At 42.8% G+C, this 70,000-nt stretch overlaps 5 protein-coding genes across 7 annotated transcripts in view; 2 read left to right on the plus strand and 3 right to left on the minus strand.

Moving 5' to 3' along the window:
• Positions 1-5,112: 5,112 nt before the first annotated feature.
• Positions 5,113-6,117, minus strand: LOC306916230 (achaete-scute homolog 1a-like; the record flags this gene model as incomplete). Its single annotated transcript, XM_079494040.1, has 2 exons — positions 5,113-5,634; positions 5,980-6,117. The coding sequence occupies 2 exons, from the start codon at positions 6,115-6,117 to the stop codon at positions 5,119-5,121; spliced, it is 654 nt and encodes a 217-aa protein (XP_079350166.1). The 3' UTR covers positions 5,113-5,118.
• Positions 6,118-10,241: 4,124 nt separating this feature from the next.
• Positions 10,242-21,543, plus strand: itfg2 (integrin alpha FG-GAP repeat containing 2). Of its 2 annotated transcripts, XM_079494054.1 has the most exons (13): positions 10,242-10,354; positions 10,801-10,879; positions 12,164-12,259; positions 12,584-12,625; positions 12,717-12,882; positions 13,224-13,354; positions 13,677-13,828; positions 14,316-14,410; positions 14,657-14,710; positions 15,296-15,387; positions 16,407-16,524; positions 17,731-17,904; positions 21,373-21,543. In XM_079494054.1, the coding sequence occupies exons 1-13, from the start codon at positions 10,317-10,319 to the stop codon at positions 21,459-21,461; spliced, it is 1,326 nt and encodes a 441-aa protein (XP_079350180.1). In that variant the 5' UTR covers positions 10,242-10,316; the 3' UTR covers positions 21,462-21,543. The 2 variants fall into 2 exon arrangements, with proteins under 2 accessions (XP_079350180.1, XP_079350181.1); XM_079494055.1 differs by lacking the exon at positions 10,242-10,354 and having other exon boundaries at positions 10,791-11,716.
• A 7,519-nt stretch (positions 21,544-29,062) lies between these two features.
• On the minus strand, positions 29,063-57,802 carry nrip2 (nuclear receptor interacting protein 2). The gene is made up of 7 exons (XM_079494038.1): positions 57,082-57,802; positions 41,502-41,735; positions 40,856-41,029; positions 34,354-34,436; positions 34,130-34,236; positions 31,821-31,873; positions 29,063-31,114 (listed from the first exon to the last, which is right to left on the minus strand). Exons 1-7 carry the CDS (start codon positions 57,235-57,237, stop codon positions 30,962-30,964), a joined length of 960 nt encoding a protein of 319 aa, XP_079350164.1. The 5' UTR covers positions 57,238-57,802; the 3' UTR covers positions 29,063-30,961.
• Positions 57,803-61,142: 3,340 nt separating this feature from the next.
• klhl42 (kelch-like family, member 42) lies at positions 61,143-67,299 on the minus strand. The gene is made up of 5 exons (XM_079494120.1): positions 66,469-67,299; positions 65,632-65,978; positions 65,142-65,351; positions 64,271-64,464; positions 61,143-63,600 (listed from the first exon to the last, which is right to left on the minus strand). Exons 1-5 carry the CDS (start codon positions 66,673-66,675, stop codon positions 63,146-63,148), a joined length of 1,413 nt encoding a protein of 470 aa, XP_079350246.1. The 5' UTR covers positions 66,676-67,299; the 3' UTR covers positions 61,143-63,145.
• Positions 67,300-69,089: 1,790 nt separating this feature from the next.
• The window catches only part of elapor2b (endosome-lysosome associated apoptosis and autophagy regulator family member 2b), a 21,293-nt gene continuing 20,382 nt past the window's right edge, over positions 69,090-70,000 (plus strand). For both annotated transcript variants that reach the window (XM_079494291.1, XM_079494292.1), the window contains exon 1: positions 69,090-69,264. In XM_079494291.1, the coding sequence (XP_079350417.1) occupies positions 69,133-69,264 (132 nt within the window). In that variant the 5' untranslated portion in view covers positions 69,090-69,132. The remainder of the gene's footprint in view (positions 69,265-70,000) is intronic.

Genomic DNA, 70,000 nt, shown 5'->3' on the forward strand with positions numbered 1-70,000 from the left:
TAAAAAGGAAAAACTTAAAGGAAAAACTAAAAAAACTTAACTTGAAACAAAATTAACTTAAAAAAAAACCTTAAAAAATTACGTAATTTATTCTAATTGTTGTTTTTGCAATTTACGAGCTGCGTTCGCTTCCCGCGTTCGCGCGTCTTACTTGTGCTAAATAACGTTTATACATATAATAAATAATAAATAAAGTTGGGAAATTACTATAGTCTGGTTGCCTACTCACTCCAACCACACTAATAAAGAAGCGTTGAGTGAAAACAACTGCAAAGTTCAGGGGATTTCTCTGGCAGCTCTTGGGTGTGAAATGAAGGATATACTAGCATTAGTTCATGCAGGACTCGGGAGTCTTGCACGCCTCCGGCCCACAGTTGTTATCAATCAGCTGTCAGTCAGCTAGCTGATTGTGTCAATCAGCCTAGCTTCCAAATGCCCATTCACAGTCATTAGGTCGCACAACTTATCAATGTCTGTAAGATCATAAAATATGATAACCGCAACCGGTATATCATCAAGGGGGACATGGACAACATTCTTTATGCATTTGATGTGGACGCCCACAGATGGTTCCGGCCCACGGTTTCTGGAACTGTTCCAGAGGCGAGGCGCTCCCACTCAGCCTGTGTCTTGGCAGAGGTCATGTATATCCATGGAGGATTCACCCAGCTGACTGGAAGCACTAATGACATCCACAAGTTGTACACCACCACAATGGCGAGGTCTTTAGTTGACACTAGAGGCACTCCACCACCATCACCACGTCACTCTGCCACCATCATAGGGACAAAGATGTTTGTATTTGGGGGGAAAGGGCACCAACTTTGACATGAGTGTTTCTGACTGAAACATTCATACATTTGAAGGGGCACCGACTTTGACATGAGTGTTTCTGACTGAAACATTCATACATTTGAAGTATGTCAAACAGTGGAATATCTATATAATGAAACTATGCGTATACACTATATAGAGTGCTATGTACATAAAATGCTCTGTGTCAATCTGATGAGTCACTTCAGTCACTTATCGTTACAGAGGATGAAGCAGAGAAAGGCATGCATGGTTTTGAGAAGAAAGAAAACAGTTGATTTGACATGCTGTATTTGAGGCATGAGTTATTTTTTTGTTTTCTTCATTTGTTGGTGCACTGACTTATTAGATTGGAAATTCAACACATGAATGGTCAGTTATACTTTGCATTAAAATGTTGTAACTGATGTTACGTTGTTTTACATCAGTATTTGATATCTTCGGGGAACAAGGTGAACATAAAAAATAACTTCTTCATAATCCATGACTACATTTCAACTAGTTACTTACCGTACACACAGTTTTGATCACGTCACGCGTGTACGTACGTGCATGTGTGTGTGTGCGTGTGCGCCGTGCCGTTTACAGTTTCACGTCACGTCACGTTGATCACGTCACGCGTGTACGTGCGTGCGTGCGTCTGTGTGCGCACCGTGCCGTACCTGTTATCCCGTGGTTCGCACGACGATGTTAAAAAGTAGTTGGACCCGTTGGCCGTCTTGTAACGTTAGGCCTAAGTTTCATAAAAGTAGTGGCGGATGTTGTTGCTTTCTAGCAGAGAAGCTATCGGCGGATGTATTGTCCGGAACATCCGTCAGATGTATTCCCCCGGATATGATATTTCCGCAACCAATCACAACACTTGTTTCATTCGCGGAGAATGTAAACTGATTTGTAAAGCATCAACGTAATTTCCTTGGGCGATATTTCCGCTAAAATCCCGCAACTTCCGCCCAAACAAAACTAGCCTTTACAGCGTAGGTCTTGCCCAGGGTGAGCATCCCATGGCTGAGACAGAGTCATGCCGTTCCGTTGCTTGCTAGCATCCCATGGCTGAGAGGCAAAAAGTGTGTGGTTGCCTAGAGACGAGGCAGGCAATACGGCAGCCAATGAGAACAATAGCTTGCTATTATGGCCACTACGGCAGCCAATGAGAACAATAGCTTGCTAGTACGGCCACTACGGCAGCCAATGAGAAAGATAGCTTGCTACGTGAAAGCCAAAGTGATCAATCATAGACCAGCTCCGCTGTGCTTCACACAGCAGCTGGTAAAAAAACTAATACTAATATAGTGTGTGTGTGTGCGTGCGTGCGTGCGTGCGTGCGTGCGTGCGTGCGTGCGTGTTGTAATCTTTCATTTTAGTAAGAGAAATCTATGAAAATCTGGGAACTAAATCGTTACCAAGAAATTTCTTCACCAATGTGTTTCTAAAGGTGTCTAATAACATGTACTAAAAGTTTGAAATTCAACTCCCGTGGGAAAATTGAGTTATTAGCATAATATGTGACCATACCCATAACATCCTATATAAGGCAAAAAAGTCCAAATTTCATCATTCTTTAAGTAGCATGTGACATATGAAACTAGGGTGTTTGCATGATTCTGAATCCATTCCAAGCATTAGTTTTGCACAAAAAACACTCCTTGGGAGGAAAACGGCCACACAAACGTGATGAGGTCAGCACATTTGGTCAACTGGATATGGCCTAATTTAGCCCAAGGAGTGTTTTTTGTGCAAAACTAATGCTTGGAATGGATTCAGAATCATGAAATCACCCTAGTTTCATATGTCACATGCTACTTAAAGAATGATGAAATTTGGACGTTTTTTGCCTTATATAGGACGTTATGGGTATTTGTCACATATTATGCTAATAACTCAATTTTCCCACGGGAGTTGAATTTCAAACTTTTAGTACATGTTATTAGACACCTTTAGAAACACATTGGTGAAGAAATTTCTTGGTAACGATTTAGTTCCCAGATTGGTCAAATACCTGATAAAATGCCCTTACTATTTGAAAGGACTGTGATTGTGAGAAATGACTCTTACATTACTATTTTTGCATTCTCTTGAGGAATGACTGAGACCAAGGTGCTGCTCATTATAAAATCAAGCTGGCATGATGGCAAGTAGCCTAATCTTTGTACAGTATAGGCTATATCAGATCTGAATGCAACATTGCATATAGAATACCAAAATATTGCTGGTCATCAAAGTTTTGTAAAAGTCTAAAATAATCAATATTTTATTGTTGCTTTTTACACTTTGGTATAGTATCAAATATGCTCCACTGTTTATATTATGTAGCCTATATAGAGGCTGTGTCAAATAATCTATTGCAGGGCTGCCAACACCAGCTGGATCCTGCAGGAGTCTCAGTCTCCTCCCCCCCCAAAAAAATAAATATCTGATAGAAAAGCTGATAGAAAGTTATAGCTAGTTATAGCTAAATGACTTTACAAACTAAGTGTCGCATATGACTAAGATAACAACCTTCATGAACCAATATGCCTATAGCAGCAGTCGCGCGCTTCTGTCAGAAGGCACACGCCACAGGCCATTCACTGCTGTGTCCACTCGACCACTACAACCTCATTCACTCATTAAACTATAGGCACGCGTCCGGCTGCACACAGACTCACTCGTCCCTAGCTATACCTGTCAAACTTAGCTTTGAAGGAAATGGAATACAACCAGCTGCAGGCCCATCTAAAGATTGATCATGAACAAATTGTAATAATTCCGTTACTTTCTCAAGATCCAAACGACAATAAAAAGCATAAAGCATCCCGATCGCTTAACTATATTTGAACCTTTCGTTTTAACGAAAAGGGTAGGGTATATATAGGCTTTAAAATTATAATCTAACGTGATCAGGCAATAGTTTGAAACATCAATGATGTGATCTTATGTGCTGTTCTCTTTGTTATGCACAAAAACTTAATTACGAGCCAATGGTTGTTCCGGGGGGCTATCCATAATGGCCTATACGGTGATTATAGCCTATAGGCCCTAATACACACACACACAGACACACAGACACACACACACACACACACACACACACACACACACACACACACACACACACACACACACACACACACACACACACACACACAAAACATGGACGACAATTAATTAGGAAATTATTTTATTCTGGGGCTAGATTGTAGAAAATATTGTTTATAAGACTTTGTTTTCCTTTAAACCAACATGTTTTATATGAAGACAACATTGAGCTGGCAGTAGACATGCGCAACGCATCGCCATTGCGCTCTGTTTGGACAATAGCTGCATAACTTTTTGATCATTGTGAACATGATACATAACATGGATTTGCTATTAAATAAGACACATCGGTGCTATAGGATAAAATGCTGGGAGTATCAAACCCCCTCCTCTCCAAACCTCATGAACAGAATAGCCAGCTGCAGAGAATAATAGACTTACGAGTCTAAAGCAGGAGGTATAGAAGCAACATAGCAATATAATAGACAAAATATATATACAAAAGGATGTGTACAAAACATCTATAAATCTCTTTGCATACAAAAATATCTTTAAAAAAAATTCAATATAGAATTCCATAGAATAAAATCCGCGACTTGGAAGCATTTTTGAGTGAAATGTCTCAAGAGTTTTATCAAAGGGTTGGCGTTCTTTGATTGGATTTAGCATAGTTGAAGAAGCGCTTTTTTATAATGTTTTGTGTGCTGTGACAGAGCATAAATTCACTTTAATATGAAAATGCGTTTTTTTTCCAGATAGATGCGCACGGAAGCTTGGATTCCCACGCACGCTGTCACGAGCCGTCTTCCAGAACAAGGACCGGACCCACCCAGGCAGGCATGATCGAAGTCCCTTTTGGCGCTGTTCTCTGGCCTGCATGTCCGAATGGTTTCAGGACGCAAGCCCCGGGCCGTGCGTGTCTCTGCGTGGCCGTGGGGGGAGTTTGGGAGGACCAGGGGGCTGTGTGTCAGACAGTCTGTAGTGCATCTGGAAGCCTCCGTCCCCGCGGGACCATCCCAAGCGCATTTAGGCCTATACATGGAGCTGATGATCCCGATCCATATACGTTATTTCTGAGTGGACGAGAAGAACAGGCGGAACAAATATTATTAAAAAGGCATTATTCAATTTGTTCAGCAGCATAAATGGCGAATCAATGAAGGCGCTGTCTTTGGGGATATAACCAACGTCCCAAATACAGAAAAAGTAGGACCAAGGGGTCCCGAACGGGGCTATAGGTCGGATAACAGCAGCTTTCTTACCACGATATATATTGGGGTTTCTTTCTCAGAACCAATTGGTGAAGTCCAGGAGCTCCTGTTCCTCGGGGCTGAGCGCGTCGTATGACGAGCCCTCGTCGGAGGAGTAGGGCGAGGAGGAGGACACGGGGGAGCCCGCCATGGAGTTCATGCAGTCGTGGGAGCCGCCACCGGACGAATAGCTCTGCGAGGACATGTCGATGCCGGGCGAGTGCAGCAGCTTGACGGCGCCGGACTGGAAGGCCGCGCTCACAGCGTCGTGCTCGTCCAGCAGCTGCTGGAGCGCGCGTATGTACTCCACGGCCGAGCGCAGCGTCTCCACCTTGCTCATCTTCTTGTTGTGCGCGCCGTTGGGCACGTGCTCGCGCAGCGTGGCGAAGCCGTTGTTGACGAGCTTCACACGGTTCCTCTCTCGCTCGTTGCGTCGCGCCACGGCGTGCGGCGGCGGCTGCGGCGGCAGGCTGTAGCCGAATCCCGCGAAGTTCAGCCGTCGCTTGCACCGAAGCAGCTCCGGAGAGCCGGAGCGTTGTCTCCTCATCATCACCTATGATGCAACACAAGTGACACACATTTTAATACACTGTAGAGAAATACTTACAATTAAGTAAAAAGGGTGGGATTAAAAGTTTGCTTGAGTGAAAGTGCAAAAGTTTTGTATAATGTATAATGTATAGGCCTATTTATAGAAAGTTCTTATTATGCAGAATATCAGTAGTTAATCAGAGTAAAAGTAGCATATACAATATTTGCCTGAGATGAGTATAAAAGTATAGGCTATTGGAATTAGGAAATACTCAAGTAAAGTACAAATAGCCTACCTCAAAATTGTAGGCCTACTTAAGTACAGTAGTTAGTTAGTAGCCTATAGTTATAAAGCAGTGCTGCTCACCTGCATGGAGGATGCTGACTTGCCGCTGCCCTGGCTACTGGTTGGACTCAGCTGGATACTCTGGGCGAAGAAACAGGCCGGTGGAAGAAATTGCTGCTGACCCCCGACGTTTATTTCCATCTTGGCTGTGATGTCCATTATTAGGCAGTGAATGAGTAGAATAAAAAAAGAGTGGAAAAAACGCTGTAAAAAATAAGAGTCTCTGCAGATTGTTCTTTGGTGCAGGGAGTTGTTGTAAAAGGTGGCGGTGCGTCCTGCTCGTGCCGTTCACGCGTGGCTTAGTGCTTATCTTGTCTCATGGGGCAGTGTCTGGTGCACGCCTGCCTGACTGCCTGCCTTGCCTTCCACACTCCTCTTCAAGCTTTGCAATGGGTCCGGGGGATAGCCGCGAGGGCTTTTCAATACACTGGCCAGCCCCCACGCGCCCCGCACTGACCACGCCCCCGTCGCCCGTTGTATTCTACCTTGGCTCCTGTGTGAGATGCGCACGCCGGACGCGTGCCACTTCAACCCCTAAACAAACAGTCACTAATGCACAACTGCTTGCACTTTAGTCGATGTTTCCCCCTCCCTCGGTCTGTTTTGTTGAGAGCGCGGTTAGATATACAATGACAATGACTGACGTTTATAGTCAAATTAAAATTTCAGTGGTAAGATAAAGATCAAAGGTTTTGATTATTTTGATTCAAAACAATGTTAATTTATATGCCATACACATTCACATCCTATATAGGCGTTTCTTTGGCCTATAGTCTGACTATAAAAAGGAGTAGATGAAAACCCCTTGGCCAAAATTAACGACGACCCAAGAATTGGCTTGGGAGTATAGCCTAAAACATGTATAATCTCGCGAAGCTTAGACATGCGATAATAAATAGGAAACATGTTGTAGAATGTTAAACGAATAAGATGGTTAATCCATCTTAAAATTAGACTTGAAAATGTCCCCATAACACTGATTTTGGACCAAAGTGGTGCTGAAAGACAGTTCCCCTGCACTGTCAGATGAAAAATATTAAGCAGTTTATTGGTGATTCTTTAATATTCCTTGTTTTTGTGGGTGTAAATCAGGCCAGCCTATTCGAAACGTTTGGTGTTGCAGTTTATAGGATTTATTGTTAACACACAAGCCAGAGAGGTCTGAATGCTGAGAGAGAGAGGCATTGTGCTGCAGGGGCGAATTTTCCACTTTCATTAGAACTAATCATCAGCCTATAGAGGCGGAACGGAAGGCTAAATCTGTGGAGGGGCCCTAGAATTGAGAAAGCATGCTTTCACCCATGTTTTGTGCATGATTTGATACACCCTATATTGTTACAGTATAGCCGCGACACAGCGCATCTTTTCAATTATTGTTTCTTTGAGAAGTAGGCATTATAAAACTTGTCTTCACAGAACAAAACCACCCCCCCCCCCATCTCATGTCTCTCTTTAGCTCTCTCTCTCTCTCTGTGTGTGTGTGTGTGTGTGTGTGTGTGTGTGTGTGTGTGTGTGTGTATATGTGTGTGTGTGTGTGTGTGTGTGTGTGTGTGTGTGTGTGTGTGTGTGTGTGTGTGTGTGTGTGTGTGTGTGTGTGTGTGTGTGTGTGTGTGTGTGTGCGCGTGCTTGTAATAAATTGTGCAATTTTTCTGCTTTGGCAGTGCAGGGCATTCAAAATCAAGCTTGCATTGAAGAGCCCAGCCCCCCCGCCCCCCACCAACTTTTCTTTTATTGTCCCTCCCCCTTTTTTCTGGCACAGCAAGAGAGTTTAGAAAAGAAGCGTGGGTTCCATTCATCGTCCCTCCAGCCCCCTTGCCATCGCAGAGTTTTCTGAAACCTATCCATGCCCTGTCAGTGCGGTTCCAGGGTCCAATTAGCGCTTTGTAAAGACTTCTACTCTGCTTCGGCCGTCCAGAGGCAGAGAGCAGCAGAGACAGAGAGGGGTTCCATGCAGTCATAGCTGAGTGTAATAATTAATATGACATCTGGGCACCCCAAATTTCCATTGAACAACTTCTGCCCCCCCCCCCCCCCCCCCCTCCTTTTTTCTGTTTTCGGTCTTCACTGAGACATAATAAAACAAAACTCATAAGCACTCGTTATAATCCCTGTGTCGTGGTGTAAAGGGATTATCATTCAATTTGTTAGCAATTAAACATAAATTATATGGAGGGCCATTAAACTATAGGCATTGTTTAATTCGTGCAGGCGCATAATGCAATCCGTTATTAAATGAACAGACAGCAAAAACAAAACATTTTGAAGGCATAACAACTTGACCAACCGTGGAAATATAATTTGTTTGCATGCATCATGCATGCACATTTCCCGCCAATGTCATGATTTCCATAGTGCCTTCCCTGCACTATACCCCCAAATTGCCCACTCTTCCAGGTAGGTACCCACACTTTCCTACTGCCCATGCAGTGCCGACCACGGTACCCAGTTTCGCTTCTTGGGGGGACTTGGGCTTCACCATGCGGAACAGGCGGTGCTGCTGGGGGTCTTGGAGAGGGGCTGGGTGGGCTTTTCCTGGAACTTCTACAACTGTGGACGAGTAGAAATATTCATTAGGCTAATGTTGTTGTCCATGCTGGCACACACACGTTCTTAAAAATGAAACAATTGTACTTACATTAACCGCCAGGAAGGTCAAGCTTGCCAGCCGAGGGCACCAAGGGGTCACTGGACCGACACCCGGGTGACTCGGCCAGCAGCTGCAAGGCATTGTTCCGCCTAGTGTTTTCGATGGCAACTTTAAGCTCAGAGCTCTGTTGAATACAAATGTAGAGCCTGGTAAATTGAAAATGCATGAAACTCATATGTGTTAATAATTTGTGTTTTTTTCCAATAACTTACACCTTGTGGATATCCATGAGTTTCACTGAGATGCTTCATAAAGGGCTCGTGCAAACGCTCATGTCTGTAGATGCAGCCTGGCTCGAAGCAACGCATCAGATGTCTGCACCTGCGTGTAGTGGAATTGTGGAAAACTGCTTAGAAAGTGGTGCACGCGGCCTTCCTCTGCGTTTAAACATCATTATAAAGGAACGAAATAACTCTATAATACACTTGCTTAAAAGTCACAACACCACATTTAACTTTACCTTCCACGAGCAAAGTCGGTCAATAGCTCTTTCTGTACACCAGCCTTAATCCCATGATAAAATGGAAGGTGTACTTTTAAGTAAACTGATTGACAGCAAAATGGGCAAACGTCCTTGGACTCCTGGAACTCCTGTAAATCGGTAGAAAGTGGAATTAGATGAGATTAAAAACAAAAAATCAAATTGTAAATTGTAACTTCACATATTAAATCTCACAAAAAGGGGAAGGGATTGTTTTACAGCCATGATGATGTTGTGATGGAGGTCTCCTTCCTGCTTCCTGCTGCTGCACTCTGCCCATCTTTGCTGTTAGCCTGATTGACCGATTGATTGATTGAAAATTGTATTCACAGTATTGGGTACATTTCAAACGGAAGTCAATACAAAAACTGCTATATGAAGACGAAACCATGAAAAGCACTAAGACTTCATTACATCAGTGTCCTCCATTTTCAATTCATCAGAACATTTAAAGAGTAGCCTACAAATACACTTCTATGAAAAACAGGAAATCATCATAATAAAGAAAATAAAGTTTATTTTGTATTTTGTAGGGGGGGGGGGGCAGGAGGACAGGAGGACATGTAGACCTACAGTATGGGTGTCGTGTGTGTGTGTGTGTTGTGTGTGTGTGTGTGTGTGTGTGTGTGTGTGTGTGTGTGTGTGTGTGGGGGGGGGGGGGGGGGGGGGGCATTGCAGGTGCTCTTTAAGAGCGGCTTTGAAGGAGTCAATGCGCGCATTCCACATTTTAGTGGCATATAGGAGCGACATGAATTTCATCCCTTGTTAAATCATGATAACAAACACAAAGTGTAAACAGCTGTAGCAGTAGATCATCGACCATTCTCGACTGTTATGTATCATTCATCAGTGACTCGTCACACAGAGCTATGATTGGTTTAATGACTTGTCTTGTTCATCCTGCGGTTCAAGCGTGTAGTGGGGAGCATGATTATATCTATGAGCATAGACATACAGTAGGCTATGTGGTGGGGAGTTGGACTGGGGAAGTTGATAATTCACCGCCCCCTAGAGGACAACAATAGCAGTTGACAAGGTTGTATAGACTATAGACTTTCAACCATAGCTTTCAACACCCAGATATATAGTCACCACTTGGTGGCAGTATTGTACCGCTGACTTACTTTGCTTGTCACTTTTACCAAAAACAGGTGGTACATGCTGGGTACATGAAAGTAATTTATACGGTACTTACATTTAAAGTGGACGGAGTCACACACACGCATTTATATGGTCACAGTTCGTCATGAAGAGGAGGTGAAAAGACGGTAGGCCTATTATTCATTCATGCATCCAACAAAGCCACTGTAGCCAAGTATAGGCCTATACATTTGATCATTATTCTAGATACATTTCATATACCGGTAGGCCTACACAAATGTAGTCATTCCAAACCTGCATTCATTGTATTTGAGATTGAGGCCAGGCAGTACATTAAAACAATTTATAACTCAAAAAATAAGAAAGCTGAGGAGAGAACTGTTGCTTTGTGTTCACTCTTTAATGTTTTCTGTTTGTAATCGCCCCCTGGCTCTGATGTTGTATTGTTGTATTAATAACTTTGTTGTTTGTGTTTGTTTGTCTTGTTTTGTATTGTAATGTATTGTATTGTATTGTATTTCTATGCCATGACTGTTATAAAGATTTTCTAAAACAAAAAAGACTACTGCGAGCTTCCGTACTTTTCAAGTCACGTGTGTTTTGTGTTTACTAGGAAGCAGAACTCTGCTAGGAAGATGGCGCTGGACATGGATCAGATGTTGGCTCTGGGACCTTATGGGCGACCTATACACGTATTAATCATATATAGATAGATTTTTTTTGTAAATTGTATCAAATAAGCGATTTTATAAAGCCGTTTGGGTATTCATATTAATTGCGGTGCGATATAAGAACTATAACTCGTAGGCCTACTTGTAATCTCCTCGATCGGCATCATTGCAAATTTGTATTTCCGAGAAAACGAGTTGAATGAAAAACCAGATATAAGGGGTTTAAAGTTTAATATCGCTAAAGAAGGCAACTGTAGATTAATTTGCTTGATGAATTAGTTTAATATCGCTAAAGGCAACTATAGTCTGTAGATTAATTCATCCATCCATTCATCTTCAACCGCTTATCCGTAGTCGGGTAGCGGGATGAATTAGTAGATGAAGTTGCTTGATGAATTAGTTTAATATTGCTATAAAGGCAACTGTATATGGATTAGCCTAATTTGAACAATTTATTTAATTGTCTCATCACAGGTTTGGTTTGCAGGTGAATTTGTTTCGTGTGAGCTAAGGCTTTTTTATGACTATATATCCATGTGGCTGTGTACTTTTAAAATGTCAATAAAATATTCAATCAATCATTAATTCACCGGCCGTGAGAAGATAGAGGATAGTGATACGGGAAAGGGATAGAAACAGTACCAGGGTCAAATAAAACAGAGATATAAGATATAAGTAACGTATGTGATTGTGATAGCTGGTATATATGATGATCTAGAGCATCATTTTGCAGCTGTGTACATGTTCTTTTAGTGGGTGGCTATGCGGTCCCTTAGCTATGTCCAGCGCGTTAGCTTGGATTTCACAGGAACTCTCTTTCCTCACGCTATCTGTCTCGGAGATGCGGACAATGATTCGGTAAGAAGGTTTTGAATTAAATTGAAGGTAGGGTAAGTGATTTTGTTTGGTTAAAATAACTTAAAAAGCTCTATATTGTGATAGTGCTCATTGCTATAGCCTATATAGAGTGTTCAGTAACAGCAGTCTCCATCTCCATGTCTCTTCAGCTTTATCCAATCAGGATAGATAACTCATGTCTATTTTCTTCTGATTGGTTGAAATTTTGTCACCTACCTGAAAATGTATTTTCTGTTTATTAAAGAGCTGGAGAGACCTGGAGACCCCTGTTATTGAACAAACACTATAGCAATGATCACTAATCAGAATATAGTGATTTGACCTTTTTGTTTAACCAAAAAAGATCACTTACCCTACCTTTAAAGAATACTAGCATCGCCCTCTTCTCGTGTGCAGAGCATCGAGTCATGCCTGCCTAAGCCTGTCACTCTCTTTCCACCATTGTAGTTGAACGAGCTTATCGTGGGCGACACCAGCGGGAAGCTGCTTGTTTATAAGAACGATGACCCCAAACCCTGGATTACAAGAAACTGTGTGGGCATGGTCAGTACAGCAAATAACAGCACATTGCATGATTGATTGATTGAAGTATTTATTAACAGTTTGCAAAATTACAGTACATTTCAAGTACAACTCAAAAAAACTAAAAAAAAAAAAACTATTTGTAAATAGTAAAACAAATACTGTGTATATGATGGTGACTATAACTATAATCTATCTGATCTTGAGGCCTACAAAAAACAAACCAAAAAAATGTATTTTCTTTCTTATCAACCAACCTTATGTAACCAAAAGCTTTGCCATGCTTACACATCTCTCTCACACGTCTCTTTTGGTGTGTGTCCCCCCCCCCCCCCCCCCCCGCAGCTTACCTGTGTCGCAGTAGGAGACGTCTGCAACAAAGGAAAGGTTAGCTGATAGATGATGCGTGCATTCCAGTATTATCCCACCCATGTCGTTATCCAATCTGTTGTCATCACCACCTGTTCCTGTCTGCCAGAACTTTGTGGTCGCTGTGGGCGCAGAGGGTTGGTTTCACATGTTTGACCTGACGGCAAGCAAGGGAGATTCGTCCAGCCAACATGATGCCCTGTTCTCGGACGACCAGAAGTGTTTCACTCAGCACATTCCTGCCAACACCAAAGTCATTCTCATTAGTGATATAGGTATAATCTTTTTTGTTTGTTTGTTTGTTTATTACTTTGCATTTTGTACTTTATGGCTTCAAATCCATGTCTCCGGAACATTGGAACTCCACCTTAGCCCGTAGCACTTGCCGTAGCCTCAACGACCTTGTAGGCTTATGCAAAGGCTAACAATGTAATTTAGATAGCATGTTAGACTGATGATGGTTGTTTGTTCTTTGTTTACTTGTGATCCTAGATGACTGTTTTTATGCTTTCGATGTATTACCTAACTTGTTCTTGCTTACTGTAAATCGCTCTGGATTAAGAGCGTCTGCCAAATGCCTGAATTGTAAATGGACGTGTGTGTGTATGTTTTCCAGATGGCGATGGTCGCAACGAGCTGGTAGTGGGTTACACAGACCGTGTGGTCAGAGCTTTCCGTTGGGAGGAGTCTTGGGAGGAGCCACCTGGACAACTGGTCCTGCTCAAGAAGTGGATTCTGGAGGGACAGGTACAAGATGATATCAGCCAGAGAGCTGTAGTAAACTAATTTGAAAACTTAACAGTAAAAATATGCCAAAAAAAAAAGCCACCGTGTGTATATATATATATAACACATTTTAGGGCACAAATAATAACTTGACCTGTACTTGCCCGTTGGAAAAGTGCCTCTGAGACCTTAGTGTGTCAACCCCTGGTTACTGTATGTGTTTTCGTACTCGGACGGCACCATGATAAATGAGGACTGTTTAGTCTGTTTGACAGGCCTGCCAGCTCATCATTCATTACGCATGATAAAAGCCCAGCGCCTGATTGGCACTGTATTGTGGCAGGTGGACAGTCTGTCCGTGAACCCAGGTCCAGAGGGCTGGCCAGAGCTGATGGTGTCTCAGCCAGGCTGTGGCTACGCCATCCTGCTGTGCACATGGACCCACCAGCATCACGGCAGTGGTTCTGGAGAGCAGGGCCCTGCCAGTCCTGGGAGGTAGGCCTGTCACAAGTATTACACAATCGCAATTATTTTAAGATAATCGTAATTGTCTTTGCATAATTGTCATGATCGTTTCCATGTTGATGTTCCATATTTTCAAACATAAAACAAATAATATTAGTGGAAATGGCAAATCTACAAGCTCACAACGGGATGTGACACGTGAGCTTGTAGGTCGGACGTCAAGTATAAAAAGTTATGAAATAATAGACAGTCATGCAAATTGTATTCACAATGTTCCAGTTTTCAACAACAAACGCGCAATGAAATCGTTATTTGCAATTATTTGTGTGACAACTAATTGCCATGTAAAATGTCATAATTGTGAAAGCCCTAATACTGGGAGGTAGATATCGCTCCCTCATTGTTTACTTATGGATAGATAAATACTGAATGCAAATAGATTTAAACTGGCCTCATAATGTATTATCTTAATCGCTTGATTTGATTTGATTATTTTATGTATCTTTTCGTCCTACAGTGAGCTGCCTTCCCGAGATGTGATTCTCCACCTGACCACTGGGCGGACCCACAACAAAAATGTCTCCACTCACCTCATTGGCAGTATCAGCAGAGGTAGTGTACCAGATCCTCGTGTCTGTCATCATGGGGGACCATCATGTCATCATCTGAATAGTGTATGAATAATGGTTTGATTGATTGAATAATTTATTTGTACAGTCAGACATTAAGGGACAACTCCAGACTAAATGACACACAGGCTCATTTTCAATGTACAGGAGAAGAGGGAAACATAGAAAAACGTCAGCAGTGAGCATGCATGAGCACTGTCTAATCCCATTTACATTCTGTCTTTCATAGGTTCAAAAGATGATTCTTCTAAATGTGGCCTGTTCGCCCTCTGCACTCTCGATGGTAAATCTCGACCTCAATAGCAGATGGAGTATGAAATATTATTTGAAAATATCATGTCATATATTGATTTATCTACATATTAACCACTTAAACCTCATATAATTGGTTGTAGGTCAAATACTGAAAATAGCTGATCTACACAGTATGTTGTGTGTTTTGACCATGTAGATATAATATTTTCACCGTTATTTTCAACATTTGCCTATTTTTTGCGAAGATTCGCCTATTTTTGCCAAATATTTGCCTATTATTGCCTACCCAAAATGCTAGGATTTGTGTGGTTAACATGAGTGTATGTGTCAGACAATTTCCTGCTCAAGGAAAATCAACTGCCCAAGCTCAAAACACGTCGCCATGCAAAGTGTTTTGATCTTGAAGTCCTTCATATCTGCCCTATGCCACTTTAGTTCACGAAGTCTAAAAGCCAAACCGAAATGCGATTTCCATTCGTTCCGATGTTTCAACAGCAGGAACACAATTAAATCTTTAATCACAATTATCTGAGGGACAATTAATCATCAAGTGAAATGTCATAAATGGTGACAACCATGTTTGTTTCTTTGTTTGTTTTGTGTGTTGTCATAGGAACCCTAAAGCTGATGGACAGTTCAGAGCAGCTGCTGTGGTCAGTGCAGGTGGACCACCAGCTCTTTGCCCTACAGAAGCTTGACGTCACTGTGAGTGTGTTTTTAGTTACCACGTGCTCATAGAAGTGCAAGCCCATTTACAGGCATTCAGCAGACACTCTTAATCCAGACAGAGTGACTGAACCCATTTAGACCTGAGGCTGATTCTAAAAATGTGTCTTCTAAATCCTAACAGTTTTCTGAAAAACCTATGTTTCTATGTCAGTGGTGCTCAACATTTTTCATGTCAAGAACCCCCACAATTATCTCTATTTGGCCGCTGACCCCCATCTGAAAATATGTTGTTCCAGGGACCCCCCCAGGGACCCCTAACGGATGGTTAGCTCAACCGTCTGGGCACCTAGGCTGCCAAGCCATCCAGACGGCGAGCCGCAGGTTCGACTCCCGAGCCTGATGGCCTTTGCCGTGTGTCTCTCCCCTTTCCTTTATCTACTGTTCTCACTGTCAATAAAGGCATAAAAAAAAACCAAAACAAATCTTAAAAAAAAAGAAAAAAGTTCGCTCTGAAAGAACATAATTATATTCAAAGATTTGTGCCACATTTTCATGAAAATATAGCAGATCTACAAGCTCGTAGCGCTGCACTCGGTGCCGCGCTATGAGCTTGTAGATCTGCTATTTTTCAATAGCTAAAGTATAAGCATAATGCTTAAAACACCAAAAGGGGTTCCCGCCCAGAATGAGTTAATAGTGAGCAAGAACAACACCAGGTGTAAGAGCCATTTCTGGTCCGTTTGGTTATGACGTCACTGCATGGGTACAAGGGTTCAAGGCTAAAGTTGCCCAGGTATTTCAGGAGGTGTTGCTGATGAGAAGAGGCAAAAGTTTTTTATTTTTTTACTGTGAGACAAATTTGGAGTGAGTGCAGTTCTGATTGCAATGGGGAATTCATTCCATAGATTAGGATCTGGAAGCGACCTAGACTTTGGACTGGAGCGAACTAGAGCGAAGTAACCCAAGTTAGAACCGCATGGCAAGTTGATTTGTGTGTGTGTGTGTGTGTGTGTGCGTGTGTGTGTGTGTGCGTGTGGCATGCATGTGTCCTCTAGGGGGATGGCAGAGAAGAGGTGGTGGCCTGTGCCTGGGACGGCCAGACGTACATAATCGACCACAATCGGATGGTGGTCCGCTTCCAGTTTGATGAGAACGTCAATGCCTTCTGTGCAGGTGAAGTGACATGGCCGCTCCCAATCGATCCCAATGCACACCACAGGAATACTCAAACCTGTCCAGGCTCATGTTGCCCACTAGGTGGCAATGTTGAGCTTCTGAACCTCACTCTGGTGACGCCTGTTCCTCCCCATTTCCGTCTCCCTTTCTCCTCTCAAATGTGATGTGTCAAACCATTGCATCAAGCGACATATTATGCAGAAATAAATTGATTAACCCATTTTGGGCGGGAACCTCTTTTGGTGTTTTAAACATTATGTTATAATTTAGCTATTGAAAAATAGCAGATCTACAAGCTCATAGCGCGCCACCGAGTGGCGCGCTACGAGCTTGTAGGTCTGCTATTTTTGAAAAATCGTAAAAATATTTATTTCAGAAAACTGGAGGATTTAGAAGAATGTTTTTAAATTTTGAGGTCAGGCCTAAATGGGTTAAAGAGGGTAGACCGCAGGGAACTGCTGTGATGCTTTCTCTCATCCCAGGGTATTTGTTCTCCTTTCTCTGATCCCAGTGTATTTGTTCTCTCTCTAAAGAGAGAGAGAGAAACACAGCAAAAAATAAGCAGACAGCCCCTGCCTGCCCACGCCGTCTGCTCTGCATGATCAACATGGAACATTAGCTCTGTTGTCTTCATTAGAATCATTTTAGAATCCAGGCAACACAGTGTTTTGCTGATGAGTTCTTTGGGATGATACACGGCATGTTACACGCCCATTATTGTTGCCTCAGTGTGGCAGACAGTTGTTGGTTTTTGACAGCAAATTTTGATTTAGTTTTTGTCAGTCTTTTGAATTTATTGTGTATTTTGGCCGGCAGTGATGCTGTTGAAATGCCTGAGTATAGAGTATAAACTCTGCTCTGTGCTAGAAATAGCTGATCTACAAGCTCACAACGTTGCGACACGTTGTGAGCTTGTAGATCGGAGAGTGACACCTGCACACAACCAAGCATACAATAACTTGCCTTCTAGTTCTACTGGATCTCTTCTCCACTCCCTAACATTTTTGTCTAGTTATTTATTTGTTTATGAAATTGTCAGTATATTTAGTCGTAGTTATTTAGTCATCATAGCTTGGTTTTTATTCAGTTTTCCTCTGTTAAAAGATAGTCGACTAACATTTTTCGTCATGGTTTTGGGTCGACGAAATCAACACTGACATGAACGGATTGTCACTCTGAACTCCGTCCATTTTGTGATTTCAGGGCAGTACGCCTGTAAGGAAGGCCGGAACAGCCCGTGCCTGGTGTACGTGAGCTTCAACCACAAGATCTACGTCTACTGGAGGGTGGCGCTGGAGCGCATGGAGCCCACCAACCTGCTCCGAGTGCTGGAGGACAGGCCAGACTTCAGGAGCCACCTGGAGAGGCTGGGAGTGGGTGAGTGACTTCATCCACCACCTTCATCCACCACCTATAGGGCTGTACCAATTTAAGTTGACGATAAAATCGCTGAATAATCCCTCGCGTTCATATTTTGAACGAGAGGCAGGTCAGAAGTCAGAAATGAAGAGCTTAGTATATCCATCTGGTCAAAACCACGGAGAGCTCCCTAGATCAGCAGATATGAGGCATTCTTTCTGATCCGTATACAGGGAAGTGAACGACAACATGCATGCGCGAAGAGCAAGGAGTATGGTGGCCTTGGAGGCCAACTCCAAAAAAAAAGAAAGAGAAAAATTCAGAATATTCTTCTCTCGTTTGATATCAATGAAAATGCACTAGGAGCAACCCGTCGGTTGGATTACTAGTTATGACGTTCCCACACGTCGTACGGTCTAAATGGGTTAATAGGAGATGAGACTGGTAAAAAAAAAAATATTATTAAAACATATAGTGGGAATCTCATTGGACAATAAAGTACCGGATCCTAACTTCACAGCATGAACGCTAGCATCCCTATTCTGAAAAATCATAACGGATGAACATTACACTGACAACATGACATTTGGGCGAAAGCAGCCGAACTACAAGCCCAGAATGCGTTGGGTGTGTGTAGTGTAGACAAATACAGGCCCCTTGGGGGTACTCCGGTCAACAGGGTTTCATTGGTTAAACCTTTTTAGCAAAGAGTCCCCTCTAGTCACGAAGGTCAGACATAAAGCAGAATAATATTCGATGGGGGGTGATGATTCAAATAATGATTCAAATAAAATAAAAGGAAGAAAAAATACAATGATCCATGTTTAGTAGACCTCACTGTTAGATAAATCTAATTTGTTTTTCAGATAACAAATCAGATACACACACACGCACACACACACACACACACACGTGCGCGCGCGTTCAACGCTGTGGAGTGTAAGACGCTGTTAGTCAGAGGGGAGTTAAAGAGTCTGAGTGATTCAAGAGGCATGTTATAAATCCTCTGTTGTCCACTCTTCGTCCAAATGTATGCAAATCTGCACCCTATTGTCTGCTGCTTTGGCTTGTACATGCTGGGCTATTTTAAGAGGGTCTTATTTGATCCACAAGCACACAGCTCCCTAAAGCTCAGAATGTTATTCACCATCTCTGTAAACATGCACAAAGGCTTACATTGTACATTTATTCCTCCCCAATAACGCTGGGGAACTGTGTCACTGCTTGTCAGCCACTAACAAATACATTCTCTCTTACCAAGACACACATCAGTAAGTTTAAAATGGCATATGAAGTACCGTAGTAGTTTGATTCGAAGAATTTGGGTATTCATACTGCCAATAGGTATCAGTTAACCCCTTTCAACCTGGCGGCCCTATTTTGAGTATAGAGACACGGATTTCGAAGCTCACTATTTCATCTATTTGTCGTACAACGAAATGTACAAGGCTTAAGCGGAGACTCTGTGCATGTAGTAATTTGTCTCTTAACCCAAAGACAGATAATTTGTATGCTGGATCAATAATTCATTTTCTATGTTGCACTTAGAACTTTACTTCTGTTTGCTACTTTAATCCTGTTAGCGCAATAGTGCTATCTGTAATTTCTGCGTGTGCATCTTCTTCCTCTCAGTACCTGTGGTGCACTTGTTAGGTCCATCGTACAAGTGTGCAGTATTTTATTGACGAATTTTAAGTGACACGGATGATACCTGAATCCAGCCGGAATATAAACACGATCATGCTGCCAGCGTAGCTCACCAGCCGGTCGAGCCACATCATAATCAACTAGGCAGTGAAAACCAATTTTTTTGGCCTCGGGAAGAATCACCCTCCACTGGCAAACATTAGTTGCACCCATTTGAGTATTACAGCAAAGAGAATAACCTGATCTCTGAGTGCAGAGTGTACTGCAGGCTCCAACTGGTTTTGAACCTTCTAATGGCAGTGTAGCATAGCGCCCTGCTGCCGGTGTAAATAATTCATCCTCTGGGCCTGTTGTTTCTCGTGGCCATGATTTTACAGGCGCATACTGTGTGTGTATATATATATATATATATATATATATATATATATGCGCCACGGGAGGCTAGGACTAGTCTAGGGGAGAGGGATATAGCATATAACGATTAAATTCAACCTGTCATCCCAATTAGTGTTGATTTGTAAGATGTATATCTGCTATTTATGCTATTCGTCCTATGATGAAGTATATACAGCAGGTCACCAATTTCACCGTAACACCGAGGGACCAAGTGTGAGTGAGTGAGAGGCCAAGATTTTGGGTATTGGAATTTGGCCTATCTGACCTACCGAACAGGTACCCTGAGCAACCTCCAGGAGGTGCTAGTGCAGTGACAGAGATTGTCCTCCCTTCATGCCCAGCTTCCCAGCATGAAAAATGGCTAATTAATGTGTGTTTGTTGGTGCCGAGCTGGAGGCACCGCGGATGATACAAACCCATGATCTCTGTGGTGGCGGGAAATATCCTCCCCCGGCCCTCGTGCCATCCGAGCACCCATGACACATTTAATCTGCTTATAAGGCCTCTTACTAGTTACTACTAGGCCCATAGCAATAAGCAACTGATTGCAAATTCTGTTTAGTTTCAGATTTCTGTGTAGTAAACACCAAATAAGGTCACCACATAAATAAGCACATAACAATTAGACCTGCCAAATGCATAGTGTGTCTTTGAAGTGTAGCCTACTGTTAACAACCAAATATAACAACGAATACATGCAAGCACAGAATGAAAGTTTCCAGTAAAGATGAGAGAAAAAAGATCCGGCTGGAAATGTTGTGGCACCCCCTGGGTCAGCTCTCATTGTATGCACAGTAGGCAAGAGATACGTGTTTATATGCAGTCCCGCTTAAAACCGAAGTAGCCTACAGTACAGTATGTGTTGTAAACACTGTGACTGATTGGAAAGTGGGTCGGGAAATTGGGTAGTATCTGCATTTTCCTTTGCAGTGATCTTTTTCAGCTGCGTGTGCCTCTGAATAGTGTACATAGACACTGCAGTGCACAACGCTGACTTTACCACAAGATCCTGATGATTATTAATGTGGGCAAAATGTTTGAAGTTTTGAAAATGTTTCACGTTCTTCAACATGGGCTTCGCAGAGTTACTACATGAGCTTGTAGATCAGCTATTGAGTCCAACATACACTGATGATTAGTGCTGTCAAACAAGTCTATGAAGATCTCTATGCAATCTATGATGAGGTTTAACCTGCAACACAATTTGATACAATATGGAGTAGGGGTCTCTGTTTCATCTGTCTCTCAGCTAGGGGGTCCTTGGGCTGAAAAACATTGAAGACCCCTGCTGTAGGGTGGTAATGGTTTATTTAAGCAGCCACACCTGGTCTGACTCAAATTAATTGGACTCTGAGCTAGGTATAACTACACCCCTGTTGTGCATCGAGCTAGTTTGTTTATTTATTGATTTATTTAGGGTAGTTTTCCTGTTTTTCCTCACAGATCCCGATGACACGGCTTCGGTGAAAAAGTTGGTAGAAGATGTTCTTTACAAACAATCGCTGACCAGATGCAGCGACACACCGCCTTGACATCACAGCTGCTCCTACAGTACCTCTGTCCGTTTTGTAAATTATCTTGTGTTTAATAAAGACTACAGTATATACGAAGTAACTCTGTAGTTCTTCTTGTTGATGGTGTTATCTCTGTTAGAAAGATGTGTCTGGACTCTGGACGGCTATATGAATTCCCCTAGGATTGTTGTATAGAGAGGATCGCTTGTTCTTTTTTTTAAATCAACAAGGCAGGTGCGACGACAGCGTGGGATTAAGGCATGAACCGCCCCAGACCGAGCCGTCAGGCAGGCAAGTGGCCACGGCATTCAGCCGATGGCATTAAGGCCTCAGTCATCAGGAGGTATAGCCACCTACCTCCCTTCTCATACATTAGAAATGAACTCTGTGTTTAAGTGCGTATCAGGGACACACTCAGGCTCAGGTGTCTTTGTAGCCCACAGTTTCACCGTCTCTCTCTCTCTGCCCTGTGGAGACGTGCCAAGGAAGGTCACAGCAGCCTGACAGACGAGCTTGTTCATCCTTTGTTTGCCTCCTGCTTGCTTGTGTCAAGCTTACCGAACTGGAGGGTAAATAAAATGGCCCCAGCCTCGATGTGAATATATCAATTGTTTTGAGTTTTGAGTTAGGTTTTCATGAGTGCAAATAATTGTCAAAATGATTTGCCCTGGCATGGCGGTGCTTTAGTGGCGTAGCCAGTTAGTGTTCTGAGTTCTGACCACGTGCTCCTTGTGAGTCGTAAGGACCCAAATTCAAATAGGCCATTCAAATTCAAATTCAAATAGCCATAGATTTACTGTCTGACCCCCCCCCCCACCCACATACACACACACACACACACAAAATATGAAATGCCCAAAAGAAAAAGGTCACCATTTCATTTTTCCTTCCGTTTATTTACCGCAACTCTATGGTCAGCACCTCACCGACACAGGTGTGGGAGTGTGTTCCATCTTATCTTCTAGGCTTAAGAGTTGTTCACACCAGGCACTATACCTACTATAAAGATTTAGTTTTAAAAATCACAAGTGGATAGCAAAGTCCACACACTACAACTATAATCTATAGTTGTGTGTGTACTTTGCCATCCACTTGTAAAGGATCCGCTTATAAAGGACGATGCAAATAGTTATCGCTGTAGAGCTTGGTGTGAATGAACGGCACTGAGAATCATGCACCTTTTGTGGCATTATGTTTTACCGTGGTCTACCTTTATGCCTTGGTATGGACGAGTGGTAAACTTTACTTCTTCATGATGACATTTGCATGTTGTGGCAATTCTTTTGGCATTGCCAAAAACGACAGATTAATTGGCGGCCAACATTGTTTGTCCTCACTAGTGGTCTGCATTCCCGTACACCGAGCACAGAACCACGCACGTCTCTGACCATAAATGGTGAAGAAGTGTGTTATTTCTTAGGCGGCGCTGTCTGTCATATGTACAGTAGTTGTTTGGACAGTTTTTTTCATTTGTGTTGTTTACCGTTTCTAATAGAATGTCAGCCCTACCATCTGCTGCTTGAGAGTGATGAATCCTGTGTGACTGCGACATTTGCCCTGGTATTTTCCCAACGCAGGCATCCTGGCCATAAAACACATGTCAGATATAGATCCAGCAGACGATCTGACCCTGGGAAATGACCACACGGGGATGATGGCCTTGCCAACATTACACTGGGAGCACATTTCTCTGTATATGCATGCGTGTGCTCATCCCTGCGAATCTGCGATGATACAGTAGTGTACATGGATTGTAATTACATCTTACATTTTTTTTCTTGACTATTGAATATCTCGCCATAGTGTACGTTTGCTTTTGTGCTGCAAAATGCCATTTGGAAACTAGGTCAATAGGGACAATAGGACTGTACACTACAGTGTGGTTCCAGTTCTGTTCTGCGCATACTGTATCTCTGCAATAATCTGGCTGATTGGCTTGATTGACGTCATTAGAAACACAATCCTCTATGGTATAGCATATTTTATAATGAGCATGACGCATTTGCCTATGTTTGATGCCTTTTACAGGACCATGGCCGAGACATATTCCAATGACAATGTATTATAATATAATACATATATAGTAAAGTACACAAAATACGATATTATAGTATTGTTTTCTGCTGTAGGAAAATGCATTGCGGTGCATTCATTGTTGTATTGCACAGTCCAGTATGCAGCATTGTGCAGGATTTAATTTAATTATGAATCTAATTAATTTGTGCAATTATGAGCTTGTTGCATGTCTTGCATGGAAGCATTTTCAGACAAAGAAATATAATTTATTTACTGCAACTTAAAAGGGTTTGAAAATTTCTTTATATAACCCATTGACACACATTGCATATTGCATACTTATCCACTCAATGAAGAAACCTTCATGCTATTGAATATGAAGTGACAACCACCCTCCTCATTTTCCTGCGTTATTTTTTCTGACGTCATATTCCTGCGTCATTTCCCTGACGCCGTCTCCCTGATGTCATTGTCCTGCCAAATTTTCGGCAGTTTCGTCCCGCCCCATGTTTTATTAACCTCGGTCACTACCACCAGGACAGGACAGCAAGGACTGTTGTGACATTCCCCTCCAACCTAAAATACATATATTTAGCTCCCTGGGGGTAGGCCAATCGTTCTTGATAGGATGAAAGTGATAGGGAATGAGTACCTCCCTCTTCCCTTTCACAGCAGGGACTGATTCATGGTTTGATGTCGCCCCCCTCAAGGTCTCTCCATCTGGAAGCTCAAATTACAATGTACAGCTTAGCCCTCCTTTATAGGCCGCTTGCCTTTGAGGATATAAACATAAGCATCAATTTATTTATTTTGTCTTTTATTTTTACTATAGGCTAACCTGGTGCTGTGCCTTGATGATGGATACACTGTATGTGTATAATGTCTCTTCTCTTCCAAATTCTATGAATTTTATATTGTCATATATTGAGATCAGTTTGTGTGACCACTGCGACCATTTCAGCCATCGCCAGCGGGACTCTGATGATGGAACCATGGTTCCAGACAGCCTGAGAACTGGCGACAGAATTCACCATTTGTCAGCCTTCTGATTGGTCCCTGACTGACTAACCAGCAGGCTCTTTCTGCCGTGGTTCCGCCTTGTTTATGTTGAATTTGCTAAAACGTCATTTTTGGAAAAATCTAAAAACAAACATGATATGTCCAGTCACCATGCTGCATCTGTGATGTTCCTTTTTTACTGACATCAAGTTTAAAATAAGAATTGAATTCACAGAATATCATTACGAAGCAACTGAAAAACATTATTTCAATGGTAGTGGATGGAGAGAGGATTTTTGTCCAACCACAAAACTGCAACCAATGGGTGCGAAGAGGGGCACAAGCACGGGCGGGACTTGACAGGGTTCCTGGGTTCGATTCCCGCTCGGGACGCTGTGGGCGCTGGCGGCGTGTCCTCTCCGCGACATCAGTCTCCATACCCGAGGCGGTGTTGGCGAAAGGGCCTTTCTGTCTGGAGTTTGCGTGTCCCCTAGGGTAGGTACCCTCACAAAAAACATACAGTAATCCTGGTCTCTAAACTGCCTCCCCCTGGCCAGCCGGGGTGCCTGATGGAGGGGAATGGAACTGTTTGGAATAACGTGTTCATTGTTCCACGCCCTATGTCCAACCAGGGAAACTCCCCCCTGTCAGGTGTAAAGAAGCGACTTGGACACTCATGCATGAAGGAAGCATGAGTTCAAGTCCGTTGCTCTCCCCAGGTTGGCGGAGGGTGTGTAGAGCCCAGGATCACATTAGATAATTGACACAGGGGTGAAAAAACGGGTTAAAAAATCGTGGGATAAAAAAAAATAAAAAACAAGACTCCCGAACCATTCACATTTACATTTACTACGTTTTCTAGTTTTCCTTTGATATGGGCGCCGTCATCTAGTCTCTTCTGCTTCTCTGGTCTATCTGAATATGTCTCGCATACCTTATGCAACTGTAGTATACAGCCTTGTTGAAGAATCTAGATGTATATTCATTCACACAGTGGCCCCTAGCTGGCATGCACAGATGCAGTTTAAATTCAACAGGAAATTGGAGAGTTGCCTTTATGCGTCGACTGCAATCATCCACAGGCTTTTAAAGAACATGGATTCTCATCATTCTCACAAATGATGTCGCATGAGCCGTTATTGTTAGTTTAGTTATCATTCGGTGCTGGTTATAAACCAGCTGACTTCCAGAAGATTATCCCCCCCATTGTGCATGCGTGTGCGTGTGTGCGTGCGTGCTTGCGCGCACGGCTGTCTTTGATGTGAGCTCAGCCAGTCTCTTTTATATCGGCTCCAAGCCTCTCTCTGTCAACTGACATGGCGGGATTGATGGAGTCCAATCTTGCCTGTGTCAGGCTTAAGACTTCACCCCTTTATCATCGCCTTTGGGGATAGATGTGGGTTGAATGACAGAATTCCCTCCCCCCACCCTCCATCAGACTTTTATCACAAGAGAACACGTGAGGATCCCATTGCCTGGTTATACAGTAAGTACTGAAGTCCTGACATCAAAGCTAACCAGTGGTGTAAAGTAACCATGTACATTTACTCAAGTACTGTACTTTACAATTTTCACTTTTACTTCCACCCCACTATGTCTCAGAGGCAGAGTGTCAGGGATTTAATCATGCCTCGTGGAGTTAATTGTTTTAGACCTATATGACCTTCCATAATTACATTATGCCTCAATTTACAATTTAGGCATTTAGCAGACGCTCTTAATCCAGAGCGACTTACATTAAGCAATAACAAAAGCATGGCATACATCACCTATATAAAGTAGTTATCATGAATCATGCGTAAACTAAGAACGTAACAGTGGAGTATCTATGTAAATTATACATACTATACTATATTATACATGTGTACTATAAAGTGCTATGACTACATAAAATGCAATTCTAGAGCTGTCTACGTAACAATCTATAAGTCTGTTTAAAATACTATCTAAGTCTACATAATGTGCTATCTAAGGGGCTAGGCTAGGGCAAGTGCTACGGGCCATGGTGGAGTCTGAAGAGGTGGGTTTTCAGACTACGGTGGAAGATTGGGAGTGAGGCTGCAGTTCTGACTGATGGGAAGTGCATTCCATAGTTTTTCCCTGCATTCCAAATGGATTGAATGGATTGGGATGAATTGATGGAAATGAGATTAGACGTGTCTCCTAAATGATAAATGGATGACCAAATCGGTCATTGAGTCAATTCAGCTTAATATTTGTGAATCTCACAACTCTGTAATGATGACTAATAACTAATCCACACAGTGAAATATTAAAAACAATATTATATTTTGCATGTTCGCCCCGACAATTGCAGTATTGATACTTTTACTTAAGTAAAGAATGTCAGTAGCCTACTGTTTCCACCACCGGTTGTGTTTGGAAAATGTTATATTAAACATAAGTATTCGAAGGAACGCACTGTGCCACACTAAGTGGAAAGTTCCACTATGCTGTTTCCTGTGACAATAATGTGATACTTCATCTACAAAGATGAAGGAAAAAACACACAGGATGTGGTGTGCATTCTGTCAAAAACTGCACCTGATGAATAAGTCGGTGCAGGATTGAAAAGGGCCATAGTAAGTATTGTGTAATAAAAAGACAAGATGGCATTTAAAATAAAAGTATATTCAGTTACAGACTAAGTTTATAAATAAATTGACAAAAACGAAAACTAAGGGCATTTTGTCTATCATTTCAGTTAGTTTTAGTTAGTTTTGTAATCACACAATATAGTTTCAGTTTCAGTCGTTTTTCTTTATATTTTCTAGTTTTTATTTAGTTCAGTTAACGATTCCTCTTTTTTCTCCCGTTAGTTTTAGTTAACTAAAATGACCTTGGGAGGTCAATGACCTTGGGAGGTGCTTCCTTGGTCTGCTGGCTTGCATGCATGAAAGGTTTGGTTGCTGATCTGGCAGTCCAGCACGCTCTGGAGTTTACGTGCACTGCACAGTGCACACCTAGACAGACGCACACACACCCAGACAGACGCACACACACACACCCAGACAGACGCACACACACCCAGACAGACGCACACAAACGGGCAAAAACCGAATCTCTCTTTCTGTGCCCCGCAGGGTGAAATCCCAACACGACGTGCAGATGTCTCGCCAAACAAAGAATAAAGCCCAATTCATACTCCCGTTGCGCGACAGCGTTTTCACATACTGTAGCTGACCTACTGTACAAGCTTGTAGGTCGGCTATTTTCTGGTCGTGCGACCTGAAATTGGGCTTTAACCCATTTTGGGCGGGAACCCGTTTTGGTGTTAGCATTATGTTATGCTTTAGCTATTGAAAAATAGCAGATCTACAAGCTCGTAGCGCGCCACCGAGTGGCGCGCTACGAGCTTGTAGGTCTGCTATTTTTTTTAAATCGAAGAACCACTGACATAGAAACATAGCTTTTTCAGAAAACTGTCAGGATGTAGAAGACATTTTTAGAATCTGATCTCAGGTCAAAATGGGTCAAATGCCATGAGACATTACATTGGCTGTGTATAGTATACGCCCCATGGCACACACAGGCCAAATCAGCCCATGTCGCTGCTGCACCAGCCCATACTAAAGACCTCGTCTCCAGCATTTGGCCGCCCTGCACGTGTATAATGCGTGTACCTGTCGCGTGAGCACACTTTCTATTGGGATATGATTGGCGATGAGAATCACAGGGAGATGGGGACCTTGAGAGGTCAGAGGGGTCCACATTCTGAACACCCCCCCCCCCCCCCCCCAGGCACTGTGGGAACATCATGTTTTCCCTGCACTGGCCAGGCAGGCAGTGTTCTTTATATAGCCATGTACCATCATGGCTGGGGCATGCACGCACGGGGCTGTCATACGGCTATACAGACCATGGGAATAGATGGGAGGCTTCGAGTGTAGCTTAACTAAACAAGGAGAGTGATGATACCCTATGACAGTCGGTGGTGGAAAAAGTACTCGAATGCTTTATTGATGTAAAAAATTATCAATACTGCAATGTAGAAATGCTCTGTTACAAGTAAACGTCCAGAATTAAAAATTCATACTTGAGACTTGACAAAAGTACCAAAAGTAAAAAGGCCTATATATGGGTCCATTTGGTTCTATTTGTAAACTCTCAGACTTACAGACCGACGAAGGTCCGTCCGGGAACCCGTTTAAGAAATGAATCCTTTAACTTGATCCATCTAGCCTCTGTGTTTCCATTCTGGACGGGAACCCCTTTGGTGTTTTAAGCATTATGTTATACTTTAGTTATTGAAAAATAGCAGATCTACAAGCTCAAGCTATGAGCTTGTAGATCTGCTATTTTTTTATCGTGAAAATGTGGCTCAAATCTTTGAATATATATTCTTTCAGAACAAACGTTTTTAACTCAAATCGTTGCTTCTGGGGGGTCCCTGGAACAACATATTTTGAGATGGGAGTCGGTGGCCAAATACATATATTTTTGCGGGTCCTTGACATGGAAATGTTTGAGAACCACTGACATGGAAACATGGGTTTTTCAGAAAACTGTCAGGATTCAGAAGACATTTGTATAATCGTCCTCGGGTCTAAATGGGTTAAGTGTCATCTACAGTGAATGAATAAATGACAAAATGTAGACAGACGTATAGCCAGAATACGTTTTTAATATATGCAGAGAAAATACTGTCCAGAACAAGAAAAACACCCAAAAATAAAATTCTTTCATACATCAATTGTCCTACTAGTATTGTATTGTACATGATGAAAGATGAAGAAAACATTGCAAATCTATGTGTGGACGACCTGTTTAGGAGAGGTCGGATGGATACCATAGCACAGTGGAAACAACTATCCATTATTTATTTTCTTAGCGATTATTCTATGATTTATTTTTTAATAATAATTGTTTTTTTATCATTTGTTTTATGTGTGCATGTATGTATGCATGCATTATATACACACACACATCAATGAATTTATGTATGGGGGAAAATTTTAATTGAGGTTTAAATCAACTATACCATTTGGTTTAATTAACCACTTATAAAGCCCTTTTTTAATACTTCAACGGTGTCACACAAAAAGGCAGTTCTGCGAGTTTGTAGATCTGCTATTTTTTGCTTTTTTGTATTCATTTTATAATTACATTTAAATCGATTAGTTAGGTTAACTGTTGCAAGCCCTACACAGCACAGCACAGCACAGTGCAGGTACTACACAAGCAAGGCATGGTGAGCCTCTTGTGAGCACATCAAAGAAGGCTCTTAAAACACTAAGACCTGGAAGGCATCTGTGTCGCCTTATAGCTGTTACAAGCTCATAGCGTGGCACCGAGTGCTACAAGCTTGTAGACCTGCTATTTTTTTAAACACATTGAAACAAGAAAGGCAAGTGGCACTGTAGTCGAGGGGCGAGGGCTTATAGTAGACTAGTTCTTGTCATGTTCACGTGTGACTGGCAAGTGGCAGCTCTGATTCCGACCGCGCTAGCTGTTAGCAGCACGTCTCACGAGACCGTATCGGCAAATGTGACTCATCTATAATCACTTCGGAACATGGTGTGCTATGAGGACTGAGTAAATCATACAGTGAAAGAACGCTAACCTTTTGATGTGATTAGAAGCTAGAAGTGTGCTCTGACAAACGTTGAAGAGGGCATTTTGGCACAGAACGCTGCCTCAGCCCAGTGATTAAGTCCTGAAAGAGGCGAGGGAAGGCAGCTATAGAATCGACATTTGGCAGCTTTTTCGGCCCAGAGTGGGTCGCAGTGACCTGACATCCCCACTTTTCCCACATGAAACACTAGCCATACTGAAACATACTGTTGGGCTCCAACACACACTCCCTCACCAGACATGGCCACTTTCCATGTGATAAAACAAGTTAACAACGATACAAACATGCCAACTTGTACAAAAAGCAGAACTCTACAAAGTCTACAAATGGAATGTTTTGCTAGTTAGACTAGTCAGACACGAGAGAGGAATTATCTTGAGCCTGTCTCCATCTAGGCCGGCATGTCGGACTGAATTCGGCTCCTGATATTGGGAAATTAACTGCCCGATTTTGGAGAGAGAAAACAAGCATATAAATAATACAGTATGACTAGAGAAGGGCAACCTGAATACTGGCTTTGTGTGTGATGCATTATTTCAATGCTTAACCTGAACTGCTGAAATGAGCATGATTTAACTCAACGATTTGTCAATGACTTTGTGATTTTAAATAATTTCATACGACCAAATCACGCACTTCGACGAGTGACAATGCACTTGAGCGTTACAACTGATTTTAGGTCATAATCACGAAGAATGATACATTAGTCCTCTAGTTGGCCTCCACTGTAAACTAGACTAATTGAATGTATAGGAGATAATCGTCGTTCATTCTACAAACACAACAATGTAAACCCAGAAAAAAAAGGATAAACGACGGGGAACGATGTTGTGTTCGTTCGGGTTCTTGGCAGTGCAGAGACACTGGTCAGACAGTCCAGACACAAACCGTCCACATGACGGATGTCACATTGCTGCTGTCCAGCCAATCAAAGGGCAGATGGTGAGGGAAGCGGCGCGCGGCCCATGTTCTCGTTGGTGTCGTGATGATGGCTCCGGCTGTCCGACGTTGACTCCAGGAAGGGCAGCTCCTCTCCAGAGCCCTGGAGCTTCAGCATCCTAGTGCTCAGGTCCACGCAGCACTGTGGTTTAGGGACGGGACCATAAGGCGGCGTTAGCGTTTAGCAACCCTTTTCATGTCAAGGTCCATTATTTATTCTGCAATTTAACTCTTGGAAGTGTAAACTGAAACCAAATGGACCCTGATCAAGGGTCCATTTGTTTTCAATTTACGGAGGAACATCGTTCAAAAACATGAAAATATTTTATCTTTGGATGATATCGTCTGGCGATAGCCAATCAAATTCATGTGTTGCTTTGTTTACCCTCCATGCAGAACCATACCACCCACGCTGGGCATGACCTATACGCTGTAGGGTGCATTGCTGGAATTTGGCGGAAGTAGCAGGATTTTGGGGGAAGTCCCACTCAAGGAAATGACGTTGACATGTTTACATTCTACGTCCATGAAACAAGTGTTGTGATTGGTCGGAAAATATCGTATTCGGGGGAAATATATCTGACGAATGTTCCGGCCTGACACTTCCGGCTATGCACTCTCTGCCTTAGGTTGTGACCAGGCTTTTCTCTTCGCAGATGAGTAAGGCTGGGGCCGAGGCTACTTACCACCTATATGAGGACATAGTTAATGAAAGCAGGAAACGTGCGTCTGTCAGCATTATTTTTCGGTATTATCCAAGATACTAAACACGTGAGTTTGCGCACTCATTTGCAAACACAATACAGTGTAGGGTACCGTACGTGATATTTGTAGAATCAGGATCTTACTTTGAGCTCCAGGAGAGTGTGTAGACCAAGGCACAGTTCAAACACCTCGTCCTCTGCAAGACGGCACAAGGAAGAACAGAACCAAGAGAGAGAGAGACGAGGGAATTGGGAACAGATCAAACAGAATGTCCAACTGCACCATGAAAACTCATTTGCACTCTTTATATAGTACGGTACGAGCATGCATACATCTTGAAGTTGTATCATTAGTACAGCTCTTTCATGTTCTACCACCCTCTGTGCGTGCGTGTGTGCGTGCGTGCGTGCGTGCGTGCGCACAGGCCGGGGTATTACTTTACTGAACTGAGGATGGTTGCTCTACAAAGGGTTCATGTAAGGGAGAAGGCTGTGGTTTAAAGTTACGTCATTCTTTGTTATTGCAGGCTGTTGGTGACTGACATGAGACTTGAGTGTGTTTGTCTCAAGCGTGCTCGGCACACATCACCATCCATTCAGGTCAGGTGTCTATCCTGACTATTCTTTGGCTGTGTGATTTCTGCCTGGCTGCGTTAAAGGGATATATATCACCTACCCATAGGCTTAGGCTTATGTGAAGATTCGGTATTTAGATATTTGATATTCATTTTAGCTGCCCCGCCCCCTTCCTATACAAACCCATTGTAACCTCAAACTCCATTTTAACCACGCTAGCTTAATCAAAAACACCCGTTCTGGGAGGCCGTGTTTTTTCAATTTCAATTTCATTTTTAATATCAATATCAACTGTTTGAGCCTAAATTACCACTCTGATATAACCAGTTCATTGTCTCCACCAGGCCGAAGGCATGGGGAGAGAGTATGTTTTGCACTCCGTCCGTGTGTGTGTGTGTGTCCGTCCGTCCGTCCGTCCGTCCGTCCTTCCTTCCGTCCGTCCGTTACCAGCTAATCTCCGGCACCGTTAACCCGGTCGATGCCAAACTTTGCACACACACTCCCTGGATGCCAACGATGAACCTCTGCCCCACATTTTCCAGAACGGCCTGTTATAGCGCCACCATGAGGCAGCTTTTCACATTTTTTTGCTAAAACTGCACCGATCTGCGTGAAATGTTGCATACACACTCCCTAGAGGACAAGGACAAACCTTTGACCTGCATTTTCCGCATCTGCCTTTTATAGCGCCACCAGGAGGCCGACTTTTGTAAAACACATTTTTTGATATTACTCCTCCAGATTCTGTCCAAAAATCTCACAAATCGTTACACAGTATCTCTATGCTCATGTGCTCAAGTCGGATCTGTCCGATATTTCATATTCCATCCTAATTGGCTATAATTGGCTTTCACAGTTTGCAAGATTGCCCCGTTTTGAACAAAAGCCTCAAATCATGAACGCAGCATGCAATTTACGTGAAATCTTTCACACATTTTCTTACTAGGCTGAGGAATATATCCCACCCTTTTCACATTGGCCTGTTATAGCACCACCAACAGGTTGATTTTTGCAAAACACATTTTTGGAACAAAATGCCTCAAATCATCCAATTGCCATCAAAGGCGTATGAAGAAATGGCACCCTTTTCACATTGGCCTATTATAGCGCCACCAGGAGGCCACAACCTGACCTGGCTTGGTGGAGACCTGTGCCCCGAGGGGCACTTTTTCTAGTTTAATTTCTTTCTGGCTGACAGTACCACAATGTCCTGATGTGGTGTGGGCACTCATATGCAAATTATTGAGTCATTATAATACTGATGCTAGATAAACCATGCAGGCTTGTTTCCATCGCATGCCAGCTTCGAAAATCAACAATGGCGGACATTATATAAACAAAATGGAAATGCAAATTTGGAACTGAAGAGTGAAGACTGAAGAGGGGGAGGAATTATACAAAGTCGGGCAATACAGATGACATCACGGGTACCGCCAAATCAGTTGAGCTGTTCCTGAGAGTAAAATTTCCATAATCCATGATGAGAAAGCCTGATTGTTCAAAATTGCGTATTTGTGGAGATAGAAAACAGTACACAGGGGAGCGCAAAGAAAAACACAAAAATAAAGTTGAATTTCATGTTGTAGGACCTTTAAACAAAAGATTCCATATTTTGAAAATTCCTCTAATCTGGTGTGCAGGTGATGACATGCACATGACATGCACAATAGAATTTCATTTTCTTTCTTTTATTTATAATGGGCTTCGGTGGCAATGAGGGCCAAAACTGGTATCCAACCGGTGGCACTGAATGAGTTAACTTAGGATTTCAGCTGTCACCATGTGTTCACAATTCACTTTGCATGACGCGATCGAAATCCATTTCACAGCATGTTGCCTTGAGTTGAACACTGTTCATCGACGCAGACAGTTCTTACCTGTGACGAAGGCTGAGCACTGGACACTCTGTCTGCCTATCTGCAGCTGCAGACCTCTCACTGTGTTGACTAGGCCACACAGTGCACTGTCCTGGACGGGGACTAGTCTGACAACACACACACACACACACACACACACACACACAATGTTCCTTTCACATGCTTGTGTGGTGGACATTTATGGAGGTTGACAACATTGTCTTGTAGAATAATGTCTTTCTTACCCCAGCCTCCGACAGCAGGAGCTGGAGATGTGGTTGTGCAGGCTACCGGTGTTGATGGCTGCCTTAATGTCAGTCTCAAAGCACTGTAGGGAGGCAGACAGGACATGCCGGGTTTTAGTGGCAGCAGACAATACAATATTCCACTCGCAGCAAAGGAAATAGCCTGTCACAGTCATACAGAGAACCTTGAAAAGAGAATGATTGTTTTGCTTTGAGTGAATACGAGAGCGCAACCCTTTGACACAGTGTTTGTTTGCCAGCGAGGTGTGAATGTGGAACAGACAAACTGAGATACAAACTCCCACGTCCATGGATAATCAGTGTTTTATAATCATCATCATCATACTATAATTCACTGAATGTCTGTCTGAAACACTGTTGTATCTCCTCACTGGCTGCACCAAACACTCCATAATATTATGGAGGTCTTAACGAAGCCCTTTTTTTCTCTTTTTTAAATTATTGATTAATAATTAATTTATTAGTGTATTAAAATGACCCATCCACCCAACTCACATCAAGTATTTTTCCCTCAGAAACCGTCTGAGCTACAGTTACAACACTTGGAGGGGAGGTTCATAATAATTATTAAAATTAATGTAATGCAAAATTACATCAGTCAGCCTCATGGTGGTGCTATAACAGCCCACTTTACATTTCACCTTTTAACTCTTGAACCGTAGGTCGTAAAATCAAAATTTAACTTTCCCTGGACTCCTTGGTTCATGACGCATCTCCCCATATAGGCCACGTCCATTTGCGTCAGGATAGATTTCCGCCATTTTGACCTTGATTCAAAACACACTTTTTGCTCTTCCACCTACAGCTTTTGAGCAAATCTCACAAAATGGTACACATGATCTCCGTCTATCTAATCTATCCGATTACAACACTACAGGCAGAGGGTGCCTGTTTTACACAAAATGACAAATCACCAACGGAATGTCCAATCCACCCCAAATTTCATTCACATGTCGAGGGTGGTTTAATCTAGCCTGGTTAATAAACCAGACCGAATCAGCCGTTGGCAAAAAAAAGTTGCCTACCAGCGGATTACGGTCTGGCGAGGCTCAGTAGCACGCCTCTTTCCTACAGCAGAGAACAGGTCGGACCAATCGGGACACGGTATGCAATATAGGCGGGCTTTGGTACAGTGACGTTCAATGCTTGAGACTTTTGACTGACAGTAGCTCTGACCAATTGCGTCAAAGAGAAAATGTTCCCCGGGAAATGAAATCCAAGTGGAGCCAGCCCAGACTGATATACCGCGACAGTGTTGTGTGATATTAGTCTGGCTTATTAGCCAGGCTAGGTTTAATCAGGCGAGCCCAAAGCAATTCCATTTTCATCCATAGGGGGCGCCGCAAATGCAGAATTTTAAAAGGTTTATTGCAAAAATAAATCTGCTACGTTTGCGATAGCGTAGCCTACGTGCGCTATAGGGAGACAACTCCAATTCCCTCCCAATCAGTAATGTGATCTATTACATCGCATTACCCACACTGTACATAATTTGGTGTTCATATATTCAGAACGGATAATGTCTAGTGGTTAATAATTTGGCGTCCAGGTTGTTTGTTTATAGCATCTTGTCTGTATTCATCTTCTATCAGGGTGAGGGACTGTTAAATATTAACTATTCTGTTAAACAATGCAAGCTTTTAGTCAAGAAGACTTGAAACAGCATAGCATAAAAATAAAATCACTTTATTTGCATTTCTAGCTCAACCATTGAGGCCTAATACTGCTGATAGCCCAGCATTTAAGATGCTGATTCCACAACTTGCGATTTACACTTTGATCCTTGAGGTTCCCAGGAAGCCTGATTCTTGTTGAATGCATTACTAATGCATTCAATATTAATAATTACCCCAAACATCCATGGGTGAGGATATAACTAGTCAGTCAACTAAATCTGCGCGGAATGTCAGACATACAGTATTATTGTTCAGTACTGCTGAGGTCAGCAGTGAGTCTTCTAACCTTGACCCCCTGATACAGCACGTTGTGTATCAATCTGTCGCTCTTTATCTTCATGCTAACTGCGCCGAAGAGCAGCTTGTCCCGATGCTACGTGCGGACTAGCTCATGTCACAATGCGTCACAATGCTGTGAGCGTGATTCATGACAAAGGGGAAGCAGCCATTTGAAGACAGATGTCACTGTAATGGTTATGGAGGCTGTTTGTCTGTATAACGGTCTTGTTATGAAGTTCCACCTTTAAAACACACTCTAGCAAAAGTGGGGTCCTTTGGGGGGGTATCAGGGGGCCCCCAGCAAAATGAGTTACAATCATTTTACCCACTTTAACCACATTTATACTTTGGCTATTTAAAAATGGCACAAACTCGTAGCTCATAGTCTGTCACATCGTGCCACACTATGAGCTTGAAGATCTGCAATGTTTTGTGTAAATCTTTCATTATATACTAGAAGCTCGGCCGGCATATAGATTAGAAGCTCGAATAGAAGGGGGAGGGGCCTGTAGTAGTGACGCATTTGACATCACAGCAAGCTGGACAGTAGGTATTTTCAGATGGTGATCCGTGGCCAAATAGATATATAATTCTGGCGGTCCTTGACACGAAAACGTTTGAGAAACACTTCTCTAGTCGATGTCATGCCTTCCCTCTGCAAGTAGGAAAAACGTGAGAAGAAACGCAGCCTGTCGATGTAATCATAGCATATGGTCGCACCGTGTCTGTGAAATGAGCAATCTGGTGCCTACCCCGTGTTGTCAAGTGTGTGTGTCAGTCACACTGCGGACTGCACATGCAACATGACATGCTTCCATTTGGGAATATAACACAAACCCAGCGACGTTATTTGAATCCACTTTGCCTCTGACATTTCGGGGCTTTCATGAGTGTTGATTTGTAAACTAAATCTATTACTAAATTGTTTTGGTGACTACCTTTTTTCACTGAAGAACACGTATTAAAAAAGCTTAAAAACTTACTTTTTATGTTAGATCGACTATTTTCAGCATGTAACCAAGTGTAAAATCAGCCATGATGACGCCATCAAGGCCTGCCAAAGTACATTTTAGTTGACTAAAACTAACCCTAAAACATTTCAGTTTACTAAAATATGACTAAAACTAAATGAAAATGTATTCAAAAGAATATGACTAAAACAAAATCAGAATTTGCGGTTAAAAGGTGCTTGAAAAGCGCCTGGACTACATTTGCACCCACCACTACTGATGACCGTAAAGACGACTTTAGTGGCAACCTAGTCATGTTTGGCTGCCTCCTAAACTAATGATAGTCTGAACGGCATAAAAACCCATACTCTGAACGCAGCAACGCAGAGCGAGTGGCAACAGAAGCTAATGTTATGAGCTAACTGGAGCGAGAGGACAACCATAACAAAACACAGTGAGGGAACCAACAAAAGAACGTCAGAAACGAACGAAAACGGGCACTACAAGAGCTTGTTGCACCTGGCAGTTATGACTGAGAGTCATTCTTGTTTGATGAATACGTATAGTGATGGCTTGTCACCTGTCTCCTGCGACCACGCACATAAATCCCTAGACCACATCACACTGCATCCACTTGACTCATGGGTATGTTCCCTCTTAGATTAAAGTATTTAATTCACCATGAGTCATTCAGTAGACACATACGCATGCGCACGCACGCACGCACGCACGCACGCACGCACGCACGCAGGCACGCACGCACACACACACACACACACACACACACACACACACACACACACACACACACACACACACACAGTGAATCCATATGTGGGTAGAAGAGCCGCCCGCCTCAGTCCTCGGAGGCAGACAGGCTTATCAGCAGGCCCACAACCCTCTGCCTTTGTTTCGCTGTCAGCGGTGCAAAAATCCACTCTTCAGCTGCTGCGATGTTTAAAAATAGCTCCAGAATGAGTAACTAACGAGCACTCTGCATAAGCAAAAACCTGCACGAAGCATAATGAGTGATAAAGTAAAATGCTGAATTTGGTGGAAATGTCCTAAATGTACCTTAAAGTTAACCACTTTAAGCATCATGTACACACACTACATTTCTACACCACAGTACTTCAACACTAGTTTGTATAGAGAGAAAGATTTGTGTGATCCTGGTATTGATTTCTCTCCTGCAGTATGACAGATGACTGTAACGTACATGTCTTGGCATTCAGGATTCTGGATTCAAGCATGTTTTATTTGTCACAAGCTGCACAAATTATCTGTGGCATAATTCCGCAAGACTGTGCTAAATCTACTAATGGCAATAATAATACAATATAACGATATGAATAGAATTATTTGAATTATACTGTAGAATATATATGTTCATAAACACCTGGCAGTTATCACTGAGTCATTCTTGTTGTTTTGTACTTTGACATTTTGACATTCTCTGGGAAACAGCTCAAGCATGCATGACTACATCCCTCCCAAAAGAGACACAAAGCCCTTGATAAATGAGTACATTCACCTATTAATAAGTATTCTGTCTATTCACTGTGTTCTAGTCACAGATCAAAGATCGGATAATGCACATTTGACCCGCACCGCTGGCATAGTGGTAAACAAGAGCGATGTTTGGAACTAAAGTAGAACTTAACAGTATCTGTTAGGTGACCGTCGTGTCGGGTAGGACTATATCACAGGGGCGGGTGGGACGCACGGAAATCTCGAACTATCCGCTTTCTATCGGCAATGTGTTTGTTTAATAAAAATCCACTGTAGACATGTTATGAGCTCCTTTCTGTCAAGAAATTCCTTGCAGGAGATTTTTTTCTAAGTGCTGGAGTTTGGAAGTGCTCGTTGACTATCACTCAACAGCCCATGCCTACCACCTGTTTTGAATTTGCACATAATGCAGGAGGCAGCAGGAGGTTGCTTTACTGATAACGAGTGCTTCCAAACTCTGACACCAAAATAATCATCTGCAAGGAAGTAGCTCATAACATGTGGATTTTTATGAAACAAACACAGTGCAGATAGTAAGAGGATAATTCAAGCTTTTCGTGCAGCTGCAATGTTGGTGAGTTTGACGTTGTTTAATGCCATCAGATAGGACTTGGGAAGTTGCACCTAGTTAGCACCTTGCTGGCAAGATGGCAGCCGTGTGCATATCGTTAATTAGCCGATGGAGTGTAAAGTATATTATAGGGAGTCCATAGGGAGATCATCTTCTGATGAAAGCTTTCACTAACGGCGACCATTACGGGCCGATGAGATGCTGCTCATCTGTGCAGCGGACAGAAGAAATGAAGGGCATAAATAATGAAGCCATTTGGTGCAGAGGGGTGCCATCTTCTATTCCTCTCACGTTCCCTTTTAGTTTTTTAGATTTTTTTATCCCCCACATTATGGCCTATAATACTCTGGTTCTCAAAGTGGAGTCCGGGGAATCCAAGGGGTCCCCAGCAACAGTAGAAAAAAAAATTAGGCCCTATTTTATATTTGGGCTATTTTCGAAAACTTGAAAAGAATCATGACAAATCTCTTATGGGGGTCCCTTGGAACAACATATTTTCAAATGAGGGGGTCCATAGCCAGAAACGTAACGATTTGGGGGTGCTTGACATGACGATGTTTGAGAACTACCATTACAATGGACAGAGATAGAAAGAGCAATTAAACAAATCTGTCATGAATGAGTGACGGACAGAGATATACACAAGTTCCCAAAAATATGGATGCCATCCCTGGCAGTGTTGACAGTATGAGTTGAGTATACAGTATGTTCTATATATCTGGCTTCTATGGTGCAACCGTATGTGCATCTTTCACTAATGGACTCGTAAATATCTGATGGTCATCAATCACACCCACATTGCTGCCTTTACACTAGCCTGGAACTCACCTATGCTTTTTATGGCATAGGCAGCTCCCGGCAGGATCCGCCGGCAGAAACTATGCGCAGCTGCTAGACATGAGACTAATTAATTAGAGCGACAGAGAGAGAGATGAGTGTGTGTGTATATATGTGTGCGTGTGTGTGTCAATTTAACAAAGGTGCAGACGATCAGAAATCAGCAGAGAGTGAGTGATGTTTGCGCTACTCTATGCCGAATTGAAGTGGACTCGGACCCAGACTTTTTTTTCTCCCTGGAAATAAAAACGTCTGGGTTTCCGAGGCTACCTTTACACTGACTGGCAGATGCAAAAGATGCAAAGCTAGTGGCGCAGTTCAACGCACCATAAAACAAGTCCTTTTTTTGTGTCTCTTGCATGTATTGTTAAGCTTATTTTTCTGTCATTTGTTGTTTTGTATTGTTGTGTACTATTTGACAAAAATCACACCTGTGTGAACTGAGCTGCTCAACAACACCGCTGGCTGGCTGCAGTTAATAGTTATAGTGCTCAGTGTGAATGGCCCTTTAGGCTGCTCAGCAGTGCCACTTTAGGTCACCCAGCGGCATTGCAGCTGTTTGTACTCTAAACGGACGGACGGACATACAGACATACACACGACACATGGTCATTGGAGCGCTTAGGCACTGCTCAAAATGAGGCATTAGTTCTTACTTTGCACTGAACGAGCAGGGCGGTGAGGGTAGGACGCGGCGGGCCGTGCGTGGCCTCTGTCTTCCCAGACATCCGTCCGGCCCTGGCCGCCGCCTCACTGTCCTCCTCCTCCTCCTCGTCCGACCGCAGGCTCCTCTCGCTGCTCTCCTCCTCCGGGGACCCCCCCTCCTCCTCCTATAGGGTGACCACATCCAAACTGTTCAGTTGAGGGACAGAAGTATCGCTTTTGTGGGACGGGACGGGGCGTGGTTTAATATAGCAACGTATTACTGAAGTTGCTATTAAATGCCTTGATGTCATATCCGACCATAGGCCTAATATTGCCTATCATTTTGTTATTAAAACCCCTATACATCTACAGTTGATTTAGTCAAACATGTATTTTGGCGGGCCTTGATGCAGTCGTAATGACTGTTTTCAGCATGCAACTAATTGTAAAATGACTTATACTGGATCTCTTGTCCACTAGTCCCTTCCTAACATTTTAGTCTAGTTTTTATTTGTTGACGAAATTGTCAGTATATTTAGTTTTAGTCATCGTAGCTTTAGTTCTGGTTTTCATTTAGTTTTCGTCAGTGGAAAAAGGTAGTCGACGGACATTTTTCGTCTTAGTTTTAGTCGACGAAATCAACACTGCACCCTATACCTCCTCCTCAGCGGAGCCCCCCTCCTCCGTGGTGGTAGAGTCGTCGGCTGTGCTCTCGCTCCTCTCCTCGTCCTTGCTGTTCTCCGCTAGCAGCAGCGGGGACGACGCTATGATGCAGCGGGAGGTCGCGTTGAGCTCGCGTTGAGGGCTGCCGCCGCGGGGCGCCTCCCCGCCGCCGCGCAGTCTGGTGACGTTGCCCTCCAGGAGGCGCCGCTGGACGATGCTGTGAGGTTGCTGTGGTGGGGACAGAGTATAAGAGAGAGATGTCACAATGTCAGCCTTGGACCTTGACATACTGTAGTGTAGACCAGGGCTTCTCAAAGTGGGGTCCAGGGACCCCTAGGGTTACTTGAAAGATGGAGTGCCATGATTTTTGTATTTTTTCCAGTTTATGTGTTTATGAGATGACAGTACATTATTAGACCACAGATCAACATTCAGCTCAGCTATCAGTTTGCTCCCTGTAGCACTGATAATCATAACAGTGTTCATATTCACTTCTCATTTTGAGATTAAACATTGAGCCTGTTTAGATCTTGCCGTCGAAAAACAACCTGTTTCCCCAATGGATCCAATATAGTTATTATTTACCATAGTCACAAGCCTCTGTTAATAATTGGTTCAATATTTATAAAACAAAAATAGCAGATATGCAAGCTCACAACGCGTCATCATAATGGGATGCATTGTGAGATTGTAAATCTGTGGTATTTTTGCAATTCTTTGTGAGACACTGTTGACTGAGAAGTAGAGCATTCATTTACAATAAATAAAAAAATGAAATATCGAGATACAAGAATTCTGACCGACAATATACAATTGAAATCAGTCTCCCCATCAGGCCTATCTAGACATTAGATGGTCAGATATTACCTTTTCTGACTGCTACTACTGCTACCCACTTTCCTGACGCAATCAACAGACCACTTTGCTCTGTTGAAGTGCTCAGCACTTTTGAACAAATTGCTGTCTTCACTTTGGACTGGAGCAGGCAATTTCTAAATGTTATTGTGAAAGCTCAACAAACAGTCACAGATGGCTCCATGCCTTGCTCTTCTTTTTCTTTGTGTGCCTCCCATCCATCATCCATTATTCCAACAGTACTTTGTTTGCCAACAATGGGTAGGGAGACATTTCTACTATCGCAGGGGTTCTCAATGTTTTTGGCTGGGGACCCCCGGAAATGCTTTGGCCATGTCCCGCGACCCCCACCCCACCCCCAATACAAACTGACTGCAAAAATAACCTTAATAATAGAGAAAATATATCTCAAATGAATACTGAAACCAGATATAATCATTAAGGAAAGTTTATGTATGTACCATGTGTACTATGTAAACTCTTCATTTCCATTTTTCCAGCCATTCAGTTGCAAAAAAAATAATTTGGGGACCCCCCAAAATAATTTGGCGACCCCCCTGAGGGGTCGCGACCCACGGGTTGAGAACCCCTGTACTATCGGATAGTAGAAGAGGACAGTAACTATAGTAACTAGTAACTATCCAAGCTCCATTACTGGAGTTTCGGGTCGATTTGAACCACATTCTTAAATTGGTTTGAAATGCCATTCAAATCCTATTTTCAAAGATGTGTCTCAGTCTGGAGCGTCAGACAGCTTTGTCGTAGGACAGTGTCGCAAGCTGGAAAACGATCCACAAGCTCAGATGCATTTTCAACCTATCTTCATGTAATTGGTCCTCACTAATGTTCATGATAAAATGCCACCATTTCTGTGTCTCAGGGCTGTGGGCAGACACCTTTTTTTAAACAAGATTTTTCTTTAAAAATATTTAGACTTTTATTATCGTGATAACAATTGCTTCCATCATCGCATTGCAACTTTTCAGGAATAGAAAGCATGCAGTTTCTATTAGCTTGGATTCCCCATCGATGGACAGGTTTCTGAACTGCCCACAGCCCTCCTATGAGACACAGAGTAGAAAAAAATTGTGGCAGTTTATCATGAAGGACCAATTGGTGAGGAGTCGGACCAATTATAGGTAGGTTGAAAATTGGTGAAGTGGTTTTTTAATGATTTAATTGTGTTGTGTTGGCATCGAACATTGGAACATTACGTATAGAATTTAAAATTCTGTTTTGCGTTTAGGCTTTGTAATCACAAATAGATATTTGAGATATGATAGATGACTTAAAAAAAAACTATTTTTGGAAAATGTATGGACATTTTTCAACATGGAAACGGTTGACGATTATGCAAGATTATTATCTGAAGTAATTGTGATTTATTTATGTAAAAATTGTGACAGGCCTATTAATACGCGCCGTGTGAAGGGAAGCGCACACGCGGTGAGGTAATTGGCTGCTAGGTGAAAGGTGTGCTCCTAATGCGTATCAGTCAACAAGGCAGAGCCAGCAGGGTGTGAAGAATACATTTTATGTAAGCGCTCTCTCTCTCTCTGTGTCTCTCCAGTGGTGGAAATTAAGTAACTAAGTACATTTACTCTAGTACTGTACTCAAGTAAAATTGTGAGGTATACTTGAGAATTTGTTTTTCCAACCCACGGCCCCACGCACACGCGCACGCACACACACACACACATACACACACACACACACACACACACACACACACACACACACACACACACACACACACACACACACACACACTTGAGAGTCTTTCCAGTAGCTTAAAGATGACAGCCACTTACGAAATGTCATTCCAGCCTCTCTCTCTCTCTCTCCCGCTCTCTCTCTCCCAGCTCTCTCTCTCTCTCTCGCTCCCTCTCTCTCTAGCTTGGAGATGACAACCGGTGGGCCAAATGTAATTCCAGTCTCTCTCTCTCTCTCTCTCTCTCTCTCTCTCTCTCTCTCTCTCTCTCTCTCTCTCTCTCTCTCTCTCTCCCCCCCCCTCTTCTCCACTCCCTGTAGCTTGGAGCCAAATGTAATTCCAGTGTCTCGCTCGCTGTCTGTCATCATGTATGATGTTGGGCAGGCCAGGGTGCCCTGCCTCTACAACCAGGGTCAGTTTGCCATGGAAATTGTGTCCTGCTGCCTGCAGCTCCACAGTGACGCGCTGAGCATGTGACCAGCATGTAGCCTACAGTGTGCTGCATGTGGTCTATATATGATTCACATGTACAGTGTGCTGCATGTGGTCTATATATGGTTCACATGTACAGTGTGCTGCATGTAGTCTATATATAGTTCACATGTACAGTGTGCTGCATGTAGTCTATATATGGTTCACATGTACAGTATGCTGCATGTGGTCTATATATGGTTCACATGTACAGTATGCTGCATGTGGTCTATATATGATTCACATGTACAGTGTGCTGCATGTGGTCTATATATAGTTCACATGCACAGTGTGCTGCATGTGGTCTATATATGGTTCACATGTACAGTGTGCTGCATGTGGTCTATATATGGTTCACATGTACAGTGTGCTGCATGTGGTCTATATATGATTCACATGTACAGTGTGCTGCATGTGGTCTATATATGATTCACATGTACAGTGTGCTGCATGTGGTCTATATATAGTTCACATGCACAGTGTGCTGTGGTCCATATGGTTCACATTTTTTATTTTACTTTTATTTAAAACACATTGAGACTGCGTCTCTTTTTCAAGTGGGAACTGGCCAAGAGGCAGAATACATAATTACACTTTCAAACGCTACATTGTACATGTCAAGTTTTACAACAACCAAATAATAAATCCATGCACAAATACCTCCAGAAGCCTATATAGAAAATATACAATAATACTCAGAAATAGTACAATAACAAATAACCGGGTACAAGAACATTTGTACACAAAAAACAAGTACATTTATGGACGGGAACAACACAAACAATAAATATATGGGCATCTGCGAGGGCTAGCAAAACATAGCAAAACATTATTCAGGATTTCAATTCAAATATAGCAAAAATAGCTGATCTACAAGCTCAAAACGCATCGCAGTATTTTTTGCTACGACAGTAACATGCACTGTGGCCCTCTGGAGTGAGTGTGGAAATATAGTGGCCCTCTCCATCGTCAGAGTTGCCCACCGCTGGCTTAGATCATGAGTCCACTCCATGGCCAGTATATGTCCTATGGCAGTGTTTGTGAATATCAGTGGCCGACGGGAAAGAAATAAAGTTGTACCCAAGCTGTTCCCTAGCAACACAATTCATCATGCTCAACAAGAGACTTGTCATCTGTCATCTGCTGTTAAACACATCAACCCCCCTGTGACATGTTCCATTGTGAAACACTAGTGTCTCATGGAATTGCTTTTTTATTTTGATCTGATCGTTTTGTTTGTCACTCACATTATATTCTTAATTTCTTCAACATAACATTCTTTTGTCCCCATTTTCAGAGGACTTGAAACATCAACCGTGGTATTTCACTTTGTGTGTGGAGTCGTAGTGGCATACCCTGCTCGCTCTTTGTCTGTGGAGTCGTAGTGGCATACCCTGCTCGCTCTTTGTCTGTGGAGTCGTAGTGGCATACCCTGCTCGCTCTTTGTCTGTGGAGTCGTAGTGGCATACCCTGCTCGCTCTTTGTCTGTGGAGTCGTAGTGGCATACCCTGCTCGCTCTTTGTCTGTGGAGTCGTAGTGGCATACCCTGCTCGCTCTTTGTCTGTGGAGTCGTAGTGGCATACCCTGCTCGCTCTTTGACAACAAATCAAAAGCTATGTTTACTTTTGTTGGGCGCCGCTGTGGTTTCACACACTGAACTGACACTGAACATGGAGGGGGAAACTGACAAACTGAAACACAGTCTCTCTTTGTTCACTGAATAAATAAAATAAGGCGGCCGTTGCGACCTGAATACTGATGGTGTGTTCCAGTCCAAACCGCCTCAAAGTTTAAGTGTCACCCATGACACTAGCACTTAACAATGTGACAGTGTGGCCTCCTTTTCCCCAATCACTCTCTCTCCCCCTCTGGTTGTCACTCTGTGTGGTGTGTGATGAGTGTGCGCGTGTGTGTGCACGCGTGCAAATGTGTGTGTGCGCGTGCGTGCATGTGTGTGTGTGTGTGTGTGTGTGTGTTCCCTTCGCTCTCCGGGTGAGATTAGAGGTTAATTGTCGTGTGCGGACTAATTATATCTGACAGCAACAGGCTCCACTCCTCCTCTCTCTGTCTCTCGTCATCTCCGTCCAGTCACGTGAGCACAACATCTAATGTGCTGTTCCGATGCGGGTCCCCAGTGACCGTCTTGTCACATAGACCAGACCAGGGCGCTTGGTAGCAGCCAGGCAGCCACATACAGCTGCTCTCATCTCCCTCCCTCCTACGTCGCTCGTTCTTGCTAAAACACCCCTTTCTCTCCATCTCTCTCTCTCTCTCTAAATTCTACCCCCACCCCGTGTTTTCTTGTTTTCGGGTATTTTTATCCCCCTGTCTTCCTGCGAGGCGTGCTCAGCGCAGCCGAGGGTGAATGTTGTTGCTGCCTCATCATCGCTGCTCCAGATGAGACACGCAGGGCAGGCAGGCAGGCAGACAGGCAAGACAGACAGACAGACAGACAGACAGACAGACAGACAGACAGACAGGGGGCTCAAGCTGCCCGAGCAGTGCTGCAGCCCATCTAATTGGCCCAAATGCTAATATATAAGCCTGTGATCTGAATCAATTCAACAGAGCTTGTTTTGGAGACAACAGGCACTCTACCAAAAAAGATGAAATATCTCCCTAGCCTAGAGCCCATCAGCCAGTCACACTGATTGTTCTGTTGTTTACACTCCATCCTTTGAAGAGCGAGTCGTCTCATTAGTCTCATTAGAAAACTGTAAATGGTTATAGAGAGCTGTGAAAGGGAATCCTTGGAGAGTGGTTTTAATTTAGTGAATGAGACCTTGCGAACGCATGTCACTCAGAATGAATGAACACATCGTTGTTTTGACATAACATAATAATCTCTCACAGCGCTTTGGATGAATACGATTTTGAAAATGAGAATGTTGGGGAAAGTTCTTCTGATCTATTGATTAATTTTGTTGTGCAAGACTCATTACAAAATACCAAACTCTGTGACACAATTGATCCAGAACTTAACCTTTTTCTTCACATTGATCTTCAATCAACAGTTTCTCATTTGAAGTGAGAAAAAGAAGTACCACTTCCCATTGTAGATTATACGGATATTGTCTATCAGAACACCACAGATACTAATCTCAAACCTCTTAATGTAGTATATAACTCCCTGTGTTGATTTGTACTGAGGTGTCCATACAGAACACACCACTAGCTATGTTCTCTGTATAGTTCACTTCGCCTAATTAAGGCAAGAAGGTAACTTCACCGTTACCTATTCCTTTTTAAATGTGTTCACTTCAACTGTCCTTCGGAACAAATGAGGGGGTTTTGGGGCGAAATAGTGTGAATGCCCGAAACATTCACGCTATTTCGCCTCGAAACCCCCTCATCTGACCAATATTCTACATTTAAACCCATACAACTGTCTTTATCTCAGCTCTGCTCATGCAAGCTCAGAAACGCCGCACTTTCACACAAGATCGTGCACGCACGCACGCACGCACGCACGCACGCACGCACGCACGCACGCACGCACGCACGCACGCACGCACGCACGCACGCACGCACGCACGCACGCACGCACGCACGCACGCACGCACGCACGCACACACACACACACACACACACACACACACACACACACACACACACACACACACACACACACACAAAGAGGCCAGCTTCAGTGACAGAAAAGAATAAAGTCTGAAATTGGACATTTTCGGATTAGAGAAAAGGGTGTCTATAGGGGAATGAGTGCATGTGTGTGTTGACAGACAGGCAGTGAAAGGTACAGTGTATTGATTCACTTTGGAGTACCTTTGGGGAACAAATGTGTGATGTCGGCTACACACAATATCCCAGCTGAGGTGTTGATGGAATCACAGTCTGCACACTGAGACACACACACATTATTTGTTTCTCTCTCACTTTCTGTTCCAAAGGTAAATGGGACTGCATTTTATATAACACTTCTCTCCAACCACTCAAATGTGCTTTACAAAGTAGTTCACCTTCGCCTCTTCATACACACAGACACAAACAGATAGCAGATACATTGTGTGCTATAACAACCCACGTATATCCAGAGGAGTTGTCTGTCTGTGGCAGCAGGACACGCCAACCCACAGCCAGAAGGATTCGGGAATCAAACACGGCCCGGTTGTCAGTTGACAGAGGGTGCCAGCATTTATTCTAACTAGACTGATGACCATTGGATTGGGCTACTCAGGAACCCCATGTACCCATCTGTCTGTGTCCCTTTTTTGCCCTTATATGGAGATCTCTCTGTCTGACCTCGTCCCTTTTGCCCATTAGATGTAGTACCCGATGTCATCAGTATGCCACTATATGGCCATATACAGTATGGGCATTTTGGGATGGATCGGTAGTTCCTCCATTTATGCCTATATATGGGCACATTGGTCGGATTGGCGGTTCTGGACAACCACCTATCCGACCGACTCGATACAATTTACAATTTACAATTTAGGCATTTAGCAGACGCTCTTAATCCAGAGCGACTTACATTAGGCAAGAACAAAAGTATGGGAATACATCACATATATAAAATGCATTTATCAAGAAACATGCGTAAGCTAAGAACGTAACTAGAACATATCTATATAATGACGCTATACATATTAACTATACATATATACTATACTATGCTATACATATGTTCTATGATGTGCTATGACTACATACAATGCAATTATTGTGCTGTCTACATGACATGCTATAAGTCTGTTTCAAATGCTATCTAAGTCTAAAAAGTGCTATCTAAGGGGGTAGGATAAGTGCTATGGGCCATGATGGAGTCTGAAAAGGTGGGTCTTCAGACTACGGCGGAAGATTGGGAGTGATGCTGCAGTTCTGATTGCAACGGGGAGTGCATTCCACAGTTTTGGGGCCAGAAGGGAGAAGAGTTTGGGACGTGTGGAGCGTTGTCCCGGCGTTTTTAGTGAGGGTACTTCCAGCTTTCCTGCGTTGGCTGATCTGAGTGTGCGGGAGGGTTTGTACTGCCCTCCCTTGGGTCTTTGCTCCTCGGCGAGTTTGAAGTCGATTGCTCAAGATGGTTCTCGAGATAGGTGAACTACAGACACACTGGTACACACGCACGCACACAGTGGTTTCGTGCATTTTTAAGAGGATGCTGGAATGCCACCGTGCATGGCCTTATTAAATCATTCATGCTCCGTCGACCGAGTTCACGTTGCCCATCTTGTCTCCTCTCACTTCACTCTTGCGCTTGAATGATGGCTTGTGTTTGGTCTTTTTGTGTGTCCACTGGTCCCTGAGTCTGGCCACTGCTGCACAACATGTCTGGAGTGATGATGCTGCTGCGAGTGAGAGGGCCCTGTGCCTGTGGGCTAAAGATAAATCCACTCTTCTTACATAACAGACAGGCTCCAGCGTTGAATTAAGGAATGGTCTGGACAGGCCTGCTACAGCCCAAGTGGAGGGAAAAAGCAGGTTCTAGCTAAATATATTATATTTTCGCTGTCAGGCGGAAAAGGAAGAAAATAACCTGTGGTCCAATAGATCCAAGGTTATGGTTATTATTTTGTCACAAGCTCTTGTTAATACTTTTCATTGGTTAAAAACTCACAGACAGGCTTCACCCCAGCAGTATCCCTTTTTGGGCGTGTAAGTGAACTTAAAGGACAACTTTGTTTTTTTCAACCAAGGTTCATGTTGTTATGAGAGAAAGTAAAAGATTAGTGTTAATTTTTTTTTTCATTTGCTGCTTTCTTTAGTTTTAGCGATTTTAACTATTTTTGACAAGGGGGCGGGGGCATTCGAACATGGAGCTAAATATGTGATTATATGTTGATTTATTTTATTTATTATTTACTATAGTCCTACTAGACCCCAGAAAATTACATCTGGTCACAAAAGATCACGGGAACTACTGGTGTGAACTTGTGAAGGAGGAGGTGACAAACTGACATATTGAGCCTACAACACACAGTATGGGCATTTTGGGATGGATCGGTAGTTCCTCCATTTATGCCTATATATGGGCACATTGGTCGGATTGGCGGTTATGGACAACCACCTATCCGAGTGACTCGATGCCAGGCACTGCCCTCCCTTGGGTGCTCCTCGGTGAGTTTGAAGTCGATTGCTCAAGATGGTTCTCGAGATACGTGAACTACAGACACAAGCACGCACACAGTGGTTTTGTGCATTAATAAATAAATATCCTTTTTTTCTTTTTTTTTTTACAAAGTTTTAGATATTTCAAAGGATTCAAAATAAATCAGAAATGTTAAAAAAGTCTATAGTTTTTCAAAGAATATAATGAATGATATATATCCAAATATATAAATTAAGAAGTCGTGAAATAATATAACTACAAAATTGTAAATTGGCTATTTTCACTAGTTTGGGTCCCTGGGAGACATAAAATGTCTCTCTTCCCGAGCAAAATAGTTTGGGAGCCACTGAAACAGTGTATAAACTGAAGGAAATTTGAATAAAATATGAAATCTAGAGATAGAGAGCTTCCCGTCCGACATGACGCTAGTGTGTCGCAGGGACGCACTCCAAATCCAACTCTTGACACTGAGTGCCAAAAAAGAGCCATTCTTTTTTATAGTCTTTGATATGACTCAGCCAAGAATTGAACCCCCGACCTCCCAGTCTCAGGGCTGACACTCTAAACCAGTGCTACTCAACCCGAGAACCGTGGGGCGCATGTGGCCCCTGCGCTTAAAGGACCACTTCACCACTTTTCAACATCTCTTCATATAATTGGTCCTCACTAATGTTCATGATAAAACACCACCATTTTTTTCTGCTAGGTCTGTGTCTCATAGGAGGGCTGTGGGCAGTTCAGAAACCCATCCACCAGTGACATCATCGTTAGGCAGATTTTTTTTAGACAATATTTGTTTTAAAATATATTTAGATTTGTATTATCGTGAGAACGATGGCTTCCATTTTTGCATTGCAACTTTTCAGGAAAAGAAAGCCTGTAGTTTCTATTGGCTTGAAATCCCCATCGATGATGTCACTGGTGGACGGGTTTCTGAACTGCCCACAGCCCTCCTATGAGACACAGATTGAGTAGAAAAAAATTGCGGTATTTTATCATGATCATTAGTGAGGACCAATTATAGGAAGAGAAGTTGAAAAGTGGTGAAGTGGTCCTTTAATGTTTCTGTGGCCCGTCATGGTCATATCAATATTATAATTCGTTATTTTCATTGTTTTGGACAAGATTGTTTGTTCCAAGAGAAAGTGATATGGCCTAATGTCAGTATTAACCACTTATTTATTCACCTGTTAACCTGCTCATTATATTATGTTCTCTTCACATTCTGTGAATGAAGCCACATTTTGTAAATAACTCATCACAATGTTTTTGTTCATTGAGGTTTGGCCTTATAGTTGGAAATGTGGCGTTTCCTTAATTTTTAGACTAGTCGTGTAGTCTGTTACAAAATATTTGTAAACGTTTCAAAATATTATTTTTAGCTTGCGGCCCTTTTGGACTTTTGGAATTTTGCTGAATGGCCCCTCAGCTACTAAAGTTGAGTAGCCCTGCTCTAAACTCTTGAAGGCCACTGAGCTTCTGTTAACCCATTTTGGACTGAGGTCGATAAAAAAAGGCTTCTAAATCCTAACTTTTTTCTGAAAAGTCCATGTTTCTATGTCAGTGGTGCTCAACCTTTTTCATGTCAAGGACCCCCAGAATTATCTCTATTGGGCCACGGACCCCCATCTCAAAATATGTAGTTCCAGGGACCCCCCAGAAGCCAATATTTTAGTTAAAAATGTTCGCTTTGAAATATATATTCAAAGATTTGCGCCACATTTTCACGACTTTTCAAAAATAGCAGACCTACAAGCTCGTAGCGTGCCACTCGGTGGCGCGCTATGAGCTTGTAGATCTGCTATTTTTCAATAGCTAATGCATAACATAATGCTAACACCAAAAGGGGTTCCCGCCCCTTAAACTCCTGACATTATTATTGCAGTTGTCATTAGAAAAAGTACTAGACTGGCACAGGATGGTTATACAGTAGCAATGGCTACTGGCTGCTTCTGCATGTTTCAATGTGAAACATATTTCACGTGACGTGAATCTCACCCTGACCCCTGACTTGATGCCACGCTGCATCGCAAATTGAGTTTCAAGGGCCATTTGAAATTAATTAAATTCTTCCAAGGAGAGCATAATAGTCTTGTGACGATAGTGTCATCCTCGATCCTCCTGCAATAGATTGTAGAAATGACAAGCTGCCAAAGACGAAAGATAAGATTTAGCTGTCTTCATTGCAATACCTTTGTTCTTTATTTCACGAGTTCCTCTTTTTACAAGCTAGGGCATTGGAACATTCTTTTCCAGTGGGTTCTTCTCTATATTGTACTAAATAGTCTGTATTTCTGGAGCGCCTTTATCCAAAGCACTACATTCACAAACCGACTAACCTCGGAAACCTTTTTATTTCCTGGGAGTGAGTCCACTTCAATTCGGCATACAGACAGTAGCGCAAACGTTGCTCACTTGTCAGTGCCTTGCTCAAGGGCACTGCCACAATGCCAGAAGGAGCTGGGCATTGAACTGATAATGTTAATACATGCTCCAGGCTGCTATGAGGAACGGGCACAGTGAGGAGACTCTCTCAGAACGAGCTATTCCGGTCGCCATTTCCCAGCCTCACTGTCACTGTGGCGACAATTATGTATGGAAACGGCGCACAACAATATTGACAGTTCTAGACTCACAACGTGTACTGAATGCACTGCGACGGATTTATCGGGTTCATTTTGCGCTGATGTCTCCGTTGTGCCTCTATGTGCCGAAAAGAACAGAATTACAAGGGTAGGCGCATGCCGCGGGTCACTTACAATTCTGGGGGAGTTGTGGGGAATGTGTCAGAGCTGTGTCTGGTGTTGACAGTGGGGCAGTGAAAGCTTCATTAGTCATTACAGAGAGGCAACAGATGCTGTCTTCAGCACCGAGGCAGCTTCTGTTTAAAGATGGATTGCTGTAATTGTTGTACTTTTTCTGTTTTGTATGTGTCTATGGAGTTAACATTACTCTAATAGACTCCCAGGTGTGGTTATAATATTAAAATATGTCTTCCCTGTGTATTTTGTTTTTTTTCCTGAAAGCTGAAAGCCTTAAAAAAGGCTTCGAAATACACCACTTTAGTGACATCATAGCCCTAAGCCCCTCCGCCATTATCATACAACAACAGCTGTGAGCAAGGCTTCAGTTCAGGTGAGTGGTGCTCACAGGCATACTACAGGCTGCACAAATAACTTTGGGGCGGGCCCGCCTAGAGTTTAAATGGACATGTATCAGTCAAAAGGGAGACATCGAAGAGGAAGGATGGATGGGGAAGGATCAACATATGGACAGGTTCTGACATATATCCATATTATACTAATATTTATGACATCAGGGATCTCCATATATGTGCTTAATTGCGACAGCAGATCACATTTACTATGATCCTGATTTACTATCAACCCTGATGATGTCATAGTGATGTCATGAGACCTGGGCACAATATATGGGGGTTTCCCCATGTATGGGGATTTTGAGTGACAAAAAAAAACACAATTCTATAGTTAACTGTGACCTTCGGTCGCAATAATTCCCCAAATTGAGTGAAAGTGTGTCTCTACTACTTATTAAGCCCTGGCTCAAGTATGTGTGTAATAATAGTATAATAAATTACCAAAACATAAAATATTATAGACTTAGACCTAGTATTTATAATGATAAATGCATCTAATCTTTTTTTATTAGGATTACATGGACATATTATTGTGCTTGTTTTGGCTTGTTTTTCGAGTGGAGATTTGGCTTATTTCTCTCACAGGAGTTGGCTTATTATTGGCTTGTTTTTGGAGGTTGGTTGGCTTATTTCTCTCACGACATTGGCAACACTGGCAGTGTCTGTCTGTCTCTGTGGCAGTATGTTCCTGAGTGTATGGATGTACCCAATGAAATCCATAGTGTTTACATGCAATTTAACTCTGACCATGCAAATGTAACTATAGCGACCTGTAAGGGTCCGATGGGTTACATTTACACACTTTACAAAATTAATAAATGAACACTCGGCTCTCTCGCTATGAGTTTCGAGAGACATTCCTTCCTGAACAGACAGAGCCCTGAATCTTTAATGTTCTTCACAATGACGTACTCTCCTTTACATGGCTGGTACCCAGCTCAAGAGATATTGCATTGGGGGTAGCCCCTAGTATAAATCTAAATCGTCTAAGCACATATAACTTGCTGCTTAGCAGAAATGTAAATAAAAAATAAAATGTAAAGATATTTTAAAATGTATTTTTGTGAACGGAAATGCCAGCTTCCTTACTCTGATTTCGGGAGGTGTAGTTCCACTGTTCCAGACTCTATATAGCATTCGGAGATTGTGGAATAGTTGTCTGGCTACACAAGACTACATTGGGGGTAACAGAAAACCCTACGATTATTCTCTTGTTACCACCGATTCCAATGGCTTCTTATGTATCAACTGATCAATGACAGATAAAACCTTCCTGTGTTGGCAGTACAAGGATGTCTGTCAGAGATTATGTGGCCATGATGTAATTAAAGACAATTATCCTCTTCATCACTTACCGTTTCCATCTTTGTAACTACTTCTAATGCACGTGGCTTTTACACAGAATTACATTTTCATGTCAAGGACCCCATAATTTATACATATTAGACGGTTTGAAAATATCCTGTGCCAGGGATATTGATCTCTGTTTATATTAGATTACATTTATTACAGAATTCTACAACTGTCTATCTAGGCGAGGAGATATCCGAGATAACCTACAGTATATGATCTGAGATGTAATACATTATCTCAGTGGTTTTCAACCTTTTTAATATCAAGGCCAATTATTTATTCAGCATTTCAGCCATGGATGATTCAACCATTTGATGAGATTTAGACTTAATGACCCAAAACTAAAGAATGTTGTTATCGTTGGATAGGATTTTGTCCGCAATTATGTTCTCTAATTGATGATTTAACTCTTGAGAGCGTAAAATGAAACATTTTACACTCTCAAAAGTTAAAGAACTAATAAGTGTCCATTTGGTTACAAACTCATCCATCATTTAGCTGGGGACCACCTGGAACTCCCTCAAGGACCACTGGTTGAGAACCACTGCATTATCTGATTGGGCTAACTTCTAGCCAATGAAATAATAGTGAAATTAAACTGCTCCTATTTTTTCTGGGGGGCCCATGGGACTCCCTCAATGGCCCCTGGGGGTCCCCCAACCCCACTTTGAGAACCACTGCTTTAGAGAACTGATACCACTGCAAGGCATTCATGCATTATTTTTGTTTTAGATGAATTGAGTATGAAACAAGCCATAGGCTTTCATGCGTTTTTAATCCTCTTAGCAGACCTTGTATTGAACTGTACTTTCCTGTGCTTTTTTGCGCAAAATTAGATTAGATTAGATTAAATGTATTGTCACTGCACAGAGTATAAGTACAATGAGATGAAGAATAAAGTTAATACAGTATTCAATCAATCAATCACACTCAACACCAGCACACAAAACGAACCCCACAGATGCACCCAACCAGCTGGCAGTGTACAGACAACAATCTCATGAGTCAAATGTCCAAATAAGCTCATTTCATGATCTTTATCTGCCAGGGAGGTCATTGGAAGAGAATTCAAAGTGAACACCAGCCTGTCAAAACACTGTAGCAAGCAGTGGTGGAAAAAAGTACTCACATTCTCTACTTAAGTAAAAGTATCAATAGGCCTACTATAGTACAATGTAGAAATACTAGTTCAGAATTCAAAATGTACTTGAGTAAAAGTACAAAATTATTGGTATAAAAAAATATTTAAAGTACCAAAAGTAAAAGTACTCATTGTGCAGAATGTCCCATTTCATAAGTTTTCAAATGTATACAAATCCTTTGAAAATAGCAGATCTACAAGCTCACAATGCGTCGGATTGCAACGCATTGTGAGCTTGTAGATCTTCTATTTTGGCCGAAATGTATGTAGGGCTAAAGTAGTTACTGTATGTTTTGTAATAATCATGCAAATTGTATAATTAAAGTTGTCAAATAATTGTAGTGGCGTAAAAGTACAATATTTGCCTCTGAAATGTATAGTGGAGTAGAAGTAAACGTAGGCCTCCAAAGAAATGTGATATACTCGAGTAAAGTACAAATACCTCAAAATTGTACTTAACCCATTCAGGCCTGACGTCGAAATAAAAAAAAATAAGTTTTCTAAATCATGACAATTTTCGGAAAGATTTGAGGCACATTTTAACGATTTTTCAAAAATAGCAGACCTACAAGTTCATAGCGCGCCACTCGGTGGCGCGCTACGAGCTTGTAGATCTGCTATTTTTCAATAGCTAAATTATAACAATGTTTAAAACACCAAAATGGGTTCCCGCCCCAAAATGGGTTAATGGTTAATGTGGTTAAACGCTAACGTGACATGGATGCGTTCCAGGTCTCAATGGATTAAGTCATATTTAAGTACAGTCATTAAGTACATGTACAAGTTACTTTCCACCACTGATCTGATTGTGTCACTCACCAGGTCTTTGGAGGTGCCCATTCTCTTGAGCCCGTCCAGGGGCAGGAGGTCAGCCGAGTCCTTGTGTGTGAACTGCGTGGCCTGCTTCAGGCGCCGCTGCTGATGCTGCAGGGCTTTGTCGCGGATGGCCAGCTCACCTTTCTTAGATTCACTCATGGTCGTCTTGAGTCTGTCTTCACACAGCGCTTCTCGCGCACACAGAGGAAGCCGAGGCGAGAGCAGCACCGCCAGTCAGTCCTGTGGCAGACCAAACGGCACGGCTGCTGTGCTGCAGCCGAAACAGGACAGAGCAGAGCGCGTGATCTTGATCCTGGGGAGAAGACAGACAGAGCCAGACTGGGCTGCTGACTGTGTGCAGCCGAGAAGGAGAAGCCCCCCCAAAAAGCGCAGGTGATGAGAGCACAGGGTCGAAGTACAACAACAGGTCGTCTCGTATACCGTATACGTAGGTCTCCAGTAACACAATAACAGTCCTCTCTTACACCTTGTTGTTTACTGTCCTGTCCTTGAAGCTTGTTCTGCTCCGCTATAGTCCTTGGCCATGCATTTATACGTGCTAGATTGCAGGAGCTATTGTCCAGTCATCGTTTTGTTCAGTGATGATGTTGCTCTTGTCATGTGTAGACAGAATGTGATGTTCAGCCAGGGCTCTGAGCACTGACTGACTGGGGCTTGTGATGATGGCGTGTGTGAGTGCATGTGCGTGTGTGCGCACGTGTGCTTCTCCTCTCCCCTTAGTGTAGACTGCCCTTGGATCTCTCTCGCTCTCTCTCTCGCTCTCTCTCTCTCTCTCTATCGCATCATTGGTTTCAGGAGGAGATACACCCTCCCCTTCCCTTGAGCATTCTTTCCATCACACAATCAACGCACGCACGCATACACGCGCACACACACACACACACACACACACACACACACACACACACACACACACACACACACATTTCAACTTCTTTATTTGAGTCCAAATTTATAAAATACATTGTCAAAATATATTTCAGTTGCATTTGCATATGCACATGCGCACGCACGCACACACACACACACACACACACACACACAGACCTCATAATGCAGCAGATTATCACCCACATTTGTCTGGTGAATGCTCCACAGAGAGAGGGAACACAAAAGCACAGGAATTAGTGACAGGCTGCCAGCCTAGATTAACCATTTGTACCCCAAACAGACATGACATTCTCTCTATGCTGATTCAACACTGACTCCTGTCGTTGTTTCTGTGCGTCAAGGATGCAGTGGTGAGCATACTTATTAATTGGTCCTCACTAATGTTCATGATAAAATGCCACCATTTTTTTCCTACTCAGTCTGTGTCTCATAGGAGGGCTGTGGGCAGTTCAGAAACCCGTCCACCAGTGACATCATCCATGGGGAATCCTTTCTATTCCTGGAAAGTTGCAATGCGATAATGGAAGCCATCGTTCTTGCCATAATACAAATCGAAATATTATTATTATTTTTAAATCTTGTTTAAAAAAATCTGCCTAGCGATGATTTTCGATCGATGGGTTTCTGAACTGCCCTCCATTAGTGAGGACATGAAGATAAGTTGAAAAGTGGTCCTTAAGTATTGTACTTCATTTTGAGGTATTTTTTTTACTGTACTGGAGTATTCAATGTCAGTACTTTTACTTCTACTCTACTAAGTTTAGTTACTAGTTACTTTGTAGATTTGTATTATTATTGCAAAACAAAGCCTACATACACATACCACTTCAGCCTTATAGGCCTATATGTTTTTTTGGCCATTTGAATATAGCCGATCTACAAGCTCACAATGTGTCCCGACTCCCGAATCTCGTGATGCGATGCATTGTGAGCTTGTAGATCTGCTATTTTCAAATGTTTAGACATTTGAAAAAAATTAAATGAGCCCCTGCATAATGAGTAGCCTACTTTTAGTTTTGGTACTTTGTACATTTTGATACCGGCAATACTTTTGTACTTTTCAAGTACATTTTGAATTCCGTAACAGAGTAGTTCTACATTGCAGTATTGATACTTTTACTTTAAAATGTGAGTACTTTTTACACCACTGCAAGGAGGACATGTAGAAACACACCACTGCTTAAACAGGTTATTGAGGCGGTTTCATAATGTATTTAGAGCAGTAGTTTCCAACCCTTTGCTTACTTCTTGTAAATTAAGTAATGCAGATGCGACCAATAATTTAACTCTTGAGAGCATAAAATGACACCTAATTTTGCGCTCTCGTTATTAAATATCTAATAAGGGTCCATTTGGTTTCATTTTACGCTCTCGTTATTAAATATCTACTACGGGTCCATTTGGTTACTCTCCATCATTTAGCTATGGGGACCACCTGGAACCCCCTGAAGGACCACTGGTGGTCCAGGGTCTCTTTAGCGTTGGGCATAGCATTACAGGAATAAGAAATAATGTCCAAAAAATAATATACAAGCTTGTGAGTTGTGAGCTCGTAGAATGGCTATTTTCGCAATGTGCACACCATCATAGGACGACGTATAAAATAAGGCTTAAGTTGTTAAAGATTGCAAAGCACTAAGCAGTCAGTCAGACATGTGGCAAATTCTCACCTAAATAATTATGGTTATTAAATGGGGCTCAGCAACAGGAGCTGACTGTCACTCTATATCCTTATCCTTAAGTCAATACTATTTACTCTGTCTGTTGGTCCCTTGGGTATTTCAGTGGATGGTGTGTGAAGGTTGCACTGCACACATACAGTAGACCCCTTTTCCACCGGTTGGTTCCCAATGGGAAACGGTTCAGTTCTTTTTGGTTCTTAGTTCATGAGCCAGAGCTCCAAAATTGGAACATTAATTATGAATTGAGTGGGCAAAACTATACCTATATACACTTTATATGATCAATATAAGTTAATGAATATATGATAACCCTTTCACAGTAGTAGCTTTTTCATATTTTCAATTTTTTGCATATTTTCCTATATAATGCCTCATTTGCATATTTAACCATTTAATATAGGTATGGTTTTGCCCACTCAATTCATAATTAACGTTCCCATTTTGGAGCTCTGTCTGGCTCATGGACTAAGAACCTAAAAGAACTGAACCGGTCCAAATAGTCAATCTGAGCTAATTATGGCAAGCATTCATCAACTGCCTGTCTGCCTATCCTCTGGGGCCCCCATGAATTAAACCCTAACCCATTTACAGCAAACAAACAACATTAAAGCAAACAACATTTGGAACGCTGATGTTTTTGATATATTATATACCTAGCACCTTTCCAGAAGGTGAAGTGGAAAATGTTTCACTTTTATAAGCATGTACTGCCCCCTTCAGGTTACATCTTCATTACATTTTCAAACAAAAATGTGCAAATCTGTGCAGTCAGTTCATTTAAGTCACGTTCTAAGTTCATGTTTTGGTTAGATTCTACATAAAAGAACCATGTTTTCACAGGGACATTCTAAATAGGTGTTCGGCCTGTCTGCCTATCCTCTGGGGCCCCCATGAATTAAACCCTAACCCATTTACAGCAAACATTTGGAACATTTTTTGGAACGCTGATGTTTTTGATATATTATATACCTAGCACCTTTCCAGAAGGTGAAGTGGAAAATGTTTCACTTTTATAATCATGTACCGCCCCCTTATGGTTATATCTTCATTACATTTTCAAACAAAAATGTGCAAATCTGTGCAGTTTAAGTCACGTTCTAAGTTCATGTTTTGGTTAGATTCTACATAAAAGAACCATGTTTTTACAGGGACATTCTAAATAGGTGTTCGGTAGTCCCATCTGAATTTGGATCTATTCAAATCGGTGCTCCTTTCAGCAGCAGTGTTGGATAACGTGTCGGCCATAGAGCTGCAATTTGACGGAGCATACAATTCTGATTGCCATGATCCTGAAACTCATTGTTCTGTTCAACATTTCACTGTCACAATCTATGACATTGAAATGTAATTTAATATCACAACCCCATTAATTTGTCAGGAAATGGATCACAGGGGGAAGGTTGGTTGCCAGGATAATTTTTCAATTATTTTTTCAATTATTGCCAATATAAACTAGACTGAAAAGAGAGGCTCCCTGAAAGATGTCTTTATTGTCATCATATTTCCAAGGCGTATCAGAACAAGCAAATAACGCAGACTCGCAGACAAACTGAAATCTTAACAAACAAATGTAACGGTATGCATCTCATCAGTACAGGGAATTGCATTAGTAAATGCTGTCTTTACGGGATTTATCTCAAACCCAACTTGTTTGTACACCTGGAAAATTCTAATTCAGTAGTGAAAAGTGAAAACCCACATTTAGGACACAGCAGCTTTGGTCAGGTGCTGGCTATTTAGTAAGTACAGTCTTGCCTTTTTCTTCAATTTTTATAACTTGAATTTTGTATAAAATCCCCAACACTGGGCTGGAGAAGGCACATGTACATCATCCATTTCGTGGAACTGTGCTTTAGCTTGGCTTAGAGTACATAAACCATATTAATCTGATTAATTTCACATCTCGACTCTCGTAACCTGGCATTGTACAACCAAAGCCATGTTTTCATCTAGATCTGCCGTTGTCTACTTTCACACGGTGGCCATTTTGCTCTTATGTCATACTTGTGTATGACATCAATGGCCTCTGTGAGAATATGGTCAGTTATATATAGACATGAAATCTGTTGATTTTCTCAGATATTTGTAGTAGCTTTTAAGGTTTGTAGTGAATTACTGATAAACAATGTAGATCCCCATGTTTGCAGTGTAAACATCAGGAATGTATTGTGACCTACTGTGTTAGATTTGGAGAGCATGCTGATAGAACGCTATGACTTGTCTTTGCTTTCCAACGGGTGATTTGATGTTTTCTCTTTCTTGGTAGCGTTTTGATTGCGTGTATAGCAGTATATGCCTGGTAACTAGTTTCACTGCATATTGTGTTTCTCTAGGCACGGAGGTCGCAAGGTCCTTCAGCCTGGCAACCAGGTATTATTATTTGCAAGAATGAACCACACGTTGGCTGTTCTTTCACGCTCTGTTTGCTCTGCCAACTCCCTAAAGGCCAAATTATACTTGCCACATCTGCATAGTGACAGGTCCTCTAGTCATAATGACGTCAATTCCGTCACCAGCTCATGTCGTTTGCGTGCATACCAGATATTACGCTGACTGCGTTCCAGTGTTTGAGGTTGAGCGAGGAGATCTGCTGTATAAAGGACTTGAACTTGAAGGTCTTCAGAGGATAACGGGAATGCACAGAAATAATTCCACGTATTGTAAAACTACTGTCCAATAGAACAGTAGACCTCACTGGCCAAGGCACAAGTCCTTCAGTTGTCTCCTTTTCTGGAAGGTTATTATGGTGTGTGCCTTGTATTCAGTGCAGCCCATGTTGAGCATATCACACCTATTCTAGCTACTCTTCATTGGCTCCCTGTGAGCTACAGAATTGATTTTAAGATCTTATTGATTACTTTTAAAGCTCTACATGGTCTAGCTCCCATCTATATAACAGACTTGCTGGAACCCCATAATCCTGTGCGCTGCCTCAGATCCTCGGATGGATAGGGCCCTCCTAGTTCCTCCTGCAACTCGTCTGGTCACTCGGGGTGACCGGGCCATTGCGGCTCTGGCACCTTTGCTCTGGAACTCCCTGCCTCAGGTGATGTTAGACTAAACACACACATACTCATGCACTGTCGCCTTCCTCCTCCTCCACAACTTGTGGTCTCCACAGTAGCCACTGTTGTAGACCTCTAACCACCTCTTCGTCCTCCAACCAATCATCCTCCGCAACCATTATTGTTTCTCCTGGTAATGGCAACAAGGAGAAATTGGGCTCAGGGTTAGCAGGTGCCGCAGGTGGCCCCAAGCGCCACTCGCCTGAGGCAATCGCCACAGGCAATCTAGCCTCTTCCATTGTCAGATCATCGATTGCGGTTAGGGGGAACTGGTTATCTGCCAAATGACAGGGAGTGCATGGTTTCTTCAATCATTGTAAAGCGCCTTAGATAAATGCACCATTTACCATAGGTTCTATCGTTCAATCAACTCTCGTTTCTCATCCCCCCCCTGGCCCCTCCAGTCAGTCATAGAATATTGGGGAGGTACAGGGAGCAGAGGAGCATGTTGTGGCCCAGCGCCGGGAAGCGGCGGAACGCCTCCCAGGCGTCCGAGAAGATGTTGTACTTGAGGAAGACGCGGTGCTCCAGGCTGGTGGGCAGCGCCACGTCGCGGCTCATGATGTAGATGCCGTCGTTGTGCAACGTGCACGTCAGGTTGAGGCCCGACTTGGACGTGTTCTCCTTCAGCTGGAGCCACTCGCCCGTCGCCACGGCGTAAGACTGCACCGTCAGCATGTCCTCCGTCTGGCTGGGCCGGCGGCCCGACCCGATCCCGTGCAGCTCGTGGGTGTAGCCGCCCACCAGGTAGATGGTGTCTTCCACCGAGAGCATCTGCTGCTTGCGCACGTGCGCCGAGCACGAGCGGAAGACCGTCCAGGCGTCCGACGTGGGGCAGTACCGCAGGACGCTCGTGTTCCTGTCTGTGGGTGGAGACCACAGAGGAGGAGACACAGACAGACTCAGTGTTGATTTTGACTGGAATTGTTTATTCAGTTTTAGCCATAGTCTTTTGAATGATGCCTGTAGAAGGTCAATAGACCGAAAGCTTGCAATAATTAAAAAATACTCGATTGTGCACAGATTTTAGTTTGTGCAGCCTCCCTTTATTTTTTTATTTCTATGCTTTTGTGACTCCAGCACCTCAACCTAAATCTATCGGCAGTGGATTTAGTCTTAGTTTTAGTCATCGTAGCAGAGTTTTTATTTCGTTTTCCTCATTGAAAAAAGGTAGTCGACAAAAAAATGTCATCATAGTTTTAGTCAACGAAATCAACACTACACAGAATGGCACTTATAAATACTGTGACCTGTGCAAGGACTGGAGAATCTCGGCATTCATCTGTGTAAACTATTATTTTGATTATTATAATTTGAATCAAGAATGATCTCATTTCACTACATGAAATGCAGGTCCATGGCCTAATGAATGTTTGTGACATGACGAAGAAAAGGAAATAGGTAATCCTGAAATCCTAGGGTCATATGATAACCACACTGTGTCCCAAAAGAGAACGGTAATTATGTTTTTAATATAATGGTTACTTTGACAATAGACCGACATGCTAAATGAAACATTTACATTATACAAACCTCTTGCGGTATATCCACCCATGACATAAATCATGCCCTGGCACTCGCAGGCAGAGAACTCTGCCAGGGGGTCCGGCATGGCGGAGACGGGGTTCCACCAGTCCTGTTCCGGGCTGTAACACTCCACGGTGCCCAGACACTGCCCTCCCACGGCGTACAGCTTCCCTCGCACTGCAAGCAGCTTGAAGTTGGACCTAGTGGGAGTAAATACCGCAAGCAAATTAGGCTGACACAATGTGACAGTGACGAACCAACAGTGTTGCCAGATGTATGATAATAATTATCGTATTGTATGATAATTCTACCCTCTCTATGATGTACAGTAATCCCCAAATGTACGATAATATCACCAAAAAGCGTGTGAATTTACTAAATTCCCTGGCTGCTGATTCAGGATCCGGTTTGGCCTTTCAAAATAAGTCAGTAAATCAGAAAATCTGACCCTAGATCCGTCTTCCCATTTCGGTTTCAGGCTTTTATTTGTGTATAAGGTCCAGGCAGTTGCCTGCTTCCACGCAGCATAATTATGTGATGCATTTTTTGTAATTTTTGGAAAAATTACATGTTTCCACATGTAATTTCTCTTTTTTTGGCTGTGTGTGTATGATAATTTTCTTTCAAATACGAAATACAATAGTTTGTATAGATAGTGTAGCGCCCAGGATTACATTACATTAGATAATTGACACTGGGTAAACAAAATGGGTTGCAAAAAAACAAAACAAAAATACGATAGTTTTAAGCCTCTATCTGGCATGATAATTCAACATTTCTCATCTGGCAACACTGCCCTTGAATACTATTATAGTCTCCGTGACGTGCATTATCTCGTGCAGGGATATACCCGTATGTACGGGTCAACAAGTCTGACCTCTTCTGGTTGAGGGGAGCAATGTGGTTCCATTCGTTCCTGCAGGGATTGTAGCAGTGTGCGGCGGAGATCTCCTGGCTCGTCATCCGGTAGCCACCAACGATGAACAGGTAGTTGTCCAGGACAGCCGAGCCGTATCCGCGCACGTTGATCATGTCCGGTGGCAGGTTGTTGGCCAGAGGCTTCCAGCGCTGCTCCATCTCTCCATACCTCAGCACAGTGATGGAAGAAGCACGTTTTACTTAAGCAATATTACACGAGAGGGGGTGGTTTAACGTCATTAATGCACGCCTGCGATGCTGCAGGCGAGTTCCGAACGCAACGCTTTTGGAACCTCCTTGATATGAAATAGTTTGAGAGCCCCTAATATAGAAAGATTTATTTTCAGAAAACCGTCATGATTCACAATACCTTTGTAGAATCTGGTCTCAGGTCTCAATGGGTTGTACTAGTAAAGTAAATGTACTTTCCACCACTGCCTAGTTAGTACCTCAGCATGGACCAGGGCTCGTCCTGGTCGGGCACCTCCAGCGAAAGACACGTGAAGTCTCCGACAGCCACCAGGGTGGCCGTGCCCTTCATGCGCATGTCGCGCACCTGCTCTCGCAGGGCGACGGGCAGGCCGTGGAACTCGGGCCGCCTCAGCATTGGGTGGTAGTAGCAGCTCATGTACTTGAGGCAGGCGCCACGCAGCTCGTGCGTCCCGTACAGCTCGGCGAGGCCGTGGAGCTCCACGCAGTTCTCCGGGCGGATCTCCGAGTTGAGCAGCTTGAGCATGGAGGTGACTTGCAGGAACGAGGCCGTCTCGATCAGGTCCTCGAGCGTCTCGTCGACGACCTGAAAATACCATACGAGGATTTTTAGGTTAATATTGGATTTTTTTAGATGGGCGATTGCATTTTAGATTTGAAGTTTTATATTGTGATCAGCTGTAGGGTTTATGTAAAGATAGCCTGATGGAAGGTCGAATAGACCGAATCGTTGCTGTTCACTTAATAAACTTTTCAATTGCATTTTGAAGACAGTGTGCGGGAGTTTTTCTTTCTTCCCTTCGTCGGGCACTTGGCTGTCCTTCTCCTACGCACCTGTCGCCTGGTGCCAAAGCACCCTTGGTAAATTCAAAGCACCCTTGACGATGCAGACTAGTCCATTCATGTTAAACCAGTCTCACACATACGCACTTCACATCTGAGGTGTGAAGTGGTGCGTTTACGCTCAGGTTCAGCACCCGTGGCCGCCCGTGACCATAGATCGGCGCCTCTGCGGTGGCACTTGTCTTTTTAAACATCTGTGATGATCATGCTGAATAAACTTATAGACATAAAACCTGCACTTTAGACGTGTTTATGAACTCCAGAACCAGCTCCAGCCCTGGGACGCTGAGTCCCTGCAGCTGCACAGAGTCCTCTGTGGACTCCCTCATCCCGGAGCTGTACAGGGCGCGGAAGTAGTCGCTCTTCTCGATCAGCTTCCTTTTGTTCACCTCGTAGGTTTTGTCGTCCATCACGATTGCAATCGTTTGGTCGGATGACATGTTTACTGCAGGCCAACGACGGTTGCTTTCAGGTTGTGAATTTATATAGCTAATTAGCTATAACGTATAATTGTCTATGTAAAATGAAAGTAAAAGTGTCCTCTATTAAAGTCCATATTATGGGGTGGCTGGGGCTTCCTGGGAAGCATGACACAAAAAAATAAAGAAATCTATCAAATATATAGCTTTACACGATTTCACTTGTCTTGCTTTCCAACCACTCCGCAAGCAATCTGGAATCATCAGTTTACATTTTAACGGAGGTTGGGTCCAGACAGACAGAGGCACCAGCCACCCACCCGGCCTATATATGGTGATGTTAGTTCAGCCCATAGAGGACTGACATGGGACCATAGACTGTAAAAAATGGGACCAGCTAGCCACTGACTGACTGAAGAGCCGCAGCTGCTATGCTAAGCTGACCAAATAAACCACTTAACTCCGATTAACATCTCTCCAGTCGTTCAACACAAGGTCATTACATCAGCTAAAGATGTCGGGTGAGTGGTGTCGATTACTGCCGACACTGGCCGCTGCCGTTCCGTGCCATTATGTGCGTTGTTTGGACGTTTGAAAGTAATTTAGGAGTAGTAGTACAAGCACGAAGGAGCTGTCAGATTTCAACTGTTTTGATTCTCTCATATGTGACGTAACTTCCGCTGTTTTATACTGTGGTGGTGTGGTTTAAGTGGAGTGTTTTCATGTTGGCGCCATCTCGCGGTAGGTATAGATCAGAAGCGGGCAGGGCATGAAACAAACTAAACAAGCTTTAGCATATGGGCAGCCGCATATGTCCATGAGCCAGATTTAATTATCAAAATGAGTGGGCAAAAACATATAGGCCTACATACACATATATATATATAGCCTAGCTTTTTCATATTTATCACACATTTTGTAATTTCCACCTCCTGATAGGTGAATAGGATGAAAATGTTAAGAAATAGCATAACCATGAAACTTCTCCAGTTAATTAGTTACATGAAGACAATGATTTATTGTATTACAAGTTTTCTGAAATTGTATAGTATATCTAAATGTGCAAATTAGGCATTGGTAAATATGATGAAGTAAGATGAGTTTATTGGAGTGGAAAGTGGGGACCCAGAACCAGAAGGCAGACGGAGTGGAGATGGAGTATAGCTAAGGCCTACAGATTATAACAGATATGAATATTGAAGCCTTCGAAAGGCCCATTATTTATTCAGCATTTGAGCCACGGATCACCATGACAAATTAGCCTATCAGACCCAAAACTAAAGAATATTTTGTTATCGTTGGATAAGATTTTGTCCACAATTCCATGCTGTATTGTATATGACGTATACAGTATAGGCCTATATGCTGTATATTGTATTGTATTGTAGGCCTATATGATGAATTGAAAATGGTGGACCCTATATTATAAACAAGTGTAATGCTTTGTGTCGTCCACATCAGTTAACAGTTTTGTATTGAGTTGTGCTTGAAATGTAGGCCTACTGTAATTCTCCAAACTGTTAATAAATACTTCTATCAATCAATCAATCAATCAATTAATGCTGGTACGGTACCATAGGAGAGATAACAGGCAAATGTTTATCAAGATAACAATTAGGCCTATTTTAGGCATTTTACACAATTGTGTAGGCTTCTTGAGGATTTAGTAATGCAGATGTTTAACAATAATTTAACTCTTGAGAGCGTAAAATGAAACCCGGGTCCATTTTACTCTCAAGAGTTAAAGATCTATAAGGGTCCATTTGGTTAACTTACCAACTCTCCATCATTTAGCTGGGAACCACCTGGAATCCCCTCGAAAACCACTGGTGGTCCCCGGACGGTCCGGACCACTGCTTGAAAACCACTACTCGAGTCTAGTCTAAACCTACATAAGACCACAATGGAAACAAGTCCCCAGGACTGTTAAACCTTTTAGCTCGCGTGTCTGGCTGTACCTCGTCCTGTTTACATTCTGTCTAATAAAGTAGGCCTATTCAATCAATCAATCAATCAATCAATAAATCAGTCAATCAATGAAGGTCTGCGGATCCTCAGGGGTCCGGGGATCCCCAGGGGTCCTTGAGCGAAATGATTGATTGGAACAGAATCGACTCTATAACTAACGCGCAGATCACTCCGAGAGTGCATGATGTCGGAAAATGGAACCAAATGGAACCAATTAGGACACTTATCATGTGATTTTACTGTGTAGGCGTACCTTTATGACGTCAGTTGCGTGCATCGTGAGCGCTTGTGGTGTGTGTGTGTGTGTGTGTGTGTGTGTGTGTGTGTGTTTGTGTGTGCGTGCGCGCGCGTGTGTGTGTGTGCGTGCGTGTGGGAGAGGTAGCGCGCGCATCCATGACAGACAGGGGGACAGAGATAACCAAATGCACTGTCTGCAAGGCTTTTCATTCATGATTTTCAACGTTGAGACTAGGTTGTTTCTTTGTACATGACAACAGGGCGAGGAGGAGGATGCTGCACCAGCTGCTCGGGTTCTGCTGCTCTGTCCATTGTTGTTTCCAATTCTGCTGCTTCTTCATCCTCTGCGTTCACTGTTCTCTGTTCTCAGCGAAAACAAGAGACCTGCCGCGGCCGTGCAACGAGGTGAGTGCGCGCAGCGCGACACGGGAGACAGACATTCGCGAGACATGCTAGCCTATATTAAGCCCAAGGAAAGCTGTAGGCTACTGTTTATTATTAAGAGTCAGGCACAATATTATTGTATTTCTGTTATCAAAGTGAGAATAATGCCAAATCACCGTTAAATATAGCCACCACGCACCACCACTGGCAGTTTGGCACCACACAAGATGATGGCCAAATTCTATAGGAACGCCACAAGTGTGATGACATTTCATTATAGCGGCTAGCTATAGGCTGTAGGTCTGTGAATGAATGATTTACCCACTTTAATATCGTTTTTCTTTCTGTCCTGCTTAAAACGAATCATTTTGACACACAACATTGTATTGGCTTAATAATATGATGGTGGTGGTGAATGTGATGGTGACGCTGGGCATCGAGCAGCTCTGCTGCTGCTGTGCAGGTGCAGCGCCTCCTGTCGAGCATAAAGGGATATTGTTACCGCTGCTATAAGTGAAGAGAAAACACAAATAGGCAGCTAAGAAACAGTGAAACATCATGTTCCTCTCTTATGCCGTCCACACTCCACACAGGACTAGCTATTATTCTATCCCACCAGATACTCAACCAGGAAAGAAAACAAGCTCATTGTTTAGTGTAATCATGGTGGGAAATTCTTATTAATGAATAATGTGCCTAGCTATATTCTGAAATGAGTTAAATCCTGACTGATCCTGTCAACCCTGGGAGTGTATTG

Source organism: Electrona antarctica (genome assembly GCF_951216825.1).
Source record: "Electrona antarctica genome assembly, chromosome: 23".
Taxonomy (NCBI): Eukaryota; Metazoa; Chordata; class Actinopteri; order Myctophiformes; family Myctophidae; genus Electrona; species Electrona antarctica.

Excerpts from the sequence above, each read along its gene's own strand:
- itfg2 (XM_079494054.1), top strand. The coding sequence starts at position 10,317 with ATGGTCACAGTTCGTCATGAAGAGGAGGTGAAAAGACG. Across the intron at positions 12,626-12,716 it reads ACGTCTGCAACAAAGGAAAG|AACTTTGTGGTCGCTGTGGG; the intron begins GTTAGCTGATAG and ends CCTGTCTGCCAG. Across the intron at positions 16,525-17,730 it reads CGTCAATGCCTTCTGTGCAG|GGCAGTACGCCTGTAAGGAA; the intron begins GTGAAGTGACAT and ends TTGTGATTTCAG.
- nrip2 (XM_079494038.1), bottom strand. The coding sequence starts at position 57,237 with ATGAGTGAATCTAAGAAAGGTGAGCTGGCCATCCGCGACAAAGCCCTG. Across the intron at positions 41,030-41,501 it reads GGGGCTCCGCTGAGGAGGAG|GAGGAGGAGGGGGGGTCCCC; the intron begins GTATAGGGTGCA and ends GTCACCCTATAG. Across the intron at positions 31,874-34,129 it reads GTGCTCAGCCTTCGTCACAG|AGGACGAGGTGTTTGAACTG; the intron begins GTAAGAACTGTC and ends GCCGTCTTGCAG.
- klhl42 (XM_079494120.1), bottom strand. The coding sequence starts at position 66,675 with ATGTCATCCGACCAAACGATTGCAATCGTGATGGACGACAAAACCTAC. Across the intron at positions 64,465-65,141 it reads GCTCCCCTCAACCAGAAGAG|GTCCAACTTCAAGCTGCTTG; the intron begins GTCAGACTTGTT and ends TACTCCCACTAG. Across the intron at positions 63,601-64,270 it reads GGGTGGATATACCGCAAGAG|ACAGGAACACGAGCGTCCTG; the intron begins GTTTGTATAATG and ends CTCCACCCACAG.